This window comes from Onychomys torridus, chromosome 6 (genome assembly GCF_903995425.1).
Source record: "Onychomys torridus chromosome 6, mOncTor1.1, whole genome shotgun sequence".
In the NCBI taxonomy this organism is placed as follows: domain Eukaryota; kingdom Metazoa; phylum Chordata; class Mammalia; order Rodentia; family Cricetidae; genus Onychomys; species Onychomys torridus.
In genome coordinates, this window is record NC_050448.1 from 49,360,921 (window position 1) to 49,433,009 (window position 72,089).

At 35.5% G+C, this 72,089-nt stretch overlaps 1 pseudogene; it reads left to right on the top strand.

The window, feature by feature from the left end:
* The first annotated feature begins 38,066 nt into the window (after positions 1-38,066).
* On the top strand, positions 38,067-42,266 carry LOC118586162 (annotated as a pseudogene).
* Positions 42,267-72,089: the final 29,823 nt, after the last annotated feature.

Sequence of the window (72,089 nt, forward strand, 5' to 3'; positions counted from 1 at the left end):
GTAGCCAGTCTAATAGCACTCTTAGAATCAGTATTCTCTTTTATAAATACATACCCTGAGTTATTTTGCTAGGAGAGTAAGAGATGATAATAGGAAGCAATGAGCTCAATCAAATTATTGATAGAATAAAAGAAAAGTAATTACATGTTGCAGATGAGATGGTGTGGACTGTCGTGGCAAGAACATGCATTCTATTACAACTGATGAACTCAGTTAACTGATAATGTAGCCTTTCCCTTTTGCTTAACTCCTGTTTGATAATTAATCATGTCTGTTTCTTTCTTCATTCCTTGCATTATTACTGAACATGAAAGAAAGAAAGGTCTAGAAAAACATGTGATGTTTTCGCATAGCAACACTGGATTTCAGTTTTTTGTGTGTGCTGAGAAAATAATGTTAAAATGTCAGTACTGTTTTAATATTGACTAATTTTATTGTACTTGGTGTAATAGCATACATTTTAGGAAATTCTACTTCCATGCTTCCTCTCAATCTAATTTCTAGATAAAGCTCTTTAAAGTGTATTTCAAATTATAATTTTATTGGATATAATTGCTTTCTGACTGGTGTGTGTGTGTGTGTGTGTGTGTGTGTGTGTCCAATTAAAAGCTATTTGTTGTTAGTGTGCTACAGCACTTTAGGATTATTATGCCATTCTCGACATTGTTATGACTTCTTTGTGTCACAGCTGTGAAGGAATAGTGTTTTCTTTCCACCTTAGGGAGTTTGCATGGGGCCTTCTGGCATCATGAAAGTTAGTTCTCAGAAGAAAGTTTCAAATGAGATACATTTTGAGTCCCCTGAGTCATGTGTCCAAAGTACAGATGTCTTTAGCAACAAAGACTAGTCTTTATATTTGTAGGTAACCAGGGGCAACAATAGCTTTTTATGTATTTGCAATCTCCTGGATAACCCTGACCAGCAATTCAAAAGACTGTTTCTTATGACTGGTGTTGGGGTTTTGTCAGATTGTCTATAGATCTTTGTGAGAAATATATATTCTTCTAGGCTATTTTGTTATGAAAAGTTTTATTTCTCCATTTTTAATAGTTTTTCAGTGTGTAGCCATCTTTTAGGCAGTTGTGATCTTTCAGAACTTAGAGTGCATTTCTACACTTACTTTCTGAAATGAAGAACTACTGGAAGATGTCTAGTTTACTATTTATAGTTCTGTTAACTTCGAAAGAATTTGAACTTTAAATAGACCTTAATAATATCTCAGTTTAGTGTCAAATTAGCCACAAAGAGTGGCTGACATTATCAGTTCAACTGTGCTTGAAAGCCTCTGTGCTCTCTGGTCCACCTTGAACCCAAGACGTATCACCTCCCTGCTGTGGAACATCCCTTCTGTCTGTTGAACAAATGTGCTTTTCTCATTGTTAATAAAAACTAATTGGCCAATAATCAGGATATTCAGGGCAGAGGAAATGCTGTGAAGAAGAAGGGTGGCAACTCAGAAAAAGCAAGAGGATACAGAGAGATGAACTTGCCATACTGATAGGATATACCAAGCCACATGGCAGAGCATAGATAGGAAATATGGGTTAGTTTAAAATGTAAGGGTGAGCTAGCAAGAAGCCTGAGCTATTTGCTGATTACAACTCCAGGGAGGCTACCTAGAAAACAGGACCCTAAGAAAGACACAGGGATCACCCAATGACAGAGAAATGGATGAGATCTACATGAGCAACCTGGATGTGAGTTGGGGTACTGAAGGGCAAGGTTTTAGGGAAAGAGAGCTTAGGGGAGCAGGAGATCCCAGATGGATCAAGAACAGAAAGGGAGAACAAGGAATAACAGACCATGATAAATGAAGACCACACGAGAACAGGAAGAAGGAAAGTGGTAGAGAGGTCCCCAGAAATCCACAATGATATATCATCTGTAGACTGCTGGCAATGGTCTAGAGAAAGCCTGATCTGACCTAGTCTGATGATCAGATGGCCAAACACCCTAACTGTCATGCTGGAACTCTCATCCAATAACTGATAGAAATGGATGCAGAGATCCTCAGCCAGGCCCCAGGTGGAGCTCCAGGAGTCCAATTGTCGAGAAAGAGGAGGGAATGTAAGAGTGTGAATTGTTGAAACCAAGATTGGAAAAAGCACAGGGACAAATAGCCAAACAAATGGAAGCACATGAATTATGAACCAAAAGCTGTGGAGCCCCCAACTGGATCAGGCCCTCTGCATAAGTGAGACAATTGAATAGCTTGAACTGTTTGGGAGGCACCCAGGCAGTGGGACCTGGACCTGTCCTTAGTGCATGAGATGGCTGTTTGGAACCTGGGGCTTATGAGGGGACACTTTGCTCAGCCTGGAGGGAGGGGACTGGACCTGCCTGGACTGAATCTATCATATTGAGCTGAATCCCTAGGGGATTCTTTGCCCTGGAGGAAATGGGAATGGGGGGATGCTGGGGGGAAGGTGGGGGCAGAGGCATGATTGGGGAGGACAGGGGAACCCATAGCTGATATGTAAAATTAAATTAAATAAAAAAATAAGTCTCATTATGGTTATTTGAGGAGTGGCTGGCGGGACAGAAATATCCACCATTCCTTCCAGCAGTGTATTATAGTCGCATCCATTATGTGGTTTGTACATAGAATCTTTAAGACCTCTAAAGTTTATTATACTAAAATACATCACATTCAAGTGTGATATTTAAAAGCAGTAACCCTATATAAAACTTGTTCTCACCCATTGCAGTGTTTTACCTTTTAGTATTATGTATATATTCAAAACAAATATACTCAAAGCAATGGATTTTTTTAACTGAAACTAAACATTTTTTAAAGTTAAAAACAAATTGAGATCATCCTTTTTTTCTTATGTTTTGAGTGATATATTAGAAACACAGAAATTTGGCAGTAAGAATTGAACTTTAGTCCTCAACAATGTTTATATTTTTAATATTCTATCTTTCAACAAAGAAAACAGTTGAAATTCAAGAACATTTTCAAAATATAGAAAGCATGTTGATATCTGTAAAAACTATTTTATACCTATTTTAAATTCATACTCTTTAAATATTAGTCAATTTTCACTACACACTAAGTGTATTTACTAAAGTGTATAAAATTTTTTATAGCTTTCAATAGTCCTAGTTTTTACTCTACAAATTTTATAGGGTGATTTCTAATATAAAATATATAATCAATAGTGAGAGTCTATGATACTTAGTTTTCAAATTGAGATAATACCACATAAGGGGGAAAGTATAGACCACTCTGTAATTCTCCCTCTACTGAAAACTAAAGTGATTCAGTCTATAAACTAAGAATGATTCCAGTCCTATACATCTAATAGTCAGCTGATGAAGCTTGTATTTGAAGATGAACATGATGGACACAAGACAATCCTATAGTCTACTGGGAATGGATAGGTAATTCTTTTTCTAGAAATACAAAACAGATTGCTTTCTTTTAGAGGAATATTTATTAATTAGATAGCAGGTGAACTTTTATAATAGTTGCACTATTAAAGTAAATTTATTTCTTCATTTTCTCTAAAATATATCTTCATTTGAAGGCATATTTACGTTTTGAAGTATTATCAATAAAACACTGATGAAACTTTTGAACTAAAATTATTCCATAAAACTTTTTAAATTTTTAATAATTTTATGCAACATATTTTGTTCATATTCTTCCCCCACTCATATTTCACCTCCTCCTATATGGTGCCTCACTTCCCTCTCCACTCAGTCTTAAGTTCCCTCTCCTTCTGTTCTTGTATTCATTTATCACCTTTAGCTTCTACATCATTTCTGTCCCTTGCTCCACACAGATCCCTGAGCTTTGGGAAGAAGGCTTGCCGTACCTGTGTTACACTTATGGCTCATGATTCTGCAACATGTTACTCTCATCACCTTGCCTCATTGTGAGCCTCTCTGTTAATTACCCTTTGTTGCAGATAGAAGCCTTTTGTGTAAGGGCTGAGAGAGGCATTGTTCTATAACATAAAATAAGTCACTAGGAATAAGTTTAAAACATTGTCTAATAGGTAAAATAGTAGTAGTAGGCTCTCCCCTAGTGACTGTAGTATGCCAAAGCGTAGATATTTTTCAACTGATGTGCATTTCATCTTATGGAGTAAGATTTCATTCCAATCAGAAAGTGTCGTGCATCAATGGTCTTGGCTTTCCTGGCCAGACATCTTTGTAGTTCTCAGGGTTTACAGCTGTGTATGATAGATTACCTTTTCTTATCAAGTAGTATGCATAGTGTATTTAAACTCTTCTAAAGATAACCAGTAGAGATGAAGATACAAGTCAGTACTAGCTTGATTTTACCATGTTCTATGTGTCATGTATGTGCTATCTTCAGCCCTGTGCTATTGCCATGGATTTCTGGAGGGTAACCAAGAGCAATGCTCATAGCCTGTAACAAAGTTTTAAACATGGGGTATATCATCAATGAGAAACAAGTTATTAAAATAAACAGTAAGGATAATTCAGAAATGACTAAAGCTTTGAGTCATGTTACCTATCCCAAATTGCTTGGTTTAGAGACGATGTGTACTCTTACGTTACTTTACTTGAGTGAAAACATTTCACAATGATGGGCTAAGGTTCATTTCTAGATAAAAACTGATATTCTTTGTTCTCATTTTGTTTTGTACCTTTGCCTTTTTGTTTGAATTTTTTCAAGTCAGGATTGTATCCCTGGATGTCCTGGAATTTGCATTGTAAAGCAGACTGTCTGCAAACTTACAAAGACCCACCTGCCTCTGTTTCCTGAGAGCTGGGATTAAAGTTATTCATCACTACTCCCTAGCCTCATTCTTTTGCGTGTCAGTATGTAAATTAAGATTCTGCTTATATCTAAAAAGATTACTCCCAAAATATGATACTAACCTAATTACTCCTAGTTTAATACAAGAGCTTATACATTCTATCTTCTTTCACTGTTTGCACATGTCAAGAATATATCTGAAATTGCCAGTTCAGATCCTTTATGACCTAATTACTATTGCTAAAACTGAACCTGAAAATAATGCATAAAAATCACAACAATGCTAATGTAAATTATTTATTGTATAATTCATAGTCAGCTAAAATGTGCTCAACAGAGGACAGTACTTATAGTTGTCATTTTTAACCTTCATTCTATAATAAGTAGTGAGACTTAAAGCAATAGACACTGGTGAAGATATAGGTAGACATTTCTTTCGTAATTAACCCTTATTCCTGATACTATAACATTAATAGACAGTGCTTACTAGTCAATTGCCTTTCCAATGTTTAATGTAGGTCATTATTGTTTTCTGCAATTTGCAGTTTTATCTATTTTTGTTATTCTCAGAATATATATAATCTCCAAAATAAAAGGAAGAACTAAGGAAATATTATTTCTAAAACAACAACAATAACACTCATTTTAAAAGACACCACATACAAGAGTCTCCTTGATGGCTAGCTTTCATAATGCTGGAAGAAATGATTCATATTGTTAAAGAGAAAAGACATTATTATTCTTATCCAACAGTGAATCCTATGAAGTATAGTTCCTATATGTAGGACAAGATGTGTCCATTTTTTAAATAGTGTCACAGGTGTTATGGAACCAAAAAAAATGCTATATAGCAGTATAAAAACCTCTGCATCAAGAAATCCAGGTCTAGTAATGTCAAGCCAGACAAAACATGGTGAATTCATGAGACTTAGAATAGAACTTATGTTATTTAGCCAAACTGACATAATCATCTAATTATTAATTTGTATACTATAGACAAAAATATTCTAAATCTTACTCTCTTAAAGTTCAGAGATTCTTGGCTCTTCAAAGTATTTCTTAGACATTTCTGGCCAACAATTAGAGGAGAGGTTTCTTAAGTCCACTACTAGTAGCTGTTTTGTAGAACATTATCACCCTATGTTGCTTAACTCAAGCAAGCCAATAAAATAATATTTTCCTATTGGTAGTGCAAACATTCTTAGGGATATTCTCCTCTATTTCTACTCCCCTTCTCTGCATTACCTGCCATGTAGACTCTCCACTGAAAGTTGTTAATGGTATTATTCCATAATTTTGAAACTCTGTTATGTACACATCATCTATTCATTAATTTACATCTCTAGTTATTTTTCAACTAATCCAACGAATCAACTTACAAAAAGAAAGCATTATTGAAGTCTGAGTAATTGGGATGTGTCAAAGGTTAATAACAAGAAATAAGCATCATTTGCATTTTGGCTACTCAAATAAAGAAGGGAAGCTTTTTTTACTTGAAAGTTTCCCATCATTTGGCTAATGCTGACATGAATTTTTCTGCATTGTTATGTTATTTTACATTATAACAGAGTAGGGCTACTGAATGTTTTTCTCTCTTGGCATCTTGCATAGTACCTTCTGATATTATGAGAGGAAGTCCTTGGAGAGGAAGTTTCCAGATCATTTCCAGCTCAATTCCTCCAAGTCCTATGTCTGAAGTGTATAGCTTCTTCAGCAACACAGTTTTTTTTTTTTTTTTTCCGAAAAGTCTAGAAAGTTACCAATGGCAATAGTAAAAGCTTATGTTTCTTTCCATTTTTATGATTATAATTATTCTTTGTTCTTGAGTGTTATATACTCATATTGAAAGAAATACAAATATATCCACATGTGAAATTCCCCAGACTCCCTTAGCACACATCCCTAAACACATCTTTCTTACTTTGGATCTTTCATTTTTGATGACACAGTATAGTTTCATTTTTGATGAACACAATTGTGTTCAGTATTAATTTGTGTATGTATGTGGGACATTCATCTGAACACAGAAAACCTCTCAGTCAGAACATCCTCAAAACAGAAAATAAAAAATATACATGAACAAATTGAAATAAAATAATGAAAACATCTTACCATTTCAATCATTTATTAGAATGAATTATGTTCTAAAGTCTCCATTTTATTAGTTTTTTTCAGACATCTCAACACGTTTATTTATTCAAAGACCATAGAAATTTTTTAGTAAGAATTTTTTCATCCTTTATACATACCAATCAAAGACTCCCCCCCTTCCTTCCTCCTGTCTCTCCACCCTCACCCTCCCAACCCACACCACATTCCCTCTTACAAGAAGGTAAGACCTCCCATGGGTGGTACATTTAGTAGAGGCAGGCCCAAGTCCTTCCCACTGCCTCAAGGCTTTGCAAGGTATCTCATTATAGGTTGTGGGCTCAAAAAAGCCTGCTTATACACGAGGGATGGATTATGATCTTACTGCCAGGGGCCCCTTAAGCAGATCAAGCTACACAACTGTCTTGCTATGCCAAAGGCCTAGTCCAGTTCCATGCAGGCTCTACAGCTATTGATCTAAATTCCATGAGTTCCTACTAGTTTGTTTTAGTTGTTTCTGTAGGTTTCCCCATCATGATCTTAATGCCCTGGCTCATAGAATACTCTTCTCTCTCTTCAAATGGACTCCTGGAACCTGGCTGGTATTTGGCTGTGGATCTTTGCATCTGTTTCCATCAGTTACTGGAGATAGGCTCTATGATGACAGTTAGGTTATTCACCAATCTGATTACTAGGGTTAGCCAATTCAGGCACCCTCACCACTATTGCTAGTAGTCTAAGCTGAGATCATCCTTGGGGATTCCTAGGAACTTCCTTAGCACCCAGTTTCTCCCTATCCTAAAGATGCATTTCTCTATCATGGTATTTCTTTCATTGCTTTCCTAGAGCTAGATCATAGTATTAAATTTGTTTGCCTTCTACCTTTTTAAATTTTTGAAGGAAGGTCTTATTCTATACCTCAGGCAGGCCTGGAACTCAAAGAGCAACCAAGAGTGACTTGCAAACTGTATTGATCTTCTAGCTTCAATCTCTTAAACCTTGGGATTTATAGGTGTGAAATACCATGTACCATATAATTATATTTTTCTTGATCACCACCACCACCTAAAAATATAGAGCAAAAAGGAAATATAAAAGTCTGCTGTGAGCAGTTCTGTATGTTAAATGTGTTGCTCAGATTGGCTAATAAATAAAACACTGAATAGCTAGTAGCCAGGCAGGAAGTATAGGTGGGACAAGGAGAGAGGAGAATTCTGAGAAATGGAAGGCAAAGGCAGAGATACTCTGCCAGCCCCTGCCATAACAAGCGAGATGCAAGGTACCCGTAAGCCATGTGGCAACTTAGAGATGAATAGAAATGAGTTAATTTAAGATATAAGAACAGTTAGCAATTGGCCTGCCACGGCCATACAGTTTACGAGTAATATAAGTCTCTGTGTGTTTACGTGGTTGGGTCTGAGCGGCTGTGGGACTGGCTGGTGAGAGAGATTTGTCCTGACCTTGGGCTAGGCAGGAAAACTCTACAAAAGTCATAATAAAACAATAGATAATGTAAAAGTTCAATATGGAGGATGTTTTATTTTCACTAAAGCATTTAAATATTCCTTTTGATTATAAAAATAAAGCAGGGAATATATATCAGTTGATGATTGATTTCAAAAGATGGTTAAGGGATGTTATATCGTCAGAAGAGGTGTCTCATTCAGGGTCAGCTTTAAAGTTTCAAAAGTGGCTGATAGGCCCAATCTCTCCTCTGTCTCTCTGTCTCTGTCTCTGTCTCTGTCTCTCTCTCTCTCTCTCTCTCTCTCTCTCTCTCTCTCTCTCCCTCGTGTGTGTGTGTGTGTGTGTGTGTGTGTGTGTGTGTGTGTGTGTTGCTTTGGAATTAGGATTTAAAGCTCTCAGGTACTGCCCCAGAACCTACTTATCTGTTTCCTGCCATGATGATAATGAAATAACCCTTTAAAACTATAAAAAAGCCTCCATTTAAATGCTTTCTTTCATAAAAGTTGCCTGGGTCATGGTGTCTCTTCACAGCAATAGAACAGTAACACTGACAATGAATATCATTATATCCTGCTCAGTCTGTCTAGTGTTACTTGTGTCTATGCATTCAGACCTGTGCATTTGGTACTGGAAAGCAAACAGGTATGGTTTTCTCTAGGGATAACTATATCTACCATGTTCAGCATTAGTGGCCAGTAGTTATTTATGTAGGGTGAGGCCTCATGGACTTTCCTTCATCTACTGTGTCATGTCTATTGATGTCACCCTTGTTCATTTTTAGATAGTTACATTGGTAAGAAGTTACAAGTACAACTCCTAACATAAAGATAAACGACCAGCAGTTCTCTAATTGGACTTAATACCCCTTCTTGACCCCAAAATATAAAATTAAATAAAATGGTATCCTATACTTGGTACTGAGGTTTTTGCATAATAAATGATATTTTCTATTAAAAGCCTTATCCAAGAAGAATATCTACCTTCTAGCACTTTTTATTTAATTATTTTTAATTGTTTTACTAAATAGTAAGTTTCCTTATTTTTTATATGAACTTCATTTTATAGTGACAAAAAAGGGTTGATATTAAGAATGTCTTGGCCAGGTGGTGGTAGCGCAAGCCTTTAATCCCAGCACTCAGGAGGCAGAGGCAGGCATGAATCTCTGAGTTCGAGGCCAGCCTGGTCTCCAAAGTGAGTTCCAGGAAAGGCACAAAGCTACACAGAGAAACCCTGTCTCAAAAAACAAAAACAAAAAAAACAAAACAACAACAACAACAAAAAATGTCTCTTACATGTGCACCTGCACATAAATACACAGATACAGAAACAGACAAATAGACAAACACACACACACATACACAAACAAACAAAAATGGACTGCAAGGAAAGTCAGTATAAGTTTCATATCACATCTTTTACTAAACTTACAAATTCACAGATTTTTTTTTTTTTTTACCTAAAACGATGACTCCTAAACATAAATGCTAGATAAATTCCATGAAAATACACTGATTTCGAATGATCTGAGAGTATCTAGCTGTATCTGTATTTGGTGAGTACATAATCAGTATCACAAAGAGATGATGATACTCCTGCTCTTAAAGTAAACCAGGTAACTTTCAGCTACCAGTTTTAGTTTAGCATCTGAATGACCTTATTTCTCCTCTTTCTTACCTTCTCTTCCTTACCCTTCTTACTGTTTCTTAAAGCATGGAATACTGTCTCCTAAGAGAGCAGGCAAACAGTGTTCTGTATCCATCATATTTTCATCTACATGAAGAAATCTGGGTGTGGATGTTGATTACTAGTTGTGTTTACCCCATATACCAAAATAAATAAATAAGTTTAAAAAAAAAAACAGGAAAACCGAAAATAGCTAGAAGTGGGGATGTCACAAAGTATTTTGTGTTTTAGTCTGTTTATCAGTCCCAGATTGATATCTCTTTTGAGAGGGTGGAAGAATACACTGCCTTGGAATAAGGGGAGAAAACTGGGATTATTTTTATTTGGAAAGGTTCTATTCCCATAACAAGATTATTGACATAATTTTAACATATAAAATATCCTTTCTCCCTATACGAATAGCTAAAGATACATCTTGTTGATTTTCATATTTAAAGTTTATTACATATTCTTCAGTATCAAATAGTCAAGATGTGTGTGAATGTTGTTTTACATCTTTGAGATCTTAGTTTAAAATAAAAAGAAAATAATAGGCTAAATAAAAATAAAGAAACCTTGATATTCCCAACAGTATGCTAACTGTTCTAGATTTTCAACTACCCTGGATCTTTTATACATCTTTATGAAGCTTTTGACTGTTTTGTTCATCTCTGTAAAGAATTATGTGGAATTCTGAATGGTGATTGCATTTAATCTGTACATTGATTTTAGTAGGGATAGGAGCATATCTGGTTAAAATATAATATAGTCATATATGATATTTCAAAAATAACAAATCAAAACACAGAATAAAGCAAATAATATTAAGAAGAATGCTATAAAAGTTGAATTACCCATTTATTAATAAAACAGCATTAATTTAAAAAGATAGAAAACATAAGGCATACAAAAGTCAGTGAAATTCTAAGATCCACCTAGTTCCATTTTACCAATTGCTTGATCATAAAGAAGTTCTGTTTCTATGGAATTGGTTTCTCCCTCTGAACTCTTGGCTCTGAATGGCTTTCTTGGTTTGATTCATGTTCACAAATGATAAAGAACTTACAGGTCACTTCTCATTTTGAACTCTGTGTCCTTTTCAGTTCATTCAGAATAATCTTTGAAAATTGTGAGTTTCTTGTATGTAATTTATATTCAACACAGTAAGACAAACTCACACCCTCATTTCTTCTGAAGTCAGGTCATTCGGTAGCATGTAGTATGTTTGGTTTTGTTATTGAACAACTTTCATGTTGTTTAGAAGGCCTTTCATCTAATCACCTGGATGTATGCTTTTAAATCTTTCTGGAATTTTGTCTAAATATTTTACAAGGATCTAGTACTCCTGAATTTAACTAAAATTATCTTATTATTTTATTATTTTAATTAGCTATTTGCTTAGATACTTGATATAGATACCATTTTACTTACCTCCCTTTTATGTTCAATTTCTTTTTTTTTCTTTTTTAATTTTAATTTTATTTTTTAATTAATTAGTTAATTTAGTTTTGTTTTATTCTTTTTCTTTTTTTTTCTAAATGTTGAATGCCGTTTATTTAAGGAGGGAGGAGGTCTTAAATACAAGCTTACAGCACAATGTGAGAACCCCAGAGGGCAGAAGTTTGCTTCTGAAGTTTTACAATCTTGCATCTAAGCTGTTAATGCCCAATATGTAGGATATACAGACAAGGAACTTCCCTTAAGCATTCAGGAGGGTGAAACCCGGCAGGGAATTAGTATAGGGAGGATATCAAGGTCAAGGTCAGCAAGCAAGGCAACAGTTACCCCAAAATGGTTATGTTCAATTTCATCCTAACTCAAAACATAGTACTTATTCTTATCACTTGCTGTAGCTTGACATTTTATCATAGCTTCAAAGTTGTCACATGCATGTCCCATTGAGTGAGCAAATGTCCTAAGAAAAAGCATGAGTTCATTTGATGCCATTTCTACTCAACAGAATATCTCAGGGCACTATAGTGACAAGTCTTCTTCAGTTTTCTAATGTACCACATACCACCATGTCCTTTTTGCCTTCACACTGAGACTGTCTGAAATCATCTAGAATTCCCCAGTTCTATAAATTAGTCCATTATTCTGTTGTTGTGGGAGTACTCCTTTCCTGTAGCCTCATTATGATTAAATATATATTTTTGATTAACAAAAATATCTGCTTAATGGCTTAGAAAAATAGGAATCCTTTATTCATGATTTTGCCATTTTAATTAAGCCTCAATAGAAATAGCTTGTCTATCTCTTCATTATGTAGAATTATCTGAACAAAACGAGGCAGGAAGAACCATAGGTAAATAACAAGCAAGCTGTCATTGGAAAAGTCAATCTCTATTTTTTATAACTTTAGTTTTAATTCATTTCACTGTTTGGGCTTTGTTGGGATAGGTTTTAACCTCAAAGACATGGTAGGCAGAAAGAGGGTCCACCAAAGGAGGCCCTAAACTGACATGTAATGCCCATCCTGCATTTTGAAATTGAAATTGAAAATGAGAAGGAATTTGATATTCTGGAGAAATGACTCACTAACTTAATTGCTTGCCATACAAGTATCAGGACCTGAGATCAATTGCTAGTACCTACATGAAAAGCCTATGTTGATGAGATGCACTTATAATTGCAGCAGTAGGGACACAATGACAAGGGGCGTCATACTGCTTGCTGAACAGCTGGTAGCTTAACTGGCAAGCCTTGGGGATTAGGGAGAGATCCTGTCATGTATACATACAAAAGATGGAGCTGGAGATATGGCCCCATTAAGCACACCAACCAGATTCTCTTCCCAACACCTATGTGAACACTCATCATAGCTACAAACAGTTGCAAGTGTCCATTGGTGCTGGAGTTATAAATTCGGTTCCAGGGAATTGCACACCCACTTCTGGCCTCTGTGGTTAAAAGACATGCATGGTTTACAGATGGACATGAGGGCAGAACGCCCATACACCTAAAAAAAAAGGAAACAAACAACATACAAAAAAGATATACTGCCTGTGAAGAAATGAACTCATGGATGACCCTTGACCTCTGCATGTACATACACTTGAAACCTCAAATACATGCATTCTCCACCCTCAAACATGCACATACATAGGAAAAAAAAATTAGTACAATTTTTTTTGTTGTTTAAGAAATTGAAACTAGCTAGACCACCATCATTACAACAAAGGTATTATCTATAAAATTGACACCCTATCAATATATTTAGAGAAATATATCCAGGCTTGTTGACTTAAAATTTTGTTCATGATTAGCCTGGAGTTGTTTTGTTTTGTTCTATTCTGTTTTTTGAGAAAAAAGATAACATAATGTTCTTCTCACAACATAATAATATAATTGACACATGATGTTATCTGAGGTGTAACCTTTAATGTTTAATGTACTATCTACAAGATTTATCCATTTTGAAAACCACTACATAGAAACCACATGCATTCTTCATCTTATGTTTGTTTTTAATGATAATTAAGTTCTAGAATATATTTACTTTTTAATATGTTATTAATTTATTCATAATAGCAAAAGATAACGAATATATTCTTTGTATTTTAGCACGATTAATACTATGTTAACTGTGCATTGTTTAAATTGATCTACATTTATTTTACCCAGAATCCTTCTTTCTTGTGTTACATATCTTCCTCCACATTCATTTGCTATTTTTCAAACAATCTATTAAAACTTAGGAAATACTTCACTTTGTATGAAAGTTGTAACACAATATAGAACTCTCACACACACCTCAAACTTTATTTCCCTCTTTACTATATTTGCCATGATTAATGAGCCAACAGTGATGCATAGCTTAGTGAAATACAGACTTTTTTCCCAATGCTTTTGTCCATTCTAATAATTTTCAACTGGGTTCCATTTAGCTGCCCTAAATAGAACATAGGAAATCTGTCATGTTTCTCATGTGATATAAAAACCATGTCTTACAATTATTGGTTTTAATATCAGCTACAAAATGATTCCTATTTGTACAGCATATACTTCCCCTTCCATTCTGTATTCCTGGAAGTACAACCCTATGATCAGTCTGTACTGAAAACTTGGGGACATGTACTCCTCTTCCTGGAACAAGTTGTATAAACAGAACTTGTAGAATCTTTTTTACTGATGATCTATTTCATTCTTTGTATGTGCAATTAATTATTTATATTATTATATACTTTTGTTCTTATATTAAATTCTATTTTAACTTTATATTGAGTGTTGAACTTGTGACATCTTTAGTCTTTGGAACCTTGCTCTACATTTTCCTGTATCCCTTCAGCAAAACGCTTCACTGCTTTTTGGAAAAGTATGCTCATTCTTGTAGACACTGCAATAGGGTTCTGATTCATCTCCAGTAATTTCTGACCCATGTGGCCACCAAAGTCACAGGGATAGTTGGAGTCTGAACCATCACCTGGGTCCATTTTGAAGTCTGAGGGCCAGCTGCCACTGGGGTCATGTTGATCTAAGTATCCTAAGCTGCCACTAGGGGACATGATGGCATCTGGATCAAAGCTGCTGCCAAAGGACTGTCTGGGTCCATATCCCTACTAAAACCAGGGTCTGTGTTGATGTCCTTGGATCCTAGCACCATTGAAGGGTATGTTGATGCCTGGGGTCTGGGCTTCCATCTGGAGTCAAGTTGATGTCTGAGAGCCAATCTGAGTGACCTGTTCTGCCACATGGGGACATGATGACATCTGAGCCCAGGTTGATAATGAGGACTATGTCTGGATCCATAGTACTACCATAGCCAGGTTCAGTGTTGATATCTCTGGACCACTGTATACCCAGGATCTGGTCTGCAACCTGTGGTCATGTTGCTGTCTAAGGGCCATGTCTAAGGGTCACTGGTGCTATGATGATCTGGGTGGCCTCTGCTGCCTCAAGGGCCATGGTGTTCCCTGGGTCCTGGCTGCTGTCTTGGGCCATGTCAGGGTCTGTTGCAGCCAAGGTCTGGGTTATTTTCTGTGACTCCTATTGCCACAGGGGGCTATGAGGATGACTAGGGTCTGGACAATGTTGGTGTCTGAGGGCCTTGTTGCCATTGAAGCCATACTGGTCTGTGTGGTCTGTGTTACTGCTGGTGCTATGGTTACATTCTGGTGAGCTGCTGCTGAGGGCCGTATCTGGGTCCCTGTTCCTGCTGCAGCTGAAGTCTGTGATGATGTCTAGTACCAGCATTACCACAAGGGGTCATAGAAACAATGCATGTAGAAATCGGAGGGCCTTTCTGAGCTGGCTCTGCCCTTCATTAGATATGGCTATCTGTCCCTGTCCCTGGCTGGACACTGAAGCAAGAGATGGCCCTGCCCCCTATGGGAAAGTTGGTGCCAGCTGTGTCCCTTCTCCAACTCAGGAGAAATGGCCCCACTCTTCAACAAGGGAGTTGGAGAGCTAGCCCTTGATGGCAGGGGCTTAGGAAAGCTCCCTTGCCTGAGGGAAACTGTTCCAGTGGCTGAGACAGATCAGTTAAGCAAACATTCGACCTACATCCTGGGCCTTGGGTTGGCCTACTATAATATCTACCCCATCTATTTGACATGCTAGAATGTGTGAAGAAACTGGTCCTGTGGAATAATCTCCATGACCTGGAGCAACAGCAGGACACTGAAGAGGAATTTCAGTGAGGGTCCCACATTGATGATATGTCAGAGGTCTAGAACCATATCAATGACTTATTGTGATGGACATTTTGTGGGTGCAGATGATTGGACAAAAGAGTATACTGCTTGGCACACTGCAGTTCCCTGTGCCAGTAGGATGAATGAAGGAAGAAGTGATGGAAAGTTGAAGGAGCCAGACAGTGATGGCTCACATCTTTAATCCCAGCACTCAGGAGGCAGAGCCAGGCAGATCTCTGTGAGTTCAAGGCCACCCTGGTTTACAGAGTGGATTCCAGGAAAGGTGCAAAACTACACAGAAAAACCCTGTGTCATAAAACCACATACAACAACAACAAGAGAAAGCTGAAGGAGTGTGTTAGTTATCAAGCTTGTTTTGTTAAAATTTTAATTATTTTGGGAGGGATTCTTTTGGAGAGACATGATTCAAGGGTGAGCGGCAGATATGGAGGGACTTGGAGATAAACTAGGTTGGGGTGCATGATGTGAAATTCCCAATCAATAAAGAATTATGTTCAAAATATATTTTTAATATGTGATTCAAAATGTTAGTTTTGAACAAGTGGGAGATTTTTGTTCTCAAATCATAGTATTTTCAGCAGAAACACAATTAAGTTTAACATTTTATGTAATTTCTTTATATCAGACCATTAAATGTGTCTAAAATGTGTCACAAAATCTTAGATTTCTCTCCCACTATTTACAAAACATTTATGTCTTTAATACTATTTGAATAACTGTGAAAATTTATGTCTATTCTGATTTTGTTGTACAGAAATCAATATTTTCTAGTATAGTTTGGTTAAAATGATACCATTCATTAACTTAGTTGATTTTATAGACTTATAAAGTTTAATCTGGGTATTTTTGTCAATCATTTTCTTTTTAGATTACAATATAATTACATAATTCTCTCCTCTCTTTTCATCACTCCAGACTGTCACATGTATCATTGTTTGCCCATTAACAAATTCATGGCCCCCTTTTTCATGAACTTTTGTTATATGCATATATATTCCTAAATACATAAATATGCACTGCTCATTTTGTGCAGTGTTACATGTATGCCTGTTTTCCAGGGCTGACCATTTGAGATAGGATATCAAATTAATGTAGTATTCTCTAAGGAAGACTGTCTTGCTTTCAGCCTCTCTTAGTTGCATGTAGTTCTTTGTGTATGGTTGAAACCTCTTGTTCTTCCTCCATCCACTTGATGTATTTACTGTTGTCCTTTTCTGCCGAAGTAGGTAATCACTCTGATGAGACTTTCTGGGCATAGCATCTAACAATATAATGAAATACAGTTTTTACAGAACACTCCATGATTCTCTGGCTATTACAGCCTTTTAACCTCCACTTCCACAAGGATCACCAAGCCTTAGATAAAGTATTTGTTTTGTAGAGATTTTTCTTGGAGCTTAATTTCACAACTTTGACTTTTCTTTGTTAGTTTTATGTTGTGCTCTCCATGTGTTGCAAAGAGAAGTTTTTTGATGAGCTGTGAGGACTAAATATTTGCAAAGGTAAATATTTAGAATATACTTAGAGATTATCCTTATTTAATAAAATAGAGCATGTAGGTTCTCCTCCAATATCAATGACTTCGATGTGGGTAGTTGACTAATTTTCCTGTACCAGGGATATTTTATTTTTTGTGAGCAGAGGTTAAGTCCAATAAAAATGTTGTTCATTATCACCAAGGTATACATGACATGACTGAATCCTTAGGGTCATTGTGACATGCTATTTATTATTGTAGTTCATAAGCTTCATACCTGGCTAGGACTCATGGATGTCACCACTTTGGGAAGCTTCAATGACCCTTAGTTATTTTCTGTTGTTGTAAAGACACAATATGACCACATAACCAAGGCATCTTATAAAAGAAAATGTTTACTAGGCTTATGGTTTCATCAGTTTAAAGTGCATGCTCATCATAAAAGGCAGTATAGTAGCAAGTCAGCAAACATGGGACTGAGGCAATATCTGAGAACTCACATCCTTTTTCACAACAAGGAGGTAAAGAGAGCTGGCAGTGGCATAGGATTTTGAAACCCCAAAGCCATGCCTCAGTGACAGGTCTTCAAGCAAAGCCATACCTCTAATTTTTTCCAGATGTCCAAACATTAAAATATATGAGCCTGTGGAAATGATTCTGATTGAAACCATAACAGTACCTTCTGATACCATGAATGCTAATCCTCTAGGTAGAGGATTTAAGGTCAGTTCCAGCTCAGGGAGTCTGGGACATATGTCTAAGGGCATGGAGTCTTCAGGAATGGGGACTTCATTACATGCCACTTCTGTGGGGAAACCAAAGACAATATCAATAACTTGTATTGAGTATTTTTTTAATGAATTGTGTTTTATATTCTAATTGACTGTTCTATGTAGATATTGTTATAAATATTATATATTTAGTCCCTCTAGCCTCATGATCTTTAGTTGAAATTAGCTTCTCAGACCTCTACTTTTTGAGTATTTGACTGTTTTCTCAAATTTCTTCATTATATACATCCATTTCATATTTTAAAATTAGTTGAGAACAATTGTTATGTATATATTTAATTGTGCAGCACAAGAAAAATAATCTATTTCCTTACTTAAATGTCTTTTTCATGAATTTTGTGTTTGTATATAGATATTATATTTACTTGGTCTATTTTTAACTCACCGTATTCAAGCAATGTTCTGTTATTAAATTCAATATAGAAGTTAGGTTGATCATTGGTAGCACAATGGAGATATTTGACTTTCATGTCAACCTCTCTATCCTGTGAACCAGCTATGTCACCTGTCATTCCTAACCTAAAGGAATTATTTACTACCTAGTCACTACCTAGTATGTCAGACTAAATATTCTATCCCTTTACTGCTGTATAAATAAAATGCTGATTGGCCAGTAGCCAGGAAGTATAAGCAGGACAAGCAGAGAAGAGAATTCTGGGAACAGGAAGGCTGAGTCAAGAGACGCTGCTAGCCACCACCAGGAGAAACAAGATGTAAGATACTGGTAAGCCATGGCTACATGGCAAGGTATAGATTTATAGAAATGAGTTAATTTGAGATGTAAGATCTACCTAGCAAGAAGCCTGAGCCATTAGGCTAAACAGTTTAAATAATATAAGTGCCTGTGTGTTTATTTGGGTCTTAGTGGCTGCAGGAGCCTGGTGGACACAGAAATACTCCAACTACACTTCAGCCAGACCCCTAAGTAAACAGTTTCATCTTTCGTCTATTTTGCTCAGCTAGAGCATCATAACACTGCCATCACTTTTAATTCTAAGAGCTAGAATCTACCTTATTTCCTGTTAGGATAGTGTTTCATGTGACAGTTTATTTTATTTTACTGTTTCATATAGCTTTAAATACTGTGAGGTAAGTCCCCTCCATACCTAGTAAAAATGGGATCTGGTCTTTAGATACAGTATTATTGATTTTACACATTCAAGGTAGTCCACATATTTGCTGGTAATGAAAGAGATCTCCTGTGGTTTCTTTGTGCATCATCAAATAACATGTTTATATTTGAAGAATACTCTCTGTTTTCCCATTTCATGGTGTCCACTTTTCCTTCATGTTCAGTTCATTATGAACTGTATAGAAATCATTTTGGGTTTCCTATAGTACTATATTCAATCTGTTTACTGATTGCAAATAAGACTAAAATTTCATGGTTTCCAATGGTTGTTGACTTTATAACTGAAATGCTCATGGCAAATTTCTTTATTAACTTCTGTATTTTTTCAAAATAATTTTGAATTTTTACTGATGAAGAAATAAATAATGGCTATCTGATGACACAGATTTTTTTTATATCTTACCTGATTATCATTCAATGTATATATATGGAAATGATAGGTGATACTCATCCATTTGAATACATACTAAACTTCATGTACAAATGAAAAAAGATTAATTTGAACTTTAGATATTCTGGCTTCAGTTATTATGACTAATTTTCCAACTTTCCTGGATTCCTTCATATAAAGCAGAATTGAAAATCTCATTTTATGGAAAATATGGTATAAAACTCATGGTATTTTTAAAACAGTTAAATTTATGTGTTTTTATTTTATGGCCCAATTTATATTGGAATGTCACGTTGAAAAATAGCTCAAAGATAATTATATACTTTTATAGATTTAACTCATATTTCTATTTTAATATTTATGTCAGATCATCATAATATAAATAGTAACAATCTATTAACAGTAATTCTGACATTTGCAATTCCTGAACAGGTGATGTGGACTACCTTGTCTCACACAAAGTAGTTATGTTGCTACTTATAATTTTTCATTCAATACAAAAAGTATGCATTGTTATATATTCTGTGTTTAATATTAGGTAACAAAATTCTCAAAACTTTCACTGCCTTGCAGGACCAGCCTCCACGAGGAGTGCATTGATATAAGGGAATCCATGGAGATGGCATACTATGACTTTTTTTATATGAGGGGATGTGGGAAAAGACGCATACACTTTCTTGATGGTTTTCTTCAGACATTTTCGTTATTCTTTTGTATTCTGTCTCTGAATTCTCTATTCTCTTTTCTTATGTCTTCATTTCTGTCTCTCTTGATGTTTTCCTTCTAACTCTACCTTTATCCTTTCTTTTTCTCTCATTCTTGATGGTTTCCTCCTAAATTTCTCTATTTTTTTTCCCTTACATACCATAGGAAAATCATTCAGGCAATATAAAATTACAATGTGTTTACATTCCATTTTTCAAGTGAATGATTACAGTGAGTACAAGTAAAAACAGCATGTTTACCATATTATGATTAAATATTGTACTTGTTACAAGTGAATAATTATCCTTAGGAACGCATGTACATTCATCCCCAAGTAACCTGTTATAAATTGACAGAGAGTAAGCAAGCAAGACATTCTTCTCAGTTGATTCTTTTACTGACAGGCTGAGTTTTGCAGTTACAAAAAAATAATTAATCACTTTATTTCTTATCTTGATAGGTAATCTTATAAGGAATCTTAAAGAAATCACAAATCTAAACTTTTATACATGAAAAACAGTCAACTCTACATCTTTAGTGTGTATACACACACATCAATAGTTTTTTTTTTTAATATCAATAGATTGAAGACAGAAATAGGGATAAGGAAATAATCATCACCTTTGATCATCAACCAATCTTAGCAAGAAAGGCACATCAGCTAATGATAACTGATCTTATTCCCTGAACTTAAATAGTTTCTCACTTAACTATAAGCCTTTCTGAAACTCTAGATTGTCTTCTTGGGTTTTATTTTTATGTCAAAGCTATTTAATTTTAAGTTATTTTCAATTGTTTCAGTTATGATGCCCTCTAAAACCAGTGAACACATCACCCAACATTGAGATTAATAGAATTTAAACTAGTCAGGCTATGTCTTTTTTTATTTATTTATTTTAAAAATGTTTTCCTTTCATTTTACATATAAATCACAGTATCCCCACCCACCTATTTTCCCTCCGCCCTCCCTCCCCCAGTCCCACACCCTCCATCCACTCTTCAGAGAGAGTAAGGCCTCCCTTGGGGAGTCAACAAAGTCTGGCATACTAAATTGAGGTAGGACCAAACCCCTCTCCCCTGTGTCAAGACTGAGCAAGATATCCCACCCTAGGGAATGTGTTCCAAAAAATCATTTGATGCACTCAGGACAAGTTCTGGTCCCAGTGATAAGGGCTCTTCTTTCTCTCAATTTAATTCTTTTCTGTCTCTTAGTGGCAGAATCACAACACTATCCTTTCAAAAAATAATTTTCAGTATCAGATAAACATGATGGCCTCTTCCTTGAACTCTCATTCAGAGGGCCAAGTTCCAACCCATGCATGTTCCCCAGCTGACAGGCCAGAGTCCATGACCTCCCTCCAGCTTGGGTTTTTCTTAATCACTAACCTAAGCCATACTCTATGTGGCTCCTCAATAGAAACTCATGAATTCCATCTGTGTGACACTTCCATGTTTTATTTTTTAATCCTGCTTTAACCTATATTAATTTTCCCTTCAAACTGACTTCTCTCATAATTCCTTACTATATTTATTAAAAACCCTCAGTCATCACAATCCTATTTAAACTAATGCTACTATTATTGATTAGACAGTACAGCTTAGGAGGAAATCATCTTCATAATAATTCACAAGTAAAAATGCCAGTAAAATGGGATGTTTCCATGAGATAAACACACTCAGGTTTCTGTGAGATAAATGCATTGCAGGGAGTAAGGAATCCCCTCACATCCATTCACACCATGCCAGAGAAAGATGGCAGTGGCAAATCTGCAAAGGCAGAGCAGAAGCAAAGACATTCTGGAGACTATGGTCTCGGGGTCTTGCCTATGGAAGATTCATCCATCAGGCCATTTCCTCCTGGTGGGCTGACACCCTGGAGTTAATTCCCAACTGTCCCTCTGACATGGCTATTAGCTCAATGCATAATAACTTTATCTACTTCTGTTACATAAAAATTGTCACAGTCATATATTCAATTTGATTCATCTATTTTTTTTTCATTTACCTCCTTAGTAGTATACATATAACTGCATATCTGTATACAATATACAATTCTCTCATCCTCTAAACATGTCCCCTTTCAACTTCATGTCTTCCTTTTTCTTATAAACCTCTAAATTCAATTAGCAATAACCTTAAGTGTATGGATTTGAAGCTATCCATTAGAGTCTGGACTATCTACTAGTGGCCATTCCTTCACAAAGAATGGTTCTTCTAGCAACTATCCTCTGCCAATACCTACTCAATGTTAAGAGGAGCATGAAGTTCATCTGCCTCATGTGTGCTAATATATTGGCTGGCTTGATCTTTGATCTTGCCAAGGGAATCAGAGGTGATTTGAGCTCATGACTGCAATAGCCATGCCATGTCTAGATGCAAATATTTCACAGTAAGCTTCCCCATTCTCTGTTTCTTTGAGACTTTTAATATCCTCTTGCAGGATGTTTTGGGAACCTTTGTCTTGATGGAATTAATGGTTTTCTATCGTTTAGAGATGAGCATAGTTTCCCTTAGCATTTTGATTAGCTATGCAGCTCTCCATTGATTGCTGTTCACCACAGGAAGAGGGTTCTTGGATCAAGTTTGGGAACAAACCAAGTCTTTATCTAAAACCCAACCTGAATAGGGTTTCTTAAGCCCCAGACACTCAACCTAAACTTCCTTTGTCCTTCAGATCCTGCTGTATAAAAGCAAATTGTCCCTTGACTCCCAGCTCTACTCACACTTCAACAATTCCCATAGCTCCTGGAGATGACAGGGAAACAATGGCGGACTGTCAGCCCCTAAACCACACTCCTATTCTGCTAACTCCAAATGAAGATATCCAAGTAAAGTTTGATAAAAAAAATGAAAACAAAATTCAATTAGTCAAAACTAATTCACCCCCTAATAATAGACCAGAATAGGAATGACCTCAAAGACCCTCAAAACGAATAATTCATGAACATGTTTTAACTATGTTGAACAATTCAAAACTGAAAGAAAATAGATAAACGATATAAGGAAGAAAGTACAATGGATGAAACCAAATTCACTACAGAGATATAATAACATAAGATAAATCAAACTGGAATAATGCTAGACATGGAAACTTCTATAAGCTGAATAAGGCCTTACCAAAAGAATGGATCATGTGGAAAACAGACCATCATAGCTGTATGACAAAGTTTGTAAATTAGATAACTCAGCAAAGATCAATGATAAATTTATAAAAATCCAAGATCTGAAAGTGGGAGAGCACTGTGATACAATGAAAAGAACAAAATTCAAACAATGGGTGTTGAAAAAGGAGAAAAATACTGTACTAAAGGCATGTTTTATTGAAACAATAGAACAAACATTTCCATATGTACAGAAAGAGATTCTTAACCAGTACAAGAGGCTTACAGATAGAGACAATCAGAAAAGAAACTTGCCCATGGCATATTAAGGTGAAAACATTAAGAACAAAGAATAAAAAAAGAGTTTTGATTTTTTTCATTCCTTAACAGAAATCTACTACCTTCCACTAATGTCATGTTGCCTTTTAATTTAAAAAAGAAAATTTTCATTTTTATCTCCATTTCAGGATTTTTATAGATGGAATTTATTAGCAGTGATGTTTACATAGCACAATGTGATTAGTTAGTCTTAACATACAAATATGTGTATAATAGAGATACAGAGAACTTTAAATCATACATTGCTTTTTGTACTCTTACATTTACATTTTTCTAGCATGGAATTTGTTAATTAAACTATTTGTGATTTTTAACTACATGTATATCTTACATGCCAGTATTAACCAACCTTAAATATCAAAATACCTTTACTTGTAGAGATCATAGAAAGACCATGAAGTAAACACTAGTTTTATCCCTGCAGCAAACATTCACAAGATTAACTAGATATAAGGACATTTACAGATAAAAGCTACCTGCTTAGAAGATTGACTATATTTGCATTACCCAGAAGCAGAGTCTAGATATGATACTAAGCACAAGCCATCTATTTTGTTTAGGATGTGATGAAGCACAGGTTGTGGATTGTGAGTGTGGAGAAGGGAAGAATGCACAAAAAAGTAACTGGTTTGAAAAACAGCCCTGCAAACTACTGAAACTTAATTCAGATGAGGAGTTTCTGAGTGCAGTGCTGCCCACAGTTGTGGTTTTGATTTATCTTTGCATGTAAAATGGATCCTTTGTTGAATGTTGTCCCTAAAAGACATTAATTTTGCTGCAATTTACACCATCCTAGTACCTTCTCACAGCAATGTCTCCAGAAGTCAGAGAAGAGTCTTAGACAAACAGTTACAAACTGACAGTTGGAAACTTGGTCATAGGACTTAGAATCCTGACTCTAAATGCAAAAGCAACATGGATGGGCAGTGAGGGTATCATCTATACCGGAAGGCACCCTGAAGCTTTTGTTTTTGATCCTAAATGATAATGTTTTTATACATTCATTGTGCTGTCGCTGCCTTGGAAGCAGAATGTACTGTTAAATGTTTATTGAGGCATGAACTCGTAAGCACTATGCTTATTTGAAAGAAATTCCTCAGTTGAATTTATCTGAAATAAATTGGTAGTTTATGTTCATAAATACCTAGCCTATAATTGTTTTAGCTTCTGTAGAAGAAAGATACATGCATAAAATAATTTAGTAACATATTAAAGCTAATGGGCTCATTATCAAAACTTTCATAAGCAACCTTAAGCTCAATATACCTCCTTTCTCTAAAATTCTACAAATACCTTTTAAAAGTAATTTTTATAGTTATTTGAAAGAGAAAACGTTTGGTTTAAAATATATACTTAATCCATTCTTCAGTTGAGGGACATCTAGGTTGTTTCCAGGTTCTGGCTATTACAAACAATGCTGATATGAACATAACTGAACAAATGCCCTTGTGGTATGATTGAGCATTCCTTGGGTATATGCCCAAGAGCACTACAGCTGGGTCTTGGGGGTGATGGATTCCCAATTTTCTAAGATTTCCAAAGTGGCTGTACAAGCTTGCATTCCCACCAGCAATGGAGGAGAGTTCCCCTTGCTCCACATCCTCTCCAGCATAAGCTGTCTTCTGTGTTTTTGATCTTAGCCACTCTGACAGGTGTAAGGTGGTATCTCAGAGTTGTTTTGATTTGCATTTCCCGGATAATTAGGGATGTTGAGCAATTCCTTAAATGTCTTTCAGCTATTTGAACCTTCTCTGTTGAGAATTCTCTGTTTAGTTCTATATCCCATTTCTTAATTGGACTGTTGGGCATTTTGATGTCTAATTTCTTTAGTTCTTTATATATTCTGGATATCAGCCCTCTGTCAGATGGGAGCAGGCCCTCTAAATAGGTGAGACAGTTGAGTGGCTTGAACTGTTTGGGAGGCACCCAGGTACATGAGCTGGCTGTTTGGAACCTTGGGCTTACACAGGGAAACTTTGCTCAGCCTGGAAGGAGGGAACTGGACCTGCCTGTACTGAATCCACCAGGTTTAAATGAATCCCCAGGGGAGTCTTGGCCCTGGGGGAGGTGGGGGTGGAGGGGAGGGACTGGGGGAAGGGTGAGGGCAGGGGCAGGAGAGAGGAGGACAGGGGGAACCCATTGCTGATGTGTAGAATTAAAACACAAATATAATAATTTTTAAAAAAGAGAAAAATATATATACTTAAAAAGTAGAAGTGAACAAATAGACAAAAATGATAAAAAGCAAAAATGATGAAAAGGCATTGCTGGAAAGATGTATTGGGCACTTAATGCAAACACTTGCATGCAACAAAAATTCTTATAGTTTCTTCCTCATATACATGAAGCAAGTTTGAATAGGCTAGATTATTCAAATGAACAGTAAAGGTGTTTTAAGATAATAAACATGTGTTGTTCCCACTGATCTCAGAGACTGTACTCAACCTAAAAATACTGTGTTCTGAAACATGCTTACCCTGAGCACTCTTTGCCAGATCAAGGGATGGAAAGAGGAAACACCATCAAAAAGTGTGTTCCAGTTGATGGCATCAGTCCCTTATACAGTTCTTCAGACTGAATTAGCATCAGGACACCAATATAGATACAAAGTGATCAGTATTGTTTGTTGTGGAACATTCCTTTACACTGTGTGAAAATATGTCTTGTGATTAGTTTGATAAAAAGCTAAATGGCTAATAGGTAGGCAGGAGGTATAGTAGGGACTTTTGGACAGAGAGAGCTCTGGGAAAAAGAAAGGTGGACTTGTCAGCAGACTCAGAGGAACAGATATGTAGGAGAAGAGGTAAAAGCCACGAGTCATGTGTCAACACGTAGAGGAACAGAAACAGGTTATTTTCAGTTATAAGAGCTAGTGATACAAGTCTGAGCTATAGACTGATCTTTCTTCATAATTAGTAAGTCTCTGTGTAATTTTTGGTGAGCTAGTGAACCAAATAAAAGTCTGACTACACTTGTGAGGTCACTAAACGGCTTTTGTTATTTTGGCTAGTTAACTGTGGCTCATTTTCTACCTTACATGTGAAAAATAGTTTTCAAGATAACTCATATATTAAGCCAATTCCGTTCGGTATCCAGAGCTGGGGGTATATCTGCATGGAAATTATATATATATATTGGCTGGTAAGGAGATTAAAAACATTAAAAAATAATAAAAAGGAAGATAAGCCTAAGATTTGATACCCTCCTAAAACAGGGGAAGATGGATGGTGGCATGATAATTCCAGTCAAAATAATATTCTGAACAGGAAATGTTGTAGTATGTGGTGGTCCTTGTTCTTGAACAATCCTTGTGTCTACTGTACAGAACACTGAAGGCTTCCATCAGGTAATGTGCAGTGATGTTCCGACATCATGGAGGCAAATCCTTGATTGCTGTGATTCCATCTTTTAGTAGAAGCTATAAAGAACAACAGGGAATAATTCCACTTCTTACTAACCCTTCCAGTGTCTGTAAAATAGCAGCACAGTCATTTACAATATTGTGCAGTACACAGCAATTAAATCCCTCATTTCTTTATTATATTTTTAATGGACCCACCTAAAATATTCTAAAGTTAATTTTAAGGTAGTGATTTGAGTATGCTTTAATTCTCTGTTAAATTACTCCACACCATGCTTTAGTTTAATAGAAACTGTCTTTGAGTAATTGTTAAAAGGGGGCAGTTATATCATTAGTTTTGGTTTTTCATTGGATAAATGTAAAAGTCTGAGACTTAATTGGAGTTCAGTTACTTAAAATTTTTTATGGTCACCATTGTTGTTTTGCTGTTTCAAAAAAAATCTACTTTTAAAACATTGAAATATGTGCTCACATTAATTTGAACTTGTATGACACGCAATATGAATTTATTTCTTTTAATTTTTACCTTATAGTCACTGGCTAAAATATAGTAGTATTATACAAAATCGACAGAAAATTCTGTTTTATCCTCAGTATAGCTATTTTGTGTGTTTTATTAATAGATAATGACAAGTAATATTTCTGTAGCTCCTGAAGTGCCATTTTTATGATTACTTCAAAATACACATGTTGAATGACACATTGCTTTTTTAAAGATGGTAATACATTTTTGCATAGATACACTGGCATGACAAAAATTAAAGTGTGTTGTGATCTCAAATAAGCTCCTATATCTCAAGTATTGACTATAGAGTGGCATCAAGATACAGAGACCAACTGTTTCTCTTTATGTTGATCTTCTCTCCACACATTGCACCATGCAAGGTGTCCATAGCAATAGCTAGAGATGAAAACTGAAACTTATTAAAATATTGACATATCTCAGAATCCACTAGCATTGTCAAGGACTCCAAATGTCATGGAAGTTAAAAAAAAGTAGAGATGTAAGCCGGGCGGTGGTGGCACACACCTGCAATCCCAGCACTCAGGAAGAGGCAGGTGAGTTCGAGGCCAGCCTGGTCTACAGTGCTAGTCCAGGACAGTGTCCAAAGCTACAAAGAAACCCTGTCTCGAAGAACCAAAAAAAGAAAAAGAAAAAAATGTAGAGATGTAGAAAAGTAACATGGATTCAATGTTCAATGCAGTCACTATGGGCTGAGAAAAATTTAACCTCAGGATAAATTCTGAAGCCTCATTAAAATGAGCCATAGTGGAAGAACTATGATAAATACCCAAACATCACTACAGAATTAACTTTAATTTTGATTACTGAACCCAAATTCTGCATGGACACTCAATCCTGCCAAGACATGTGCCAAATATTTTCAGTAAGTGATTTTCTACTTTTTGAGAACTCTCTCTTCCCCCAAACTTACTTCCACTTCCCAGAGAGTAAAATGACTGCCCAAAGGACATTTTTTCTTGATAATGTATCTTTTTTAATTTCTCATTAGTTTTGATTCTTTCTACTTCAAATTAAAATTTATATTTGTGCTTCACAGAGAAAAGAGGAATATTTTGACTAAATGGAATATAACATCTTCTGTTCACTGCCAAATGTAGTAATAGATTTGCATCTGAAGCTTTATACTCTGCTTCCTCTACAAAATGAAAGAAAACATAGGTCGCGGACCCCTTATGCTCATCTCCCAGCTCTATCTTAGCTACTTATCCAGTTTGCCCTTGAAAGTCGTTTCTTTATCTATGCCATTATATTTTGATATCAGTTAAGAAATATTTTTGGGCCAGGTGGTGGTGCACGCCTTCAATCCCAGCACTCGGGAGGCAGAGCCAGGCTGATCTCTGAGTCTGAGGCCAGCCTGGGCTACAGAGTGAGTTCCAGGAAAGGCACAAAGCTACACAGAGAAACCCTGTCTTGAAAAACCAAAAAACAAACAAACAAACAAAAACTTATAGGACTATGATATTTCTACTCATTTAGATAAAATCCAAAAATGATGGATAAAAAAAAAAACTCATTATTACCACATGTGCCACTCTAGGTAGTTTATAATTGCTGTGCTCACATTTATACTGTCTTTAAAACAAATTATTCACCCTAAAGTACCAAATTAGAGAAGTAGGATGCCTTTTAAAACTGTGTGAAAAATAGGAAAAACTTTTAGACCTAAATTTATCTGATAACGTTCATCACTATATACTTCAGTCTCTGTATCCAACTCTTTCTTGCTCTTACTTAGAGTACTCTGTAAAAACAGGGATTAGGATGGATAACGAACCTTAACCTCTATCTAGAGATTTCTATTTCCAAAAATTAAGTACATCTTCAATGATCTATCTATTCATGAAATAGTAATATTTTAAATAATGGTATTTCAGTGTATATGTTACCGACAACTAACCAGTAATCAAGAATTTGTCATTAATCTAATTAATGCAATATTTTAAATCATGGATAAATTGATTTTTATTGTATGAACCTGCAAATTATTTTTAAATGATAATTTAGTGTTAGGAATTTTATATGTATTTTGATTAAATTTTATTTTTTCTAATATGTTAGAATTGCTTCTATTTGATCAAACTTATTTCTTCATCTTAATACTTCTGCAGTTTTAATGATATCTAGTGATCTATTTAATATGTAATACACTATTTTAATATATGTCATGCATATCACTTTATTTTACAAGCAAATGAGGGAGAAATTTTCCAAAATTTGTTTTTTCTTAGACTTAACCTAAATAGAGCTTATTTTAAAATTTGCTGTTAATGTTAATGCATTCACTGTACTATTCTAAAATGCAGAATGACATTAAGTGATATCTAATGTTAACTAGTTCTACTGAGTTTATAAAACTTTTTATTCTCAGTTAATTCTGGTGATGATGCATTCATAAATATGAGGATTCCACTTCATTATGTAGAAATGAAACAACAGTGAGAATCAGTGAGATTCATTTGCTCAATCTAAACAGCTGCAGCACTGTTATTGCTGTGAAATAAATACAACGTATTTAGTCAGCACTGTGAAATCACACTTTTATTAATGAAATTTCTGATTTTCCCTTGAATCCCATGCAGTTCATCTGTAGCAGAGATTCAGACTTCTTACACACAGCATTAACATAAATTATTTCACCAAAAGGAATAGTAGGTATACTCTTCAATAACTCTAGGTTAACTTTCTAAATTTACAAACAATGACAAGGGGCTAGGGAAATAACTTGCTGATTAAGAGCACTTGCACTCTTGGTGATATTAAAGTTTGATTATCAACACTCAAGTTTGGAAATTTATAATTTCTTTAACACCAAGGGATTCTATGGCCTCTTGTGAATTCTATAGGCATGGCCAGACATACATATCAATTAAAAATAAAATATAAATAAAAACCTAATGAAAAAATGAGTAAATTCCACCAGTTATTTTTTAAGGCACAATCTGAATCTCCTTAAGCTTTTCAAACTTTACATCACTTCACATTAAATTTTAAAACTTGAATGTAATGTGGGATAATATTTTAAAATGAGACCCTTTAATTCATAGTTTGTTATGTAAGACTTTTATATACTATCATTTTTGTGTAAATTTCACTATATGTTCAAGCCCCACAAGATAAACAAAAGTCAATCACCTCTCTGCACTTCAGTGAATGAAATATATAATCATCATATTATAAGTACTGATTTGAAATTGATATTAAAAACTTCTGAAAATAAAATGCTAGAGATAAATAAAAAATGATTATTTACATGATAATTGTTACTCAATAATCCATTAGGAGAAAATATATCAAAATCATGTAACTGGATATCAAAGGAGAAAAATCACTTCATAATAAGGAAATGTTTTTAAAGTTTTTATTTTACTTTTTGTTTCTTTAGAAAATATCAAGTATCAAACTTGCTATATTTGAGATGGATTCATAATTTCTTTTTGTATTTTATTCTAACCCCTTAAGAATATGTACTGACTCATTTGTAAATTTTGTCACCTTTGTTTATAAAAAGTGTATGTCCTTAAGTGTGTGTGTGTGTGTGTGTGTGTGTGTGTGTGTGTAGTCTGTGTGTGTGTGTGTGTGTGTAGTCTGTGTGTGTGTGTGTGTGTGTGTGTGTGTGTGTGTGTGTGTGCGTGTGTGTGTTGCATTTAAAGGAAAACACGTCCACCAGTTTGCAAAAAGACAATGGGGTGAGTACAACCGAGGGTTTGGGGGAAGGAAGGGAAGGAGAAACGATGTAACTACATTATAATCTAAAAACAATCACTAGAGAAAGAAATTGCTCTAGATTTCAGAATATTTTCTCCACCCTTAAGACCAAGATTAAGAGGTATACTTACTTTATACTGAAAAACAGTTATAGAAAGCAAAATTAAGTTTGAATGACAAGTTATAATCTTATTAACACTTGCAGGTAGATAATAATAGTACATTTATTGCACTTTAAATTTTAATTTATGAAAGTGATGGTCATAATAAAGCATAAGTGAAAAGACAAGATAAATATTTGAAGTGTTCCTTGAAGCATGATAATTACACATTTAAAAAATTAAGGAAAAGAGTAACTCAGCAGTGTTAAGACCAAACTAAGAAGGAATGTCATCAATTAAAAAAAATAAACCCACAAAGACTGTATCCCTTAAGCTGTAAAGCATTAAAAGAAATGAATGATTTTCACCACTCAATTTAAAGCAAGTAGAACTCAAGAACCTAAAATGACCCACAACAAATGAGATTTAAACAGTAATAAAATTAAAATGCTATCAAGCTGAAAAATACTCCAGGGCCAGATGGATTCAAAGCAGATTCCAGGCTTTCCAAGATGATCTATAGCCAATTCTTACTAAACAATTTAAAATAGAAAAAGCACTTTCAAACTCTTTCTCTAGTACTCAAACCTGGTAAAGACACCAGAGCAAAGACAAAGAAAACTTAGAAGCCTATAGCAAGAGCTACAAAATGGAAAGACATCCAATGCCCAGGAGTGAGTAGACAATATTGTGGAAATGACTATTTTCCCAAAAACTATTTACAGATTTTGTGTAATCCCAATCAAAATCCTCTCTCATTCTGTGAAGATATTAAAAAGAAAATCTTTTGTGGTTTTGTATTTATTTATATTTATTTTTTTATTAAGAAATTTTTATTCATTTTTCATTCCAACCACAGATCCCCCCTTCTTCCTTCCTCTGCCACCCCAGCTTGGCCCCAACCCACTCCTGTTTCACTCCTCTGAAAAGGTAAAGCCTCCCATGGGGAAATCAACAGAGACTGGTATATTCAGTTGAGGCAGGTTCAAGCCCCTCCTCCTGCATCAAGGCTATGCAAGGTGTCCTAGCATAGGTAATGGTCTTAATAAAGCCAGTTCATACACCAGGACAATGATGGATCCTGATCCTACTTCCAGAGGGGCCCTTAAGCAAATCAGGCTACATGACTACCTCACTTATGCAGAGGACCTAGCTCAGTCTCATGCAGGCTTCATAGCTGTTTGTCTAAAGTTCATGAGTTCTCATTAGCTTGATTCAGTTGTCTCCATAGGTTTTTCCATCATGATATTGATGCTCTTGCTCGTAGAATCTTTCTTCCCTCTCTTCCACTGGACTCCTAGACCTCGGCCTTGTACTTGGCTGTGGATATATGGGTCTGCTTCCATCAATTACTAGATGAAGCTTATATGAAGACAGTTAGGATATTTACCTATCTGATTACTGGGGCAAGCCAGTTCAGGCACCCTCTCCACTATTGCTAGTAGTCTAAGGTGGAGTCATTCTTGTGGATTCCTGGCAACTTCCCTAGCACCAGGATTCTCCCTATCCCCATGATGTCTCCCTATATCAAGGTATCTCTATTCATTGCTCTCCTACTCTACCCCTCTTCCAGCTCAATCATCACATTCTCTTATGTTCTCATCCCCTTTCCCCTATCCCCTCATGGAGATCTCATCTATTTCCCCTTCCCAGAGCAGTCCATGAATTCCTCTTTGGATCCTCCTCGTCAGGTAGCTTCTCTGGAGCTGTGGGTTGTAGTCTGGTTATCCTTTGCTTTACATCTAGTACCTACTTATGAGTGAGTACATACTATGTTTGTCATTCTGGGTTTGGGTTACCTCACTCAGGATGATATTTTCTGGTTCCATCCATTTGCCTGCAAATTTCATGATGTCATTGTCTTTTTACTGCTGAGTAGTACTCCACTTTGTATATGTACCATATTTTCTTTACCCATTCTTATGTTTGGTTGTATCGTAAGCCTCTGGGCTCTCCTGCCTCTAAGTCCTGATCCTCCAGGCATTATCAGGGATGTCCTTCCTCTCATGGTATGTGTCTTTAGCTGGACCAGATATTGGCTTGATACACCCATAATTTCTGTGCCACTTTATCACAGCACATCTTACATGCAGGGCAAATTGTAGGACAAACTGTACGTTAATGGTTACATGGCTGGATTGTACTCCCAATGCCTTCACTAGAGGTCTTTCTTGGTTATAGGGGATCACTGGTTCAGTCTCTGTATGCCCCATGGCTAGGAGTTTTAGCTAGAGTCAATCTTACAGATTCATAGGACTTTTCATTACACTACATGTGGCTGATACATTGTGCACCCCAATATACTTATCTGGAGGTCAGAGAACAAAACAGCCATAATATTAAACATATAGATTAGGCAATGGTAGCACATGCCTTTAATCTTAGCATTCCAAAGGCAGAGATCAGTGTGGATCTCTGTGAGTTCAAGGCCACACTGGAAACAGCCAGGCATGATGACTCATGCCTTTAACCCCAGGAAGTGATGGTAGAAAGTGGAAAGGTATATAAGGTCTGAGGACCAGAAACTAGAAGCTTTTAGCGCTTAAGCTTTTAGGCTTTTGAGCAGCAGTTCAGCTGAAACCCATTTTGGATGAGGACACAGTAGCGTCCAGTCTGAGGAAACAGGATCAGCTAAGGAATTGGCAAGTTGAGGAAGCTGTGGCTTGTTCTGCTTCTCTGATCTTCCAGTGTTCACCCCAATACCTGGCTCTGGGTTTGTTTTCATTAATAAGGACTTTTAAGATTCATGATACAACTCATGTTGTATCATCTCAGTTGTCTCTCCCAATACTCTCTCCCTCAATCCTCCCACCTGATCCCATAATGATTCCTGATGATAATCTGCTACACTCATAGATTGTTGCCTAATCCAATTGTCATCAGAGAGGCTTCAGTATGTAACTGGTGGAAACAAATGAAGAGAACCATAGCCAAACATTAGTCAGAGCTCAGAAATCCTGTGGAAGAGAGGAAGGAAGGATTGTGGGAGCCAGAAGGGTCAAGGACACCACAAGAAAACTCACAGAATCAACTAACCTGGGCTCATAGAGACTCAACCTACAACTAAAGAGCTTGCATGGTACTGACCTAGCCTCCCTGAACATGTTACTGTTGTATAGCTTGGTCTTCTTTTAGGACTCCTAACAGTGGGAGTGAGAGGGCTGTCTGACTCTGCTACCTGCTTTTGGGACCCTTGGTTCCTACTGAATCCTAGTCTAGCCTTCATAGGAGAGGAGGTACCTAGACTTACTGAAATAGGATATGCCATGATGTCCGTGGGAGGTCTGCCCTTTTCTGAAGAGAAAGAAGGAGGATTTGATGGAGGGAAGAGAGGTAGTTGGAAGGAGGGACTGGAAGGAGAGGAGAGAAGGAGGAAAAAAGTGATCAGTCTGTATAAAAATAAATATATTAATTAATAACAAAATTTTAAAATCCTAAAGTTCATAGAAAACCACAGAAGAATCTGAATAACCAAACAACCCTGAATAAAAATAGCAATTCTGGACAAACTACCATTTCAAATCCTAAGATACCTTGCAGAGACATAGTAATAGAAACAGTAAGGTACTGGCAAGAAACAGACATATAAACCAATGGAACAATGGAACTAAAGACCCAACCATAAAGAGACAATTTTGACAAAACTTCCAAAATATATACTGAAGGACAAAAAAAAATCTTCAACAAATAGTGCTGGGAAAACTGGATTTTCACATGCAGAAAATTGAAGTTTCCCCTATTTACTACCTTGCACAAATACTAACTCCAAAGAAATCCAAGACTATCATTTAAATATGAATTGCTAAATAGTCTTATTAATTTAAAATAAAGCCAAAGTGAAACTGAGAGATGAGAAAAGCAGAAAGAAGCTGTCACATTATTACTGCTAGGAAATCCTCAACCCAAAGATCTACTTTCTGTATACTCACACCTATATCCTTTCTGTGCCCTGCCATCTTACTGCCCAGCTACATCATTTCCTCTTTCTGCCCAGCTTTCTCATTTCCTATCTGTCAGTACAGACCTCCAGACATCTATGGTTAACTAGAACAAGGATTAAAGGCCTGTGCCACCATACCTGCCTCTGTTCCCAATGTGGCCTTGAACTCACAGAGATCTGGATGAATCTCTGCCTCCTGAAAGCTAGGATTAAAACCATGGGCTACCACTGCCTGACCTCTATATTTAATATAGTAGCTGGCTTTATCCCCTGATCTCCAGACAAGCTTTATTTGTTAGAGCATAAATAAAATATCACTACACATCTTAACTGAGGCCCAACCCTTTTATGAACTTTATTCACTCACACAAATGGTAGACATACAAACTGGCAGACAAAACTCTCATATATATAAAATAACAAAAATAAAGAAATATTTCAAAAATAGTAACTGATACTTCTTTATCACAACAGAGTAACTTCTAGATTAAAACACAAAGTTATATATTTTTTTAAATGATGAAAAGAGGACAAAATTCACAATACAAAGAGTTAATATTTTCAGACTATATATGTTCAGCATTTTCAATTGCTCACTACATGTTGCGTAATTCTATTTAATTATCTAAATATTTTCTTGTTATGTCAGTAATATCTTTGATATAGCCCATTTTTCTCTGAACATTCAGTGTTTGAGTTTAGGAAGTCCATCTACATCTGAAGATATTATCTAATTCTATAATCTTAGTTAAATGAACTTCATTCTTGAAAAATAAAACATATGCGATGTGCAACATATCTATCTAATTTCAATTACTTCCCCAAATTAAGAGAAAATGTATTACTTTATAAAGGAAATATGACAGGAAGGACTTACTTCCTCTTCACTCACTGTTCTAAGACACATTATAGAATTAATTCTTATCACACTCCAGAATAGATACAGAGAACACATGGGTAGTGATTGCTCTTGACTACTATCAGACACACTTTGAGACTTAGAAACAAGCAATAAAAAGAGAACCATTTGTATGTAAAATTATATGCCTCTATTAATTTGAAATAGACTATGTTTAGAGAATCACACTAAATAATATAATGCTTAAAAAATAATGGCTAAATGTTCCTTTGAGACATTTATCTCACATGAGAGTAGAAATACAATTAATTTGTGAGACATCTTAAATGTTCATATTGGTTATTTAATAACTTTATTTTCTATTTTTCTGGTATCAGTATGCTTATGTAACACTTCTACCTAATAACCTACAAGATATCAATGCATTATACATTTCTATCAATAAAAGGCTTCATAGAAACACTGCCCATCAAGAAAAGTACCAAATATACTTCACTTCCCTTTTTGCAAACAATATTTTCTGATGATAATAAATGTGAGGTAATATATTATTTAGAATATCATGTAAACTTTAAAGGAACTATTGTAATATTTAGACAACATTAGTGTTAAGCTGGTGGTGGTGGTGGTGTGTGTGTGTGTGTGTGTGTGTGTGTGTGTGTGTGAGTGAGTTGTGTTCACATTTGCAAATTAATGTTGGAGCAGGACTCAATGATCAGTGACTTAACTCAACATCTACATCAGGCCAATAATAAGTTATAATCAATACTTTGTGAAACGATCTGGCCGCCCAGTAACCTTATGCCCATGATGGATGTGAAACTTGACAACTATTTTTGTTTCGTTTATTGAGAGGGCTGGGGAGCCAGACTGGAGCCATGACAGGTTTCTAATAGCCCTGGCAGGGACCAGGACTTAAGTTTCAGTTTACTGGAACTGGCTAGATCTGAGCAAGCAGATCTCAGGAAGACCACAACTCAGGGGCAACCAATCAGAGGTGCCCTACAGCCTCCCGCTGGCTCAGCAGGCTCCCCTCAACCTTCCGCTGGCTCCGCAGGCATCCCACAGCCTTCTATAGCTAAAGATAGCTTTTCCTCTCCTCCTGCCCACAAGTCCCTAACCACTACAGCCTTCAACCAGTCAACCCCCAGACCAATCTTTCCTCCACCAATCAGCACCCTATTAATCCTTCCTCCCGGGAATTCCCTAACTCAGTTTAAAAGGCGTTTACTCCTCTCTTTGGGGTCACTATTTGCCACCCCATCATGCTGGAAATAAATGCTCTTGCTAATTTACATACATGACTCTTGGTCTTTATTGAGGGCTTCACTTGGACCCTAAGATTTATCTATGTAAGAGCTTTGTACTTCAGTCATTTTGTATGCAAAATTGTGGATATGCAATAGCTAATCCTATGTCTGCTACCATATCTGAGTTTTGCATAAAGCGCTGTATCTCTTGGAAGTGAACTCAGTGCCCCAAGTCCTTATATCCTTGTCTTTTTGGTGTCCTACATGGATATATATCATTTACAAAAGAAACAAATAGAATGTTTTCACCATTAGATTTTACTAAATTAGATTTTTTTAACTAATTTAGGTGCACTCCACCGTTAAATTGTACCATATCTTGATATTTGGTAGACTCTATGTTTTAGAAAGTTCATAGGCACAGATATGTATCCTTTCTATCCTCAGTATCACTGTTTGCTCATCTGCTAAACAGCAAAAATTTCCAATCATTTTGTCTGAGGGAAGATTTAATGAATGAGATATTCTTAGATTCCTGCCCCATCCCATTGGAGGCATAACTTTTAATTATATTTCTTTTCTAGCATATGCAGAATTCCTATTTCCGGACGACAAAATGGCGGAGTGACGTAGTTTGGTTTCCATGGCAGCGTAGCGGTCTTTCTGCTTTGGGGAGTATCCAGTAAACCAGTAAAATTCCAGTGGATTTCGATAGGAATAGAGGGCGCCTAGGAGTGAGGAACTCTAACCAAGGGCTGCTGAAGGCGAACATCGGAGCAGGAAACATGACTGCTGATCCCAGAAGAAAGCCACTTGTGCAGACCCTTCCTGACTTCTGAGCACATTCACCAGAGGAACCCAAGGATACATCTTTTTCATAATGTGGAATGACCTGACACACAGGTGAAATCAGTAGTTCTGGAAATATCTTTGATATAATGGAAAACAGTAAGGAAGGGGAAACTAACTTCTCAGAAACTCCCATATTGTTAAGATCATCACGATCAAAGAGGAAAAAACCTTCAATTGTGACAAAATGTGTAGAATCCGGTAATGAAAAACCCATGGAGGAGATTAAAAAAGTAAAAGCTACTCATCGAAATTCAGAAAATGATACTTCTATGCAACACTTACCAAAAGGTACAGTTATTTCACAGCCAGACTTGTTACTGAGTGAAGACAAAAGTGATTCTAAAGTGACTGAATTTAGGAGCAAAAGAAAAATGAGAATTGAAAATTTTGAAAAGCACAGAGACAGATTTGGGGGTATTGTGAACTGTACTGCTTGTGGACAACAGGTCAATCAATTTCAAAAAAATTCCTTTTATAGACACCCTTCACTGAAAGTCCTCATCTGTAAGAACTGCTTTAAGTATTACATGAGTGGAGACATTAGCCGTGACTCAGATGGAACAGATGAGCAATGTAGATGGTGTGCAGAAGGGGGGAACTTGGTTTGTTGTGGTTTTTGCTATAATGCCTTCTGTAAGAAATGCATCCTGTACAACCTTGGGCGAAAAGAGCTATCTACAATACTGGATGAAAGCCAATGGCATTGCTACATGTGTCACCCAGAGCCTCTACTGAACTTAGTCACTGCATGCAACAGTGTGTTTGAGAATTTAGAACAATTGTTGCAAAAAAATAAGAAGACAGAAGTTCACAGTGAAAAGAACAGTAAAGTATGTGACCATTCACTCATAGGTTCTCCAAGGAAGGATGGTCTCAGATGTAATGGAGAAAAAACAAAATTAGATAGTTCATGTTCTGATTCTGTACCCTGTGCTTACTCATCACTAATTGTGCCCAAAGAGATGATAAAGAAGACAAAAAAACTGATTGAGATAACATCCAACACAAACTCCCGCTATATCCAGTTTTTAAAACAGGCAGCAGATAATTCAGAAATGAGTTCTTCTGTGAAGTTATGCCAGCTTAAGGCTTTTAAATCTGTGTTGGCTGATATCAAGAAGGCTCATCTTGCCTTAGAAGATGACTTGAATTCAGAGATTCAAGCTTTGGATGCTGTATACAAAGAGAAAACTACCAAAGATCTTAAAATTACAGATGTTTATTCTAAAACAAAAATTCAAAAAGGGGGGAAATCCTGTGCTACAGAAAATCAATGTTATTTAAAGTTGGACAGTAGATCAACAATTAAGATGATGGACAGCAGGCATTTCACAGTAGAGAATCGAAAAGCAAATAAAAGTGAAAATAAGAGATCAAGTAGGAGAGAGGGACCTCGGCATGAACCCACTAACACTTTCGAAGACTTAGACATAGATATTGTGTCTGCTTCTTCCTCAGTTCCTGAAGAAATTTTTGACAGCCTTGAGACTGTTATGGAAGTTCAGAGTTCAACTGATTATCTAGGAGATAGCAACAGTGGGACTGAGCCAGAACTGGAGAACTCGTCTCTAAAACTGAACTTTCCTTCAAAATCCATTAAGTCAAAAATTACAGCAAAAGTACGCAAAGAATTATATGTTAAACTCACCCAAGTGTCCCTTTCTAATGCCTCAATTCAAGGCACTGACTGCCAGCAATTTCCACAAGAGAAAAATTTCAGTAAACATTCTGGGATGGCCCCTGTTTTGGAGAAATGTGGAGCCAAAGAGGAAAATAGTGAGAATGAGCATTTGGGTGAAAATAATGTTGCATCAGTCTTAGAAGAATCTGATCTTCGAAGATCCTTGCATATAAAAACCAAACCCTTGAGGCAACAGACAGACGCCAACCTTTCAATATCAAATTCAGAAGAAGAAAGCAATGAAACCATTAAAGAGAAGAAACATGTGTCAGCTCTGATAAGAAGAAAGGCTAAGCAAAATTATTCTGTTACTGCTATTGATAACCCTAAACCTCACAAGGTGCCCAAATCAAAGCAAGCAAGGATTGTAGATCAGAGATCTGATTCTGATGAAATCCAAGCAGTCCTCACAGAGGTAAGCCAGATGGGTCACTGTTCTTCAGACACTGGCATTAATGAAAGACAGGTAATTGGTAAAATTCAAACAAGGAAAGATACTAATGAAAATGGGAAACGGAGGAGTTCCCCGTCTGGTTCAGATTTTAGTATTAAAAAGGGGAAGCCAACTAGAAGCTCTATGATCTCTAAAAGAACACGCCAGGAATGCTCTGAGTTTTCTCATTATGAGGCAGAATTCAAAAGAGAGACAAAAATCCTGAGCAGCACTGGGCCAGACAGAGTGATCAAGAGGAGTAGATCGAATAAAAAAGACTGTGACACTTGTGGAGATGAAATGCAGAGTAGCATTGCAGTGGATACTGAATGGAAGGAAAGGGTGGACACTGTTCAAGGAATATCTGATGACACTGATGGGAATTGGGAAAAGAATTTCACTGGAGCAGACGGTTCAGTCAAGAAATGCAACAGTGTGGTGGAATTGGGAGAGGTGCTTTATAAGAAGCAGCTACATGTTTCCTCTGATGCTACTGAAAAACCTTCTGGGCCAGAAGGGAATGTGAATATTCCTGAGAACAAAATATTTGTTAACACTAAAGAAAATTTTAAGCATCTGAAAATGAAAACATGTAAAACTGTACAGAGTGATTTTTCCAATGCTACTGATAAACTTCCAAAGAAAGAAGAGAGTGATGAGCCTTCAGGTTATAAGAAGCAGACCCTGAAGAAAACTGCAGCGAAAGGAAAGAGAACCACTCATGTGGAGGAAGAAACAGTCAAGGGACAGCAACAGCATGAGTCTTCCTCAGATGCTCCCGAGAAATTCCCTGAAGGAGAAGAAATTGCTCATTTTCTTAGCGGAATAAAAAAAAGTAAGAATGACACTACTTATAGAGAGAATAAAAGCAAAAGAATAACAGATAAATTATCAAAAAATAAGAAAGAGTTATCTGATAGTGTTGAGAAGTTTCGAGGAACCAGAGATAGTTATGACTCTTCAGAAGATAAGAAGAATAAGAACAAAGTGCCTGGTAGAGAAAAAGAGAAATGCATTTTGCCTAGAAAGAGTTCAAGGAAGAGGCCAGCATGTTTATCTGATACTGAAAATTATTTTTTGAAAGGAGAGTGTTGTGATTCTGCCACTAAGAGACAGAAAAGAATTAAATTGAGAGAAAGAAGAAATTTAAATTCAAAAAGAACTGCCAAAGAAACACAAAGTGATTCATCATCTTCTGATTCTATGGAAAGTTCAGAAGGTACTAAAAAGCAGAAGAAACAAAGAACTCCAGCCAAAAAGAAGACAGGCAATGCCATGGAAAAACAAAGCAATTCCTTAAAAACAACCACTAAAAGGGTGCCAGCAGACAATACTCCTTCTGATAATGTGGATGATGGTCAGTATTCTGTACGTGAGGGGAGCCGTGATGAACAGAAGATAAAGCCTCTGATAGAAAGTTTGGCGCTGCATGCTCACACTAGATGTTGTCAGTCTTCAAGAGATGATGATGCCTTGTCAACATCAGTATCTGTCATAGAAGATAATGTTGATGACAACAGTGATCCTGAAAATAGGATTGCCAGAAGGATGCTTTTAGAAGAAATTAGAGCCAATATTTTCTCTGAAGATGAAGATTCTCTACAAATGATGAATCATAAGGAGGATAAATAAATAAGTGAATTTTACCACAAACTGAAGAACCCCTAGAGGAGAAGGAAGGCCCAAATCAAGTCAATTCTGAATCAGATTCAGAGTCTACAGCACCTAAGAAGCCAAGATACAGACAGACCTTTGAACTATAAACTGCCTGTGAGAGATGGAGAGTCCAGAGAAGAAGAAGTTCAAAGTCTAAAGAGCATGAAGCCAATGGCAGAAATTGAAGGGAGGTAAGCATTGAGGAATCACAATATACCAGCTTTCAAGAATCAGTAATTAGTGCAGAAGTGCACTGAATTTGAGGAGGGAAAGCAACCAAGAAAAAGGTCTGCACAGAAAGGAGAATTAGAAGAACATCAGTAGAAATACAAGCAGAAAATTTCAAGAAGATTCATCCAGTGAAAAAGAGACACCCTGAAGAAAGAAAGGGGGAAGAGACAGAACTAGAGGAGGAAACTGGTAAAACTGCGTCATCTATGAAAGGCAGAATGAAAATTTGGAGGATTCTGAAAGTTGAGAAACCTAGGAGCAGGAAAAAACATTCATGCTAGCATTTTCCCATAAAATGCGTTTCTGGTTTATCCTTCATCTCCCACTCTCCTCCATCACTCTTCCCACCTACTGTCTTACTCTCACTTCACATGCTTCATCTTGCCCTACTCCCACCGTCTCTGGGGCTTCCCCTATTTATTTAGTTTAGAAAAGAATTATACCATTCCACCACTTTCCTACTTCCTTTCATGTACCTCTCCATGCTCTCTTTCAAATATGTGGCCTTTTAAAATGAATTGTTGTTACACACATCTATGTATTAGTATTCACATATGTATTATTAAATACATAAATAAAAATCACTCAGTCTGTATAATATTATTGTATTTATGTTTTCAGGGCTGATCATTTGATATTTAATAACCAATGGGTATGCCTTTCCTTTGGGACAAAAATACTATTTCTCCCACCCATTCCTTAGTTGCCTCTTAATTCTTTGTGTTGGGTTAACCCTACATTTGCAATAGTGGCTCACATTCCTCGGTGGGAACTAAACTCAATATTATCTCAACACGGGGAAGTCTTGCACAGTACCAAACACCTAAACACCTCTTCCTCTCTCATGGCCTCATTAATTTCACCTTTGTGAGAGTGGTTTCCTGTTTTATAAAAGTCAATTATATGACATCATACAGAGTAAATTAGATGGGAAGTGAAATTTAACATACAGATAGGAAAAATGGAAATACAATGTAAACTAACACCTAGGAAATAGTTGAATATAAAATGTTAAATAAGGGAGCTGGGAATATGACTCAGAGCTTAAGCACATGTACTCCTCATGCAGAACATCCAAGTCAGGTTTCCACCAACTGTGTGAGCATCTGCACTCTTACACACACACACACACACACACACACACACACACACACACACACACATAAACACACACATACACACACACACATACATGCATTTAGAAATAATAAAAGTAAGTCATGAAAAGTATTAAATAACTATTCAAGGAAAGACACTAACTATCCATTTTAATTAAAAGTGTTTATTAAAAAAGCAAGATTATGATGACATAACAAACTATCTTAAGTATTAGCAACTAAACAGTATTAACATTTATTTCTTATCATAAGGTCCTCTTCATGTTACAGTCAGGTTTGATATTAGCGGAGACTCTTTCCAAATCAGCATCCTTGTTTTTCACAAGAGCATAACAGAATCAGGATATTGTACCAGAGTAATATAAAAATTTAGTCATGAAACTTACTGTTCTTTTGCTCGCTCATTTGTCATTAGCCAAAGCCAGTAATGGTCATATGTAATTTTATAGTAACATATGTTGGAAGGAAAATCTATACATTGGTGACTATTGTTAACACTACTTACAGGATCTATGCTAAGGACCAGTAGATCAGTTTAAGAAAATGTGATTGATGTGCAGTTGCATAAATCATTTGCATAGAACACAGCACAGGTAAGATGCAAGATAATGATGTAGGACTAAATATAAGGTAGCTTAACATGCATTTGTATGAGATGAGAAAAAAATATTCCAATTTTCAGTTTTTTAAAATTACTCAAATAATGATATCCAATAATATGAATCTGAATCATTTCATACTTGCTGTTTTGTCTTGTTTTTCTGAGAAAAAAATTACTCTGTGTAGACCCTTCTCTTCTAGAACTTACTGTGTAAATCAGGCTGATCTCAGAATACAGAGCTCCACCTGTATCTTCCTTCCAAGTGCTGGGATTAAAGGTGTACAACATTCTACCCAACCTGAATAATTTTATTGGATTATAGCATATAAATTGCAATAAAAGTAGAAACATTGGATATCAAAACATCCATCATGGATCTGGGTAGTTGGCTCTTCAGACAAGAGTACCCATGCATGCAAAGCTTTTACTGAAGTTTTGGATTGGCTTCCCAGAATCCAACCTAAGGTTAAAAACCACCTAGGACTCTGAATACAGGAAATCTGATATCCCCTGAACTTCAGTGGCATCAGGCACACATGTGGTACACATACATACATGAAGGTGAAACACTCATGAAGGAAAACTTAAACATGAAGGAAAACTTAAAAATAAGTATCCATTATGAACTATGTTAGTAGCCCAATATCTACGCAGATAAAATGTTTAGCCCGTCTCCTAAGTTCTTTGATATTGCTTTCTTATTATACAGTGGATTTTACTCATAAGTAGTTTTACTATGAAGATATTTGAAATTCAGAAGTAATGATTAAGATTATATTAAATGAAAATGCCCCATAAAGTGATTGACATGTAACAAAATTAGTGGACCTCTCCACAGTTTTATACACATATACTTTGTATGAAAAAGGAGAAGCAGAGTTTATGATGTAGAATACTTCTACATTCAGGCAAGAAACACAAATATATAATTTATTACTCCATGAATAAATGTTTGCCATTGCTCTCTGATCAGTTGGTTTTAGAAATTGAATTATTGACCAGCATCTGCTCTTAGACCAGATTGCATCCTTATTGAGCTTTCGGCTCATATGTTGCTTCTCTGTGGGAAATAAATTGTTTCTCTGTAGGGAGCCTTCAGTGCTTACTAATAAGTTGTTATCTCACTAGACTTGGACTTGGGAATGCTGAAATTTGAATTCTTGTTTTTATTACATTGAGACTATTGCAGTATTATATTAGTTCTGAGAATTCAGAGACCTTTTAGCATAGATGTATTATATTTAATGTCAGGGATCATTCACATATACTTTTGAATATTTTGTTAGAAATTATCATAAAGGGTTAATTTTTATTCAGGGAAAAATACTATAGCACTAAGTTTTCCACATAATTAAATGTATTAAATGTTTTACAAAGGAATTTCAGCTCAAATCTAACAGCTGTTGATCTGTTAATATTACATTTGGATGCATTAAACAAGTAAATAAATGAGAATACTAAATAATTAAATTATGTTAAGGTAAATTCATAAATATAATTTTTAGGATAAAATAAAACAATTTTTATCTCTACATAATTATTATAATACATTGCTAATACAAAATATTATTTTATATATTTATATAATTTAATTTTAATTGATTTTTTATTTTCATGCTAGGTACTTATCCATTTATTGATATTTAATTTTAATAAATCTGTATACTAATCTGATGTGTGTTTTTACTTGTGTATGCGTGTGCATACATGCAAAGGGGCTGATTCTCTCTCACACCCCAACCTTAATTCTGAACTCTAACTCAGGGAATGAGGTTTGTCAGGAATTGTCTAAACACACTGATCCAGCCAGCCAGCCATTTCTTCCAATTTCTAAAGTGGATCAGCTCCTTATGTGCAATGTTCTACTTTCTTTCTGCAAATTGAAAACATGTTTTCTTTCCCTAAGTATATTCTGATTATGTTTTCTACTTCTCCAACCATCTCAGAACCTCTCCACCTCCCCTGCCACCCAAGATCCATACAGTTTTTGCTCTTACTCATAGAAAGACATGTAAATAAATAAGTGAATTAATAATAACATAATAATAAATTAAATTAAATATGATTAAACAAAACAAATAAACCTCAAAAGGGCAAAAGCAACAGAAATGAAAATAAAAGAATAAAGAAAAAAAAAACGTATAAACTTAGAGACAAACAGAAATCACAAACTGGAAAACATGATGTATAAGCAAGGCTTTAAGAGTGGAGAGAGAGAAGACGAAGAAGAAAAGAAGAAGAAGAAGAAGAAGAAGAAGAAGAAGAAGAAGAAGAAAAGGAGAAGGAGAAGGAGGAGGAGAAGGAGGATAAGGAGAAGGAGAAAAGAAGAAGAAGAAGAAGAAGAAGAAGAAGAAGAAGAAGAAGAAGAAGAAGAAGAAGAAGAAGAAGAAGAAGAAAGAAGAAGAAGAAGAAGAAGAAGAAGAAGAAGAAGAAGAAGAAGAAGAAGAAGAAGAAGAAGGAAGAGGAGGAGGAGAAAAGAAGAAGAAAGAAAGGAAAGACAGATGCTTAGACAAAGCATTACGGGAAAATTCAGCCTTCAAAACTACCATTGAGTTTGCTTTTTGTTGTCTGTCTATTGGTCATCCTCCACAACCTACATTAACCTAAGTCTCTCTTGCTGAAGAAACTTACATTGGTGTATATGGATAAATCAACCTGGTGCTAAACTAGAATCTTCATTTCCTAAAGACCAGCACTCATATTGTTGAAAGCTTCTATACATGTGACTTGAGAAGGAGAGTAATCATTAACTTCATTTAGTTGTGAAACCTTTGAGGAAAGATGGTAACCTGCCTTCATGATATTCTAGGATAATAAAGTGTTATGGGAGTAAAATTGTTTGGTGTGAAGGCCATAGTTATCACTGTCAATCAAGCCAAGTGCCCGAGACTAGACAGTCTATAGACTCTAATGGAAAACAAACAAACAAACAAACAAACAAAAACAAAAACAAAACCAAAAAAAAAAACCTGCTACACTAATTCCAATAATCAACATAGCAATAAAATGACTCCTAATCAAAAATTGTTATAATCAGTGCATCTCTTTACCCTCATCAGAGAAGCAGTTTTTGAAACACATAGTAATCAATACAGAGACCAAGAACTGGACAACACACAGAGAATGAGACACTTTGCAGCTCCCAACCTAAAATGGGATGTCTGTATCACATTCCCCACTCAAGGCTCAGGGATATTTATGAAATAGGAGGCAGAAAGCAAGAGGAATTGGATGACTCAAAAAAAGTAACATTTTCCAAACAGAATAGTGCTGATACACCTATAAATTCACATAGACTGTGACAGAATGCATAAGACTTGTACAAGTTTTACCTAGACTAAAATTCCAGAACAGGAAGAACTGGATTTAAAGTAGTATCACACTTAACAAATAATCTATTTTAAAATGATAGCTTCTGGGTGATAGCTTTTATCTATGTAGCAATACAGGATGTGTTCTCCATACTCCACATCAAGACATGCTCTGGAATAGTTTGTCAACACAAAAGAGAATCTGTGTTGTTTTTTATTACTATAGTTTTTATGTTGTGTACATGTTTTGCTTTGTTTATTTTAAAATTTTTTAGAGGAATTAAAATACAAAGTGGGATTTGCTGAGAAGTGATTTGCTGAGAAAGAGTTGGAAAATGGAAAAGAATAACATCAAAATATATTGTATAAAATTCTTAAAAATATATGAAAGAAAACTTTTTTAAAATAATTGAAATTGCATAGCAAAGATTGCTAAATATGACTGAAAAGAAATGATTACTTAGTATAACCATGGAAAATAGTTGAATGTCCTGAAAGCAAAAAAGAATATTAACTTGCCCCATAAAATTCACATTTTTCAAGTGTGTAAATTATAGGGAAATCATGCTAGAGTGGTTTAGGGAGAGAGTAATAAGTTTTGCCTGTGGAATAAAAGAAGTTTCATAAAAGGGAATATTGACTTGGTTGGAGTGTAGCATCACTAAAATAGAGTGTGAGAAGTTTATTCAACATTAGGGCAATGCCAGTGTGTGACTGGATGTGTGTTACTATCCTCTAAGATGATAGGAGATTGACAGGTATCAGATGAGGACTATTGAAGATAACTCCCTTAAATATTATCACAATTATGATTATTCAGAACTTGTGGGAATTTTCACTAGAGTATAAGAGAAATCAGTAATTTGAAACTTTATTACACAGAAAGGAATTTGTGTGGGGAAATATGAAATGTGTGAATACCATAAAGAACTATCAAAGATCCTATATTGGTGTATGGATATGGAAAAACTTCAGTATAATGGCCCCAGCAGTAGGGGATAAGTTCAGTTATAATTTAAATATAACTCCTCCCTACAATAATCTTACACAGGTCTCAACCCTAAGAATTGAAAAAAAAGCACTTTTAAGTTTCACCTAAAATAATATCAAAACCCATCAATTTATATAAACAGGACAAGTCTGTGTGTATGTTTGTGTGTATGAATGGACAAGTAAAATGGGCTTGTTTTCCTCTGCACAATCTGTCCTGTAAACAATGCTGGGAAAATATATGCAGATACAAGCAATGTTAAACATATCTACAATTGCAACATAACAGTGTAGACCCTAAAGGAAGTTCTCTGTAATGGACCCTCTGAAATTACTATGGGTATAAGTCAACAGCTATGGGAATAACCAATCTATTTGCTAACCTTTGCTCAAAAACCAATTCACACTGACCTTGTTCAGGTTACTTAATTCTACTTAAGTTTTCTCATCTCAGACAATAAAGACCTTATCTAGAAGTTAGTAGCAGATATTGATTAGTCAATAATCTGAAAGCTCTGTGCAGACTGAAGGAACAGGACATGGAAGATAAAGTCTTATGGGAAAGTAAATTTCAGTTTAAGTTTTCAGTGACAATGTATATGCTATTCTTGTTGCTGAAACTGGAAATATTATGTTTTGGAAAGTATGATCATTTAAAATTTTTGCAATTATTACAAGGTTGTCATATAAAATTTTAGCCACAATTATTATTGGCCAATAGAAATAATTGAGACATAAAATAGAAAAAATTTCTTTAAGTCCATTTTAATATCCCCAATTTTTATAAAGTATTCATTTAAAGGCAGGAATTTATATAAAAGTATAATATATATAACCAAAATCACAAATTAGTAATAAGATACAATTCTTAAGCCAAAATACTAACATTGTTGGTGTTTAATATTCTAATAATACAAGATAGTTATGATATAAACTAAATCATTTACCTATAATTTGACTTGAACTACATAAATTGTAGCTATTCGGATCTAAAGAAAATGTTTGTTGGAAAGCTAAATGGCTAACCCAATTTGTGTTTCACATATATATGTATGTGGGTTTTTTTTTTTTTTTGTTGTTGTTGTTGCTTTGTTTTTGTTTTTTAGAGAAAGAGTTTCTCTTTGTATGCATCTGTCCTGGAACTCTCTCTGTAAACCAGGCTGGTCTTGAACTCAGAGATGTGCCTGCCTCTGCCTCCTGAGTGCTGCGATAAAAGCCTGTACCATCATCGCCTGGCACGCATGTGTATTTTAGGAAGCTAGTAGAACTGTAGACATCCATATGAGTCTTTGGGAAGCCTTTTGTGTCAGCTGTCCCTGAACACATCCCTTCTTGTCCCCTTCCCTCCCACCCCCTTTTTGTTTTAACCCTCCTTATTCCATTATTCACCTTTAATCATTGATACCACTGTGGTATATCTTTCCTCTCTCTTTTATTCCCCAATCCCATGTAATTCCCTGACTTCTGTGGGTATCACAAATGGAACACAAACATCTGGGTATCCAAATCTAATATACACAAATCTAAGAAAACATGCAACATTAGTCTTTCAGAGTCTGACTTACCTCACTAAGATCTTTGTCCAACTGCATCCATTTACCTGTGAATCTCACATTTGTTTCTTAAGATCTGAATAATATTCTATTGTGTAAATTCACACTTTCCTAACCCATTCATCAGTAATCTAGCTCCAAATCTTCAGATGTGAGTAATCTAAACTGAATTAACCACATAATCACGAAATTCAAAAGGGAATATGGAGGAAGGGTGTGAGGACCTAATACTTTGCAACTTTTATATATAGGTATCATGGTAAGTCTGTTGTTATCTCGCTTTTTAATGTATATAAACATTATATTTAAAGTAGTCTTGTTATACAAATAGTAAAATTTGCTTTTCCCCCCAATTTCTCAAATTTTGTGTCATCAATGCATTTTTTTTTCTTGTTGTTTTTTCAAGACAGGGTTTCTCTGTGTAGCTTTTTGCCTTTCCTGGAACTCGCTCTGTAGACCAGCCTGGCCTCGAACTCACAGAGATCTGCCTGGATATGCCTCCTGAGTGCTAGGATGAAAGGCATATGCCACCACCGCCTGGCTATTTTTTTTTTTTTGAGCTGAGGATCGAACCCAGGGCCTAGCGCTTGCTAGACTAGCACTCCACCACTGAGCTAAATCCCCAACCCCATCAATGCATTTTTAATGTTCCCAATTTAAATTATCACTAAAGTATGTTCTTCGCTTATAAAGCCACTACATTTTATTGTTCTTTTCTTATTTTCCTTCTTTTGTATCTTCGTTGGTTATTTTTAAATTACTTTTATTATTTTGCATTTAAAATCAATTTTTTCATGCAATAAATTCTGATTATGTTCCCTTCACCTTTGTTCCCTGTAACTAAATATTATATGTGATTGCGTTTCTTCACGTTCCTAATTTCATATCTATTTTTTGGGCTTTCTCTAGAGCTTAAAATACTTAACTGTGCTGGGTGGTGGTGGTGCATGCCTTTATTCTCAGCACTCAGGAAACAGAGCCAGGCAGATCTCTGTGAATTTGAGGCCAGCCTGGTCTACAAAGCAAGTTCCAGGAAAGGCACAAAGCTATACAGAGAAACCCTGTCTCAAAAAACAAACAAATAAACAAAAAATATTTAACTGCAATTATAGTTTACTATAATTTAAGTCATTGTTTAAATAAACCTTCAGAATTTCTCTTGGTGACAGGTGTTTTTTACTACTTTTATTTTTCATTCCAACACTGCATTCATTCCTTTTACTTCTGCCTACAATAGTCAATCATTCAATACACTTTAGAGATAGGCTATAAATTCAGTATAAACTATCATATGCTATGTAGCTGAAAATGTACTGGAACTTCTGATCCCCTGGCCTTAATCGTCTGAGTAATGAAGTAATAGTAGTGGACCACAACACTCAGTTTATGTAGTACTGGGTATCAAGCCCAGGGTTTCATGTATGCTACCCAAGCCACACAAATTAAATGAAGATATATGTCCTAAATTCTGCATATGCAGTGCTTTAGGCTGATTCCTGACTAAGAAAATATAGAGACAACAAAGGTGCCCCTCAGTAGTTGAGTAGACCACTTAACTGTTATTTGGGATGTAAATGACAAGTTATTCATCGACCAAATGAGATGAACCTGAAAATGACATGAATAAAAATACTTACATTTATGTTACTACGGAAGAAGTTAAATTCAGTTTTATGCCAAAGACACTTTGGCAAAGGTAAAAGAAATGTGGATTCAGTAGAAAGAATGGTGACTTTCAATAGATAACACAAGGTAAATAAGTGAAACTTGGAGAATGTTGAGGGTTGGAGAATGTTGAGGGCAGTTCCATGGAACATACCACAGTGGTGTATATAGTTCATAGTACATGAGAACTTAGAAAAGCAGGAGTGAATACTTATGATACTTATTCACTTTGGTATTACAGTATTGCCTGTGCTGCTACCACCACCCATTTCCCATGTCCAAGCAAGGGTCTGTGTGTATTAAAAAACAGAGACAAGAGACAGCGGGTCATTCGCCCCAGCAGAATGCTAAATGCCATTTATTGAAAGAAGGATGGAACCTTAAACACAGGCTTACAGCACTGAGGGAGAACCCCGGAGGGCAGAAGTTTGCTACCCAGTGTTCTACATTCTTGCATCTAAGCTGTTTACACCAAATGCAGGATATACAAACAAGGAACCTCCAGTGAGTGCTCAGGAAGAAGGAAACCAGCAGAGAATCAGCATAGGGAGGACATCTGGTCAAGGTTGGCAAGCAGGCAACAGTTCCCCAAATTAGGGGGCCAGGGTCCTACACTTTGGCTTATAATTCAACTTTGCAAATTAAATGAAACAAATACAGCAGTAGGATGTGAGTTTTTAACAGTGGCCGAGAGCATGCACCTATGGGGGGTGGTGAGCTGAGGAGGCACCTGAGTGTGTCTGCTCTACTTGTTTATCAGCATAAAACTACATAAAGATATCCAAATGTATTCATCAATAGATTTATGTGTATAGAGAAAACTCCAAATAGCTGATAAATGCACCCTAAAATAATGAACATAAAATAAAATTATAGGGTAATGAGACTGTGTGTCTGAGAACAAGGAAATTTCAGACAATCCACAGTGTACATAAGATTTCATAAAAGTAAAGTGACATCCTGGGTATGATTCCACAGTTGAAACTAAGGGGATTTGAATTGCAACCTCAGATTACATAATGATATACATATTTTATTGATTAATGCATATTATAAATACAATATAATAACGTTAATATTTTATTGATCAAGGATGCTGAATGTTGAGCATATGTAAACCCTTTATTCTATGTTAATTTTATGTAAATGTAAAACTAATTACAAGAGTTGTCTTTTTAAAGTAGGTATTTTCTTTGTGGAGGATGTGGGGGTTCCAAGACGAAGTTCCTCTATGTATATTTGGTGCCTATCTTGGATCTTGCTCTGTAGACCAGGCTGACCTCAAACTCACAGAGATCTTCCTGACTCTGCCTTCAGAGTACTGGGATTAAAGGAGCGCAATACCACTGCCCGGTAATGTTTTCTTTTTAATTGCATTCCATTTATTTATTTATTTATTTATTTATTTGTTTGTTTATTTATTTATTTATTTATTCATTTATTTATTTATTATATGTTCTCTTTTGGTACCCACACACGATTTGTGCATAAGGAGGCAAGAGAACAGTTTGTGCAAGTCAGTTGTCTGTAATCATGCAGGCCACAGGAATCTTGAGCCTTGGTAGTATATGTTTTTACCTAAAGATGTTCTTAAAGAATAAGATCAATAAGTTGATATCCAAAACCTAGTTCAGATAAATTCTTATCACAAATACACAGTGAAGTATAATTTTTTCAAAAACCTAAGACAAAATGCCTTGAGACCTAACATTTAGTATATTTCAACATGAATTTTATGGTTCAAACCATAGATAATTTTATGCGATGGTTGGGAAGATCACATGTGCTTATTATCTCTTATACAATTATTGTGCAAATAACCATCATTAAGCTGTTAAAAATCTAACTGACTTTACTGCCAAGCCAGGAATATTTTGTTTAGTATCAAATACTATATTTGTTTAATATCAAATGTATGTTTTTGTATAATATCATAAGAGGTTGTAGTAAACTACATTTTAAAGTACATGAAATTATGTACAGATTTCTGAGTTCTTTTCCATCTAACCTTTGAAACTGATTTTTCAAAATCTACAGTTGCTTACTTCTAATATCCAATTACATGCCCAATAACCAGACACTCATTTTTTTAATATATAATATTCTAAAGAAGAAAAAGAAAACACATTTTGGAAAACTTTTAATGCTACTAATTGAAGTGTAAGATAATGATTTAGGAAATGATTGCATCAGTAACAGTTTGAAAACAATAGAACTATGTGGCATTGTGTTCCCAAAAATATTGGGCAGGTAATAAACTTATCTGAGGTCAGAGAACAAGATGGCCATAATATTAATCATGAGGATAGGCAGTGGTAGCACACACCTTTAAACCTAGCATTTTGGAGACTGAAATACATCTGGATCTCTGAGTTCAAGGCCACATTAGAAACAGCCAAGCAAGGTGACACACACCTTTAATCCCAGAAATCCAGCCTTTAATCCCAGAGAGTGACAACAGAAAGAGAAAGATTATATAAGACATGAAGACCAGAAATTAGAAGTATTTGGCTGGTTAAGCATTTGGCTGGTTAAGCATTTGGCTAGTTAAGCATTCAGGTTTTGGAGCAGAGCTGAGATTCATGTGGAGGAGGACTCAGAAGCTTCCAGTCTGAGGAAATAAGACCAGCTGAGGAACTGGCAAGTTGAGGTAGCTGTGGCTTGTTCTGCTTCTCTGATCTTCCAGCATTCATCCAAATAACTAGACTCAGGTTTGTTCTTATTAATAAGACTTGTTATGATTCTTGCTACAGAACTATTTGTCATTTGTTTCTGTTTGCTCATGTAACTAGTCTTAAATAAATCAAGACATATTTTCCTAATGAAACAAGAGATTCAGTATACTTTTTCTCAATGTCACAATATCTGAAGCAGGAAGCTGGAAACAACAGTTCAAAGGGTAAGAGCAATGGCAGTTTTTCCAGAGGTCTTGGGTTTGCATCTCAGCATCCAGAGAGTGGCTGGCAGGTACTCCAGTATCAGAGTCTGATAGTACATACTATTTAGAAGGTTTAGAATTGTATATAGAATAAAAGGAATAGTGTATAAACCTATCCATCAGAGATATCCCCCCTCTTCTTAGCCATAAATATATTCCAATTACTTTCCATATAAATTTTAATGATAAGCAAGTATATATTTATGAATTATCAATGATTTTAGAGAAGCCTTTGAGAACTTGTTGATAAAGAGTTTTAATAAAATACCCTAATGCAGATAAAGTATGGAAATCTCTATAAATGACACTACTGTTGTAGACTAATCTCATAAAAATTGTTTCATAGCCTTTTGCCAAAACAAACTATAAACCTGTCTTTCTAAATATTCATAATAGATCTTAATATGATTTCTTAAGTATACTAAGTTTTGTAAATAAATGTACTATAGGAAAAAGGAATTATTTCAAGGTCAAAGGTCTTTTACCAGTTAATTAAACTGTTACTTTAACTTGCTGTGAATTCATCTCAATAATGCTAAACAATGAACCCGTCATTAATACGTATATTTAAGAGGGAAAATTCTACAGAACACTTACAATACAATGCTGGATGGTTTGTGTGATTTAGTGCAAAAGCTTCCCTTATTTTTTCTAGTCTTCAAAGTGGAATATCCTCACAACACAAATGTAAATAGCTACCCTTGAAATATGACCCACCAGAAAAGCAAATTTATGATAATGCTTACACAGCACTTTGAGTAAGTTCTTTGATTCCTTCCCAGGATCTCCAAATATTGAGAAAGAAAACAAGATGTGCACAAGTTCTCTGAACTCATAATAGGAGAGTCAATTCTATTGACAAAGAAAGAACAGAGAAAGAAAGAATCAGCATGGCCTTGAAAGACTAATTGCTTCAGGGAGGTTTGTAGCTTAGCCTCTTCAACAGACTACAAGGAAAATTGGAGGGAAAAGCTAGATGTGATTTTCCTGTAGATAGAAGTTTGTAGAATATAATACAACCAGAGACAACATGGCTTTTTCTGATGACTATGACAATAATTTTCAACTTCTGTATCTTAGAATCAATTCTAGGAGAAATGTGCACAAAGAACTGTATTTATTACAGCATATGAAACTAAACAATCTCAGATTTTAATACAGGAAAATAGCAAGTAAGCAGATTTAGATTCTAATCTATGTTTCTAGGAATAAATGTCTGGTAACAAATATTATTTAAAGACAATGCCAAACAGCCTAGCACAAAATTGAGCATTGGAGAATAACCAAAACATATAAAAGTACCAGAATCCACATATTTCACATATTTATTTAGTATTTAGTAGTAATCTAAATGGTGTAGTCTTAGAAAGACATTTTTGTAGAATGCACTCTTATTCAACTTTGTTATGAAGCAAAATAATTAGGACATGCTGACAGAAACATGGAGAAAGCCAATCACTTGACTTGCCTACATTGTGGAATAAATATTCAGTAATCGAGATAGATCTGATACTGCTTCCAGTGAAATATTCTATCGTATTGTACAGTAAGTTTCTTTTAAAGATAGAAATAGTATGGTATAATATAAAGATGAAATTATAGCATAATAAGTATTTAAGAGGTAGCATAGTTGTTATCACAATCAAGTTACATATGCTGTATATAATGTCATGTGACTGGAAATAAAAGTCTGCATATAGAAACATTATCCTAATCACAACATATGCATCATTGTCCTATGGCATTAAAATTAATATGACACCATTAAGTGGGCATGATAGTTTTTGCTATAACTTGAGACAAGCTAGAATTTCATGAAGAAAGTCATGAAATAGCAAATATAATCAACATTGAGATTACAATGTCTAGAAAAGAAAGTGTTTATGAGAAGAGTTTTCTCTATCTATATCTGATGGGAATAATATTCTCGTAATCTTTACCAATATTCCTTGGTAATTCCCCTTAATATTATATATTTTTAACTTCATGAAAGCTTTCTTTGTTCCTTTGTGTAAAAAATGACACTTGGGAAAGCAATCCTCAATATAAATTATCCTGAGAATATTTTAAGCAGAGAAGTGTTGTGGTGGTTTATGCATGAAATGCCCCCCACAGCCTCATGCATTTGAGCAATTGCTCCAAGTTAGTGATGCTATTTGGAGAAGTTTGAACCTCTAACAGGTGGAGCCTCAGTGAGTGAAGGATGCCATTGGGGTGAGCTTTGAGAGTTAGAGCCTCTGCCTCAGACCACTTCCAACTCCCTTTCTTTGTTCACTGCATGTGTTGGTAAGTTGAGATCTCTAAGCATCCCTCTCTAGCTGCTGGATGCCATACAGTCCTCACCAATGTGAAACTCCTTCTGGAACCAAAGGCTAACACAGTTCCTTCCATAAGTCACTTATGGTTTTAGTATTTTATCACGAAGAAAAATAAGGAATACAGGCGAGGAGAGGATGGAAAGGTAAGTCCATTTTTAAAAGAACAGGCTGTTCCTCCAGAGGACTGTGGTTTGATTCACAGAACCCATAAAATATATCATCTTTTGTAACTCTAGTCCAGTGGATCTGGCCTCTGTGAAATTCAGGTTTGCAACTGGTGCACAGACACATATGCATTCAAAACACCAATACACCTAAAATAATAAAAATAAAATATTTTAAGGAAACAAAGTAACCACTATGGGAACAAATGTGCTTTTTGCAATATTTATCAATTTAAAGATTCTAATAATGAAAATTCTTAAGATATACACTATCCTTTTTATTTCCACATAAATGACAGGATTCCAAGACAGACATTTCATTGTGTTTTGGATAAAATTTTCTTCAAATACTTTCACTTGGTAGGCATTTAAAAAAATCTGTTTCCTGATTTAGATTTTATATTTCCATAAGGCAATATTCTGCCTTTAGCAAAGTTAAAACATTTTATAGCCATAAGCTGTCAGGAAATAGTAATAACATGTGAAATGACCTGAAAATAAATATTTACTAGCAGATGCTTTTGAAGTTATAGACTACTCTTAAGAAAGCTCACAGCACTTTGTACTCTACTCATATTTTTCCTCCTGAGGAAGTTTTCCATTAAATTTACTTGTCATTTTACTAGTGAAAATATTAAAATATTTGAAAGAAACATGTTTGTTTTAAGAGTTGTGTCAATGGATATTTATTATTATACCTGTATGGTTTTGAATCTCATTAACTCACTTGACTTTAAAATTCAACGACTATTTTTTTATTAGAATTACTTTTTCTGGTAGTTGTTTGCTATGTAATCAATTGAAAATTAAAAACCTTCACCAGTGATAAATGTAATTACTGAGGATAGATCTGGGAATTACCCTTGTAGGACAAGTATAATTCAAAACTCTGAAAGTTAAAAAGTTACAGCATGAATTGTCTATTCTAGGATACACTAAGTGTTGATATTCTGAGAAGTTTATACATTTGTCACATTATAAACTGGAAAGTCAAACTTTTCTTTATGTCAGTATCAGTAGCATTTTTCTCAAGCTTAGTTTTCATCATCATAACAGAAATTCCAAACCACACATATATAAATGATTATATTTGATACATATTGGAGTAGATGTATATATGCTATTTTGATTTTCAAACTCATCCTTTACAATTTTTTTTGTTGTTATGAGCCTAGTCTTTGACAGATGATCCATATCCCCTGCCCTTATCATCCTATTTAAGCAGTTTTATCATTTCCATCCTTGGCATTGCTATGAGGCAATGACACCTATAAGAATCCATAAGTCATTATATTGCTGTGCAAAGTTAGTAGGGGCCCAAAGTATTTAGAGAGCATCTGAAATGTGAATTGGAGAAAAAAATGAAACAAAAAACAAACATATAAACAACAACAACAACAACAAAAAAACTATGTCCTCAGTACTCATATTTTTGTGTCTCACTCAGCCTTAGAGAAGCTTCCTTTTGCAGAAGATGTAACTAATAAAGAGACCAGAACTATGACAATAGGAAGAGAGAGAGAGGGGGCTTTGAACACTCAGTCCTAAATGGGATGTCTTCATTAAACCCCTTCCCTTAAGGATCAGGGAACTATGTGGAAGAAGAGGCGGAAGTTTTTAAGAGTCAGAGGGGATGGATGACACTAAGGAAAAAGTGTTTTCCAGATTCAACAGGAGTGAGTCACATATGATCTCACAGAAATGTTGGCAGCAGAGACATGGCCCACAGAGATTCAAGCTGTGCATGTCCCAGCACAGAGGAGCAAATAGACAGAAACTCCCCTCCCCAATCAAGAACCTATCTCCAATTAACAACCTCTTCCAGCCAGGCAGTGGTGGCGCACGCCTTTAATACTAGCACTCAGGAGGCAGAGCCAGGCGGATGGATCTCTGTGAGTTTGAGGCCAGCCTGGGCTACCAAGTGAGTTCTGGGAAAGGAGCAAAGCTATACAGAGAAACCCTGTCTCGAAAATAAACAAAACAAAAAAAACAAAACAAAACAACAACAACAACAAAAAGAATCCCAACCTCTCCCAAACAGAAAATTAGAATATCACTAGTTATACTAAGCACAGTTAAGGGCAGGCCCTATGCATGGCAGTCCATGACCAATACAGAAGAATTCTATGGTGTTTCTGTAGATTGATTTTTGCCGCATTTTTTTTTTAATTAGGCTTTTTTTTTTTTAAAATCTTACATGTCTTTTGCTGGTATATTTTTTTATTTTTATATTTTTATAGGTTTTTGTGTTATATTTATTTTTACCTGTTTTCTAAATTGAGAGAGAGAAAAAAACGTGTGGAGTTGAATGGATGGGTCGTGCATAGGATTGGGGAAAGACTTATGAACATGGTTTTTTTGGTATCCATAACTCTTACTCAATATTTAACTTCAAATTTCAATGTATTTGTTCAAGGGGTGTGTTGACTATTTATTATGCACTGGGATGGTGGAATAGAATAATTTTTATTTCATCAGTTGTTCAACTTCTGTCAGGATTAAAGCCTCTTTAGTGGAATAATGGGATTCAATCACTTCTTATACAAATCCATGCTTAGTTCACTCACAGCTTGTCCTATTGGTGGTCATTGGAGGAAATCCTTAGTGTTGTATCATTGATAAGGCTTGTTCTCCAACAGACTTCCTAATCATTAAAAATTCATGATGGGTTAGGTGTTGAGGTGTTCAGTTATGATAGTAATTGCCAGATACCTATACAAAAACAAATACAAGGTCATTTAGGGTGCTTTGCATTTTTTTTCCATTGTTTATCATCACTGGTTTGAGATTTGGCTTGGATGGTGTCTTCTCTGTGTCTTTGTGCCCTGTATTGAGAAGTTTCAATGCTATGTCCCTTTGCTCACTTTTTAAATAATCCTTGGAAAGAAATATTATACTGGCCACCTTGTATGATAATAAAATCTTAGAATTTTAAATGCCTCCAGTTTCTGCCTTTTTACCTAGCACCTCTTGTTTCTATTTCATCCTGTGGTGGGCTTTGGAGGACCTACTTCTCTACATGGGAAACATGCTCATTTGTTCCTCCTCGTGTTCCCCTTTTGCAGAAACCCAACCATAGCCCTTTCTTTCTGAGACAAATTTGTCTTCCCTCTGTCCCCATCTGCCTTATATCTTCTGAAAATTCCTCAGAATTATGGTTCAAGGAAGACATTCTTTCTTCCATCCCAGTGATACTTAGGTTTTTATCCTTTATTTAAAATTTCTTCTGAGAGGAGGAAAATATAAAATAATCAAATTTAAGTATTATAGTCCCCTTTTAATTTTTGATTCATAACATATATTTTGTTTCTGTTTCTGATCCATACTGTTTTGTGTAAAAATTCAATGATATATTATCTCAGGATTTCAACTTACATGATTTTCTTTTTTGACATTTACATTATTCTCAAATATCATGAATATTTTATTGAGAAACATGGTAGCTTCCATCTAACACTCATCTTTCTTTATAATATAGGTTATTTTCTATATACACAGCAATAAAATAGCTTTTTATAACTGTATTCATGTTTATGATTTGTCTTATAAAATACACATTATGAAATTAAATTCTCATTCATTTCTACAGTGAGACAAATAAATGATATTGGAAGCTAATATGCCATTTTAAATAGTGCATATTTACACATATTTTATGAAGTATTTCAGTCTTTAAAGGTATTTCCAAAGCCTATCCTTCGTGTGTGTGTGCATGTATGCGCATGCATGTGCATGTGTGTGTGTGTGTGTGTGTGTGTGTGTGTGGTGTTGAATGTGAGTTGGGGAAGGAAATGGGATGAGTAACTAGGTTCTCTTTTAAGACAATCATGTACTTTGTCTAATCTAAATGAGTTTAATTTAGAGTTCAACTAAAATTCTTAATATTTCAGAAATTGTGGCCTCTGTAACCACTAATGTCCTGAGTGATCACTGTTCTCCAAGAACCAGAGAGGATATTTACTAAGTAGGTGAGGAGAGACAGATGGTTAGACCAGGTAGAGGAAAGAAGCAATTGAAGAAGCAGACTCTAGAATTTGGAACCAAAAATATCATGGGTGGCAGAAGACAACAGAAACAAATGATCTGTTCATACCTTAAGAGAGTCAAATCAATAACTTGAATCACTTTGAAATGTTGAGAAGTGGGCATGACTCTAAAGTAAGGGTGGCATCCTCTATAAATACTACCTGGAGGGAGAGAATTCAGGGAGGAAGTAATGTTTGGAGACTCCTGTATGTTAGAAGGTGGGACAGGTGGTGAGGAAAGGAGACAGTAATAGATTAAGAAGTTTAAGTAAGAAGTTTGGCTGCAGCCAGAGTGCTCAGATACAGTGATATATATATTGCCATGAGTGTCAAGAAAGATCCCAACTGGTAACCAAGAAACCAGAGGGCATATCCCTCTTTTTCTGTAATATAGAAAGAGAAGGGGTTAGTTAAGCCTGAAAGATATAGGGCCAAAGTCTAGAGGAAGGCCTGCTGAAGCTTATACAGGACTTGGTAATGGTTGCAAGGAGGGACTCATGTGAGATGCCAAGGGCCACCTCATATAAGGGGCAGGTGAGACAAGACAGAGAAGGAATCCAAGAGCATAATAAGCCAGCCATTCCCAAGAAGGGTAGAATTTTGTCCTTGGTCATAGGGAGTGAAAGAAACTGGATTGAAGGTTTCTTAACTACGGTAATGGCCTATGGGTATTTTGCCAGTAATAGAATAGCTCAGTCTTATGCATGCTATAATTTTAGATTTTAAGAAACTTTCACACTAAATCTCAATGCTGAAGCCTCAGTTTACACTCATGCAAGATAGTAAAAAACTCCCCCACATTGTTGTCAAAATTTGTTGACAATGAACTTTTGTTTCTATCCATTCTGACTGTGGTGAGATGGAATTTCAAAGTATTTTTAATTTGTATCCCTAATAGCTAATGATATTGAACAGCTGTCTTGGTGCTAATTAGTGATTTATCTACTTCTTTTTTGAAATATCATCTCAGTTCATAGCCCAGTTGTTCTGCTGATTTTTTTAAAAATTTAGATCCTTACATGTTATACATATTCATCATCAGTTGCATATATAGCTAAAAAACTGTATTAAAGCCTGTATACTACTCCTTGAAATAACTGAGTTTCTCCTTCTTATACAAACATTAAAACTTCATGAGATCACATTCTTCAGTTATTTGTCTAATTTCTTAAACCATTGGATTCATATTCAGAAAGTTACTAATTATACATGTATATCAAAGAATACCCCATAATACCTCATCTAGAAGTTTCAGAGTTTTAGGTCTTATGTCAAGTTCCTTGATCCATTTGTAGTTGATTTTTGTGCAAGAGGAAGATAGAGATACAGTTACATTCTCCTATTTGTAGATATCCAGTTGTCACAACATCATTTTTCTAAGATACTGCCTTTCCTTCTTGGTCAGAAATCCATTTGGCTATGGTTATGTGACCCTGTATCTGTATCCTCTATTCCATTCTATCTATCTAGGTGTCTGTTTTGTGACAGTAAAATGTTAGTTTTATTACTATGTTTCTGTAATGTAACTTTAAATCAGTTATGGTGATATTACACACAGTATTCTTTCTGTTCAAGATTGTATTTGCTATCTGGGGACTTTTGTGTTCCTACATGAATTTTAAGACTCTATTTCCTATTTCTGAGAAGAATGTCACTCAAATTTTATTGAGGTTGCCTTGACTTTGTAGATTGCTTTGGTAGGATGACCATTTTTACATTATTGATTCTTCTGATTCACTAATGTAGGAAATTTTCCATATTACTATGTCTTCTTTTTTTTTTTTTTCATTTTGTTTCTAAGTGCTGGAATCCTGGTTGACATGAACCTATTTATGCCTTGTATATGCTGTCACAATCTCCCTGAGTTCATATGTGCATCAGTTCTCTTGTGTCTGGATGACATGTTTTTCTTGCTGTTATAAGCAATCTCATATCTTATGATCTGTTTTTCTTGTCTTTCATACAGCTCCAGAGCCCTGAGAGGAGGAGTCAGAAAAGGGCATCCCATTTAGGACTGGCCTTTCCTAAATCTTTCTCTCTTTGTATATTGTCCAGTTGATGGTATCTGAGTTAATTCTCATCTACTGAAAGAAGATATAGCACAGTGTTGTTAGACGTCATTTTGTGGCTATATTCTTTTAGCAGAACAAATGCATACAGTATTTTATGAATAAATCTATTAAGCACATTTCAAAGATACACTTGCTTTGTAAAATTCTGATACTTATAATGAATCTTATAGCAGTAAAGGACTCCTAAGTTTTATTATTAGTCTCTGTCAATTCATTGCACTGTTTCTACCCTGAAGATTTCTCTGTGTTTATGTGGGAAACGAAGATAATCATATATGTGCATATATATATAAGTCTGTGTGCCCTTCCCATGCATTTGGAAGCTTGTGTTTATAATAAGGCACCAACTTCAACAGCAGTATGAATATTTGAATGGAGCAATCTGCGATGATGGCAGAATGCTTCAGGACCAGAGCCTTCTTAGGGCCTTCTAAGGGCCTTACCCCTCAACCCTGGATCACAAGAGATGCACCTCCCATATTGGAACACCTAGAAGATATTTACCTCATAAGCTATAACAACAAAATTGAAAAAATTCTCTCTGATATCAGATTCATTGAGTATTTCAGAACATATATCAGCTAGATCTCTGTTTTACAGTTAATGCTCTCTCCTTCAGTTCATCCAAGTTTTATAGAATCTTGAGCCATCTGAATAGTGATGCAGGAAGCAGGCCCAAATTAATCAGATTCTTATCTTCTCTAGTTTGCAAATTTAACATGTTGTACATATACTGAGAATTCAAAATAGAAACATTACAAACCACTCAGTATTTTCAGTAAGCATACCAAGCATACCATTCGTTAGCAGATGTGTGTGGCTATAAGCTTGTGCCTGGCATTTGATAAGTTAGAACATTATATACAACAACCCACCAGATTGATGATTACAAAATAATACATCCATCTCTGAAATGGTTGTAAGTGTCAAGAGACGAGGCTATGAGCATTCTTCTATGAATAAAAAATATATGTACATATTTTTCTCTTGTTCTAACTTGTATTTCCTTTGAAATAATAATTTCAACAAGCCATATTTGCCAGTGAGCAATTACTTACTCTGTGCTTTTTGCATTTGAATTTTGTATCATTCCTCATGATCTGTTTTACTGTCTTTTAAAGTAACCATTGAGCCACAGATGATCTGTTCTATGAGATTATGAAGTCAAATATAAATGTAATATTTTCTTAGGACTACTGCATTTGTGTCATCTCATTGAAGTCTTTGGCAAGGTAGAAATAACTCTGCTATCTTATTTCTAGAAGTGCAATCTCTGCTCCTTGTTAGGCTTCTAGTAGTTATATAATCATAACATCAGAGTTATTAAGATCAGGTAAGCCATACAATCTTGACTTTAAGTATCATATTTTAAAATCACTTCTTTATTTAATTTATGTTTTGGTTTTTCAAGACAGGATTTCTCTGTGTAGCTTTGTGCATTTCCTAGAACTCACTCTGGAGCCCAGGCTGACCTCAAACTCACAGAGATCCACCTGCCTCTGCCTTCCGCGTACTGGGTTCAAAGGTCTGTGCCACCACTGACTACCCACTTATTTTTATAAAGTGACTTATTAATTATGGAATTTTGTAGCTAGAGTTTTCCTGCCTGGCCCAGTCAGGACAAATCTCTCTTACCTGCCAGTCCCACAGTCGCTCAGACCCAACCAAGAAAGCACATAGAAACTTACATTGTTTATAAACTGTATGGTCGTGGCAGGCTGCTTGTTATCTACCTTTTCTATCTTAAATTAACCCATTTCTGTTAGTCTATACTTTGCCACATGGCGTGTGGCTTACCAGTGTCTTTACATGTTGCTTCTCATGGCGGCAGCTGGCGGTGTCTCTTCCCAGCCTTCTACATCCCAGAATTCTCTTCTCTCTTGTCCTGCCTATACTTCCTGCCTGACCACTGGCCAATCAGAACTTTATTTACACAGAGCGATATCCACAGCACTTCCCCTTTTCTTTTTTTTAAGGAAGGTTTTAACTTTTACATAGTACAATTACATATAACAAAACAATTATCAAGCAAGAATTACAGTTACAATATTAAAGAAGATATCCTATCTATCTTATATTTATGAGTCTAAGGTTTTATATCTAATGTATCTTTTATCATAACTGAGGAAATTATAACTATCTAGTCTTTAACCACATCAAAGACCTTAGAAGGATATAATATTACCTGAGAACCGGGAGAAGGATGTAAGCAACTTTCGGGAGTCTTATAGGGTAGACAGAGACAGCTGGCAGCCTGGACAGTCACCTAATGTTCCTTTGTAATGTTGGGGCATTTGTCTTCAGCCCACAGGGCTAGAGTCTCTTGGTCACTTCTCTCAGTGTCCCGTAGAATGTCTGTCAGTTTCCTCTGTGAAGCAGGAGCCTGAGGACCATTTTGTCAAGCAAAGTTCAGTGGTCACCTTTCTATGGGTCCTGCATGTCCAGTTGATAGAGCAGTCCAGGCAAGAACAGTTTCTTGCCCAAATGGCTATTTTTGTCAAGGTGAAGATAAACTCCATATGGAGTCGGTAGAGCATGAGACTCTTAATCTCAGGGTCGTGGGTTCGAGCCCCACGTTGGGCGCCATTTGTAGCTAGAGTTTTCCTGCCTGGCCCAGTCAGGACAAATCTCTCTTACCTGCCAGTCCCACAGTCGCTCAGACCCAAGCAAGAAAGCACATAGAAATTTACATTATTTATAAACTGTATGGTCGTGGCAGGCTGCTTGTTATCTACCTTTTCTATCTTAAATTAACCCATTTCTGTTAGTCTATACTTTGCCACATGGCGTGTGGCTTACCAGTGTCTTTACATGTTGCTTCTCATGGTGGCAGCTGGTGGTGTCTCTTCCCAGCCTTCTACATCCCAGAATTCTCTTCTCTCTTGTCCTGCCTATACTTCCTGCCTGACCACTGGCCAATCAGAACTTTATTTACACAGAGCGATATCCACAGCAGAATTTCACTAAACACTGTTTTAAGAAAATTTTCTGATGTCTATGGGAAATCCAATTTAAATATGTAGATTCAAAATTTCAAAACCGGAAGCCATATATAAACAAAGCATATTATATTTTTCCTTTGGGAGACTTGCCTTACTGATTACTTCTAGTTCCATCATTTTACCTGAAATTTTCATAGTTTCAGTTTCTTAACAGCTCAATGAAATTCCATGGTATAAAAGTAGCACATTCTCATGATAATTTCATTAGTTGATGGACATCTAGACTGTCTCTATTCCATTGCCTTATGTACAAATATATGCTGGCAACAATGATGGCATTTGGTGGGTAAAATTAATGGTGGTGGGGAGATGGAGAAGGTAATTAGGGAATGGGGGGGGGGGCTAGATCAAAGCACATTATAACCATGTGTGAAGTTCTCCAGCCACCCAAAAAAGTCAGAAAAACTGGCTGAAGAGATTGCTCAGCAGATAAGAGAATGTGTTGCTCTCCAAAGAACCCAGGTTTGACTTCCAGCAACCATGTGGAAGCTCACTACCATCTGTAACTATAATTCCATTGGCTCCAACATTGTCTTCTGGGCAATATTGACACAAGGCACATTCATGATGAGCGACATACATGCAGAAAAAGCACCCACACCCATCAAATAAAATAAAGAAGAAAATAATAACCTCTGTGAGGTTCAGCTTCTGATTTCAGTGGTAGCACTGTTATCACAATAAATCAACAAAATATCCAGAGAAAGGTGTTTTTCATAGACAAACTTCCAATGAAACTATCTATAAAATGATGATGTATGACTGTAGTGACATAATTAATGAAAATATTCTTGACTGTGTAGTGACATACTTAATGAAAAATTGTTCTCATATTACAACTTTACATTTAAGACAAAAGATCAGCAATCCAGAATGTAAAATAACTTGTGTGATATTAATTTATCAAATGCCACATAAGGGATGTAAACCAAGATCATATAATTCCAGAGGTAATAATTTATAAAAAAAAGTAAATTTTCTCTATTAGTAAGGTGACAGCTTAAATATTAAAGTTTGAAAATTTTCTTCTATTATTCTAAAGTAACAGCAAATATTATTCAGATTTATTATGATAATATTTAAACTCAAAACTGTATAGACAGATAAAACTAATTATACCTTTATTTCAATCCTTTAAACACTCATAATTACATAAAAAGTAGCTGAATATGTATACTAGAAAATCACTGATTGATCAACTTTCCATATGTTATTTTATATTTATTATTAGTTATGATACATAATGTTTGTCTCTTCCTCTTATAAGCAATTATGTAAAGAAGTCAATCAATTTTTCAAAACTCCTAATATTTAACAATGGAATCATAAAGCATGTTTATTAAAGGACCAATTCTTCTTTTGAAATAATATTCACAGTACATGAAATACAATCACACCTACAGTTATATATGCAGTTATATATAAAATAATACACAAGTGATATATATGTTTATATATACATATATCTCTTTATTTTACCTTTATAAACAGAGATTCCTCTTCTTCATGTATTTCCAGATTTGAAATACTGCACACTTACTTCCCTTGTATGTATCAAATATCTCCTTTTATAAAACTTATTAAGTATAAGGTGGAAGAATGTGCTTGAAATCAGTAATCTTGGTTGTCAATGTGATTAGACCTAGGAGCAACTAAGCAATGTGACTCTGGGTGGCCCAAGAGGACTTTCTCTGCACAGATTAGCTGAGGAGGGAAGACACTTCCACAGAATAACTGTAATATCTTCAAGGCACCTTACAATTGCCCTGAAACAGTAAGGTATAGGGGAAAGCTGTTGCTGGATGGCCCTCATTGGCTCCTTGCTGATGACTGTGTCCTTTCTGCTGCTGCTACTATTGTCTCTCCATCACTGACTGGACAACCAGATTCTTCAGATATCCAATATGGAATGAAGACCACATTGTCTCAGGAAATCATTCAGGTATTGAGTGCCAAATTAGAACTGCTGAGGCATCTGGCCCCATGAACTGAAAAGGTTCTGAGTTCCCAGTCTCTCTAACATGCAGACAGGCATGGTTGGTCTATTCAGATTGCATCATGTATGCCAATTGAATGCAATCTCTTTTAAATATGGAATCATTCTGTTAGTTATACTCTGTTAAGAATATCATATAATGTCATATAATTATGTTTTAAATATTAATTATACACAACTTTAAATAAATTGTAAATACAGTATGTATATGAAAATAGGTAGCTCAGTTGTCCTTTTGAAATCACTACTAGTAGTCTATTGGTAAGAAACAGTATTTGGTGTCCATTTTATTGTATTACAATTGCTGGTTTCAAGAAGTATTTTGTTTGTTTTGGTTTTTTTCTAAACATAATCCAGTCCATTATCAGCATATCCCAAATTTCTCTCCATAGCATCTATTTCTTCATGATCATCTGTGCCTAGATGATGTACACCCACCCACCATCTGTCATGTTAAATTTTCTCTAGCTTTGCTTAAAGAAAACATCTTGTATAATTAAAAACAATGTGTTCTATACAAATTAGTATATTTTGACATAAGATGCTAACTTATATTTAAGATATGAAATAATATATTACTGATATGTTAGGATTTGAATAGAATTAAAAATGAATTTTGTAAAATCATTCAAATACAATGTCTAAATTAATTAGAAAAAAAATCATAGGAATATGATGAATTCAAGAAAAATATAAAGCATAGAATTGAAATATTATTTGAAAATAATCCTGATGCATTTGTAAACATTGGGATGTATCTGTTGATCACATTTACAAAAATTATATATACATCTGCATGGTGATGCATATAAAGTTTATCATAGATACTTGACCTGATATTGTGACTTAAATTGTACATGAAGAATAATTTAATAATTGCATGGCAGAATTTGTTTTATTAATATATGTAGAAGAAACAACACCTCTAAAGATAGATTTGATTAGAATTGTTGAACAATCCATGGACATATTCTATATTATACCAACATAAAAAAAAAAAAACCCTGAAACTGAAATGCTACAACTTCTTATATTATTATCTTGAAAGAGACATCTCTTCTGCCATTTAAATATAAAATAATAGTGTTTGGCCCAATATCAGTTCCTAAATACAGTTATCCAGTGAACATCAAATGAAGCATTCTTAGATGCATGTGCTTTGAACTACATTTGAGGCTGATGCAATTTGGCAGAGTGGGTTCTGTGGAACCAGAAATCTGACAAGATACGTGTTGCTGTGAAGACTGTGTATAGATAACCAAGACTGTATTTCTGTCTTTGGTCTTTAATCATGAAAGTGTCCAACTCTGAACAGATTGTGAAGATCCTGACACTTGATGGAAAACAAAGTATCACAAAATTATAGATAGTGATCTACTGATCTTACTTGAATATAAATTATGATCGTGGAAACAATATACTTCATTATGTGTAAGTTTTTGCTAAAAAAATCTGATGATTTAAGGTTAATCACCAAAATCCAAAGTAGAGAATTAACTCCATCCAGTTACCATCTGACCTTTATACACACACCTTGTCATACAATACTGCACACATGTGCACACACATACACAAGTGCAGACTTATTACTTAAAGTTAAAAATTAAAAAATAATGTGAGAATACAAAGTAATATTTTTAATTATGTTGTTTACTTTAGTTGATATTTTTTTGGATAAGTAAATTAATAACCATCATAGTAAATGGCAAATTCAAGAGTGTATGCACCTCAAAGTCAGATGATAGTAATAGAACAAAACACAGTTTCGTGATAAGCTCAGAGCCTACCTAGTTGACCTGTGTGTACTAGCTGAGAGATATTAGAAGAAACAAAGCCCAAGCAAGGTTTTAAAGTCCATACTAATGAAAGTGGAAGATGAAATACTTATGTTTGCATAGGTTTTCTTTGTATTTTCCTGATTTACAGGGAATGGCAACTGAAAAGTAAAATATGCAATAATTTACTGAGACAGTATCACAGGGAAAAGAAAGAATATTAGTCAGACTTATGAAGAGTAACAGAATTTATAGAACAAATCTCTATTAGAATGTCATACAGGCTAATCTAACAATAACTGGCTGTGAAGGGAAAGTCCAAGAATCCAGTAGTAACTCAGTCCACAAGGTGGGTGTCTCCAATAGGCTTCAGTTTATGCTGGGACTCTGAAGATTAAGGCTCTCATGAAGGGATAGACTTGCTAGCAAGGGGAGGTCAAACAGACAAACAACAAGAGCCTCCTTCTTCTATGTTCCATACATGCCTTCAGCAAAAGTTGTGGCCCAGAACAAAGGTGTGTTTTCCTGCCTCCAGATACAGATTAAAGGCATGTGTCTTCCTACCGCAAAAATCTGAAATAGAAGTGAATCTACCTACTTCAAATTAAGCAAAAATCCTTCACAGATGTGCTCTCCATTTTTGGATTTTATTTAATTCCCAATGTAGTCAAGTTGATAACTAATAATAACTATAACAAGTCCATTCTTTGTCAACCTGACACACAGTCATACTTCTTTATGTTGTGATTAATTTTGAAATGAAAACAATAACCAGGTCACAATAATGCCTAAAGATAATATAAACATCCCACATCAAATCACCACCACATATTAAGTGAGCTCATAATTATGCCTAATATGATATATGTAGCATGAATCTTAACCGGTCTTATTAATAAGAACAAACCTGAGGCCAGTTATTGGGGTGAATGCTGGAAGATCAGAGAAGCAGAACAAGCCACAGCTATCTCACCTTGCTAGTTCCTCAGGTGATCCTGTTTCCTCAGGCTGGAAGCTTCTGAGTCCTCCTCCACATGAATCTCAGCTGAACTGTGTTGCTCCAAAGCCTGAACGCTTAACCAACCAGATGCTTAACTAACACATGCTTTAATTTGCTAATTCCTGGTCCTCATGCCTTATATACCTTTCTCTTTCTGCCCCCACTCCCTGGGATTAAAGGTTGGATTTCTAGGATTAAAGGCATGGGTCACCATGCTTAGCTGTTTCTAAATTGGCCTTGAACTCAGAGATCTGGTTAGCTCTGCCTCCCAAGTGCTGGGATTAAAAGTGTGCACCACCACCGCCCAGCTTCTGTTATGGCTTACTCTTCCCATTTTCTAGCCACCATTTTTGGCTTTGTTCTAGTGGCTATATGTTCTCTGACCCCAGATATGTTCATTTCAGGGAACACACGATATTTCAGGGAACACAATGCCCACCACAGATATAACTATCTTTCAGGAAAACACATTATAAATTAAGAATAGATGACAATATCCCTCCATGTTACATCACATGATAAAGAAACTAAGGAAAGAAAACACAAATTTCAGTACACATGAATTCTTAACAAAATATGACAGAAACATTCATGCCAACTATTATAAATACCTTCCTCTACTACCCATTCCATATTTCCTCCACTCTTGGCAAGAGCCTAGGCAGGTCTTAGCTCTGTTGTAGCAATATTTGCATTAAAACATTTCTTGTGCTACTCAAAATCAGTTGATAAGCATACACAGCAAATATTCTCCAAATATGAAAATGCAGTCGATGGATTTATCTAAGTTAAATATCTTTATAAAACAATGAAATGTTTACAAATGGGAAATATTTATAAACCTTTAAATATAATAGTTTGAGGAATTATTTGAAGCTCATTTTGGTTTTTATAAGTGGACTTTCACAAATACACATGCCTCATATTTTCTTTATCTTCAGAGAAACTGTTTTGATACCAGAGGCAGGAAGAAAAACTTCTTCCATGTCAATTAACTAATATAGCTTTATATTCTTTTTTTTTTTTCAGTTTACAATGAGGCTTCTTGTCACATCTAAGAGGCAGTTCTGAGACAGGAGTCCTTGAGACCTGAGATCTAGATGTACCGGCTCTCTTGGTTCCTGGATCCTGGATGCTGGATATAGAACAAGCAGAGTCCTCCAGAGAACACTGATGGACTGCACTTCACCTTTCCTGAACCCTGTAACCTATCCCTTTTCTTGTAAGCTACTCCATAAAATAAACCTCCCTTTTAACTACATGGAGTTGTCTTAATACTTCCACCAATAAGATCAAGCTACACAACTGTAACATGTGCAGAGGGCCTAGGTCAGTCCCATGCAAGCTTTCTGGTTGATGGCTTAGAATCTGTGAGCCCCTTTCAACCCAAGTTAGTTGATTCTGTGAGTTTTCTTATGGTGTCAATG